The sequence below is a fragment of the Peromyscus maniculatus genome, chromosome X (genome assembly GCF_049852395.1).
Source record: "Peromyscus maniculatus bairdii isolate BWxNUB_F1_BW_parent chromosome X, HU_Pman_BW_mat_3.1, whole genome shotgun sequence".
NCBI classification, from domain to species: Eukaryota; Metazoa; Chordata; class Mammalia; order Rodentia; family Cricetidae; genus Peromyscus; species Peromyscus maniculatus.
In genome coordinates, this window is record NC_134875.1 from 20,111,051 (window position 1) to 20,183,139 (window position 72,089).

The 72,089-nt window shown below is 41.9% G+C and overlaps 1 protein-coding gene and 1 long non-coding RNA gene across 3 annotated transcripts; one reads left to right on the top strand and one right to left on the bottom strand.

Annotated features, from left to right (window-relative positions):
* Window positions 1-28,822: 28,822 nt before the first annotated feature.
* Window positions 28,823-46,470, top strand: LOC143270834 (synaptonemal complex protein 3-like). Of its 2 annotated transcripts, none has more exons than XM_076561984.1 (9): window positions 28,823-28,912; window positions 34,947-35,084; window positions 35,500-35,566; window positions 36,010-36,044; window positions 38,341-38,458; window positions 39,909-40,008; window positions 42,998-43,096; window positions 45,521-45,628; window positions 45,766-46,470. In XM_076561984.1, the coding sequence occupies exons 2-9, from the start codon at window positions 34,994-34,996 to the stop codon at window positions 45,820-45,822; spliced, it is 675 nt and encodes a 224-aa protein (XP_076418099.1). In that variant the 5' UTR covers window positions 28,823-28,912; window positions 34,947-34,993; the 3' UTR covers window positions 45,823-46,470. The 2 variants fall into 2 exon arrangements, with proteins under 2 accessions (XP_076418099.1, XP_076418100.1); XM_076561985.1 differs by lacking the exon at window positions 28,823-28,912 and adding an exon at window positions 28,950-29,157.
* LOC143270836 (uncharacterized) lies at window positions 30,393-32,433 on the bottom strand. Its single transcript, XR_013048049.1, has 2 exons — window positions 31,170-32,433; window positions 30,393-30,879 (listed from the first exon to the last, which is right to left on the bottom strand). It is a non-coding gene; the product is annotated as an uncharacterized LOC143270836 (long non-coding RNA).
* Window positions 46,471-72,089: the final 25,619 nt, after the last annotated feature.

The following is a 72,089-nucleotide window of genomic DNA, read 5'->3' on the forward strand; positions in this document are numbered from 1 at the left end:
AGAAACATTTCAATTCCATAAGATCCCATTTGTTAAATGTTGATCTTGGTGCCTGCAAGATGGGTTATCTGTTCAGGAAGTTGTCTCCTATGCCATTATGTTCAAGATTATTTCCCACTTTCTCCTCTGATTCCTTTTCCAGACTTACTACATGGGCAAATGCTTAGTCTTACTCCAACTAGATATGACATGTTTTGTTGATACTCGTGGGAGGCCTGCCCTTTTGTGAAAAGAAACAGATGATTGAATTGGGGAAGGGCAGAAGGGGAGGTGGAGGGAGGGACTGGGAGGAGAGGAGAGAGGGAAAACTGAGGTCAGGATGTAAAATAAATTAAAAAAAATAATTTTTCAAAAATGTAAATACAGTCTTTATTGGTAAGAACAGAAACTGAAACTTGCTTTAGTGAAGGAGCTGCTTTTGTACTATCAATTGTTGTGGACCAGGGTGTTTTCATCAAAAATACAGATGTATGTCCAGATGCAGAGGCAAAAAACAGAATGTTTACCAGGTTCAAGAGTGGGTGGACTGATTGAGTGACGACACCAAGGTTAATCAGAGGGGCTGGAAAAGCCAGATAAGTAGGCCTTATCACCAGCAAGGTCTGAGCTCAGCTGAGGATGCAGGGACTTTGTTTGGTTGTTTGTCCATGTCCATCCTTGGCTAACACATCAAGTTTCAGTTAACAGGTGAGTGGGGGCAATTGCCGTCATAGTGATAGGTGTACACTTTGTTCTGTGGTTCAAATGGAGGGAGTTCCACCTTTCCTTTGCTCTGGTGTGTGTGATAATTTCCTGGGCTTGGTTTTCCTTTGCAATCTCTTGTGATGGGGGTTATTTCTTCCACTTCATCTCCTGCTTCTGCACCCATGTCCAGATAGGGAAAAACATGCTCTCCCTTCCTGTTCTCCAAAATTGTTCTGATCGTTCTTGTCTCTATCAACTTTATTCTGCTCCACTCCCATCTCCCAGGTAACCGATTTCTCTTCCTTTGAATACCCTGCAAAACCCATTTCCTCACATTACACCACCAATGTCAGTCTAAAAATTAATTTGAGTTACAGCCATGACTCCACCTCATTTAGAAGTATATTTTACACTATTGGATTTTGAGTTCCTGGAAACGAAGAGCCCTGTCTTTCTAAGGTTAGAAGGTGAGTTTGTAAGAGCATTAAACATAGGTGTGAAATTCACAGTTGCAAGGCACTTGCAATCCATGGAGCAAGCACAGACACAATTGATGTCATCATCTCAGGTCCATGGTGTATCATTAATGGGAAATGTAAGGTTTAGGTTTGAGAACAGTTGCTTAGAAGATTTCTGCCACAGGAGTGCTATTTTGGCATGACTAATAAAGACCATGTCTCTAACATGGAGTCCTATGTCCTGCAAACACCCTTACAACTCTGTTAGGTCAACTTTTTAAAATGCTATTATTTTCATGGGGAATCCTTGGTAACTGTACAGTCTCCGGCCTGTAATTTTTATTTTATCTTCAACCACCGTCTCCCTCTCTTATAGGTGAAAACCATGACTGACCCTGTTGATGGTACTGAGCAATCAGAACTTGACAGAGAACTTTGCATTAAGTGTGTCACCTCAGTCACACAGGACAGCATCTATATCGACAAGGAAACTTCTTTCCCTGTCCATCTGTTTTCTGGAGGTAAGATTTATAGTTTTAAAAGCAAAGAACAAGAGTGTGGGAAGTGTCCTTGAAATTGAAAGTGGGGTATGATTAAAATGGGGAAAGTGGGTAATATTTTAAGTATCACATAGCGGTCCTGTCCCCCAGTGCCATCATCATGCATCCATGTGGTTTTCACTATTCAATTGATTGGTTTGGCTGTTTTGATTTCTCATACAGGGTTCCTCTAAGTTATCTGAAACTCACTATGCATCTGAGAATTGTTCATGACCTTAGCAAACCCATCCCTGACTCTTCTGAGTGCTGAGGGCATAATCTTTCTGCCACTGCATCAGGATACATGCAAAATATCATCAATGATAACATCATACAAGTATAAGACATTTATCTTGAAAATACATCCACCATTTCAGAGCAAAGGTGCAGATAGGCCTCTTTCTTTCTGTGTCCTCTTTCCAGAATATTCATCAGATAGGCTCTCATATTTTGTCCCTAGCCTAGGTACCAAGGTTGAAGCATGTGATCCTACTGTGTACCTGGCTTCCATCCTTAAAAGAGATCTCAAAATGACCACTTGATGAGAAAATCCAGTATTCCTATCTGTAACTTTCACCCTGAGACACACAGTTTTTAGTTATCCATGTCTGTGACTAAATCATTGTCGAAGCACCAGTGTTTAAAGGCCTTAAGCGTCCCTTCCTGTAGGAAGATATTTGAGATGTCTGTGTAAGTATTTGGAAAAGTTACTTTGCATTCAGGAAATGTTTGTCAGCATATCGCCTTGATGAAGGGTCTTAGGTATTGTGACATGACCTGAGTGCCATAATATTTACACTTCTAATGTTCTTGGCTGTTTTAGAATTCATGCCTTACAAAGGAGACTTGTTGCTGGTTGAGTATTCCATGAAGACAGGCACGTCAAACATGGACATCCACATCGTGAGCCCCTTAAGCTCCCAGAATATGGATGAGGTAATTTGCTTCCATGTTGCCCTTGTCATGAATAGGTAGTTGCCTATTTTTCCTTCCTGGTTACTTTTTTGCCCAGGACTTTGTTTGGTATGTTTGCTAGTGTATTCCCTGTCAAAGTGGACAAACTCACTGATTGAAAAGGAAATAAGCAGAAAATAATGTAGAATATACACATTGTTAACTCCTAGCTTTTGTGCTTTACTTGACGTTAGGGTGTTCTGTGAAAAACATTTCAAAAGCGTCTTGGCTGTGTGGCCATTGTGGTTAAACTGTGAGTGCAGTGGGTTTGAGGTGTTCAGCCTGCTTATAAGGATGGGTAAGACCTTGTCTAGTACAGCCTGAGAATAAGATGTAAAGTCAGGGAGGCAGAGTGTGAAATCACATTGTGTAGCATGAAGGGCACATCTTCTCATAATTCACCCAATGTTTGTGTTATTTCTGTGGTTTAATAGAAATGAGGTGGGATGCTGACTCATTGTGATAACACAGTACCCAGGCATTCCCTGTGTGTCAAGGATGAGAATCAGTGATGGGTTGAAGGACCTGCTGAGTAGAGCCAAGGGGTTGTTGAGGTCCATCTGTGGTGGGTTATGCTTCTCCATACTCATTGCCTTCATTTCTCATCGTAGGTTTGTGTTACCAGTACTGATGGAAAAACTGGTGTGGTGGAATCCTGTATCTTTTTTACTGAGGATTCCCTCCAGAAGCCTACAGATTATACTCCGGGATTGTATGACATCGTGAATGTGGTTGCTGTGGACAGCATTCAACCACACTGTTCTTGGAGAGCAGTATCAATGATCCCAGTGGAAAGGTATATTGACCAAGCCTTGTAATTCACAATTATTTCTAAGGCTCTGGGTTAATAAAACACAATGAGCATGTAATCCAAAGAAATGAACTATGACTCTTCTTTTAAACATCCTGGTGATTTCATTAGGAACATGAACTCATTTTAGGAAGGTACCTTGTTAATTCAAAACCATGCCCTATTGGAACATGATTTTAGCAAAGAAATAGCCCTGCCCTTAGGGTAGATGCATCATTTTCTTTAAGGAGGAGGAACTTCAGTGTTACCAGTGTCCTCGTGGGCCATTAAGCAGCATAGAGAAGCAAAGCATTTAACTCAAGGTTCCAGGAGTGAGCAGGCAAATGTGACCAGGTTGGATTTAACATTACAGCTCGCCTTCTTGCTTGAGTCTCTCTATGCCTTTCCAAAGATTTTTTCTCTACAATATCTTTTATTTTCTACCAGCTATTCCATTTGTTAAACATAGTCTTTATTTGTGGATCCTCTTCCTGTGATAGTATACCAAACATGCAAGTGCAGAGAAATGAAAGACCAGACCCAGGTCTACTTCAAACAGAAAGATGAGAGTACACTTTTAGTAGTCTGAGAGGTGGCACCCCCCCCCAAAGTCCTTCCTATACTGAGGAGGACCTTCTGTGAAGTTAACTGGCCCTCCTTCCACATTTCCTGCCCTTTAGAAAGAATCCTGGACCTTTCCAACATCTGCAGAGTGAAGGATGCCTGCACTGGGGAGCCAGGCCACCTGGACCAGTTTCCTTACATCAATACCTGGTGTAGTCTGGCGCTCTACCCACAAGACAGAGTTCAATTCCATGCCTCTTGGGTATCCACTGCGGTCCTGATCTCTAAGAGGAGTTTCAACCCTGAAAAAGCCACCTATCTTCCAGTTAGAGGATCAAGATTTGGAACTTCCACCATCTACACCTCCCCCTGAGGGTGGCCATCCCCACACTAAGAATTCAGAAAAAAGTGCCAATGTCTGCTTTGTATCCTGACTTCCCGTCTGATGGCTCATTCCACAGCTGCCATTGGCCCCTTTTCCACAGACCGCTGGAGGGTATCCTCCACCTCAGTATGCTTAAGGTCCAGGTCCCTGAAGGCTTCCCAGTGACCAGCCATTGAGTGCCCCGTGCCTGTGGTGTCAAACTCCATGGCCAGCCAACCTCCAGGAGGACAGGATTCTCAGACCAGACCCAGTTCATTATATTTATCAGGCATTCACCACTACTGATCTCCTGAACTAGTGAAATCACACCCCACCATACTTAGAGCAGCCACAAGTTATGATCAAGTGTTGTAGAATATTATTTTGAGTTGTGTTACTTTTGTTTATGTTGCATTTGTTTTAACTGTGAAGCTGTGTTACTGTGTCTATCTAAAACACCTGGTGGCCTAATAAAAAGCTGACCGGCCAATAACTAGGCAGGAGAAAGGATAGGCCGGCCTGGCGGACAGAGAGAATAAATAGAAGGAGAAAATCTGGGAGAAAAAGAAGAAAGAGCAAGAGCACAAGGAGGGGAGGGTGTTGGGGGCCAGGAGCCCAGCCACCCAGCCACCCAGCCAGCCATGAGTAAGAGTGAAAATAAGATACACAGAAGAAAAGAAAAGACCAGAGGGAAAAGGTAGATGGGGTAATTTAAGTTCAGAAAAGCTGGCTAGAAACAAGTCAAGCTATGGCAGGGCATTTAAAAGTAAGAAAAGCCTCTCTGTATTTATGTGGGAACTGGGTGGTGGGGCCCCAAAAGAGTAGAAAAATCAACCGACAGCACTCTTCCTCATGTCTACCATTATGCACAGCCACTAACTTACTTGGGGCAACTGCCAGCAGCTCCTGATTGCCCGTTTTACCTCCAGAGGAAAGAGTGTAGGGTCTACTAGGCAGCACCTGCCTCGCTGATCATTCAGGCATCACAAACACTATTAACCTGAAGTGATTTGCCGACACCTTCCTTCCTGATAAGTGTCCCAAATGTAACCCAACACACCAGAGGTCCTCCAGGTACTTCTAAGAATGATGAAAGTCAGGCTGGAGGAGTTCAGAATGGAGATTGTGGAGTCATAATCTTGGTCAAAATTTGAAGAGTCACTCAGTGCTCTGATGAGTCCCTGAACCAATTGTATGACCAGCTCTGTGACAGTTAAAGACAGTACACCTGTTTTGACCTGGAGGCCCCTGTGCACTGGACAGTGGTCAACACAGATTTTGGCCAACAGTTGATCACAGATGTTCACTGGAAGCCCCAAATGCAAGAGGGATTTTACAGGGATACATCCTGAGCAATTTATAGACATCACCATCAAAGTGGGTGTTAACTGGGAAAAGGCTGCAAAAAAAATGATGGTGCTCACATTGGGGACTAGAGAAAATTCAGCTTCCCCGAAATTCCTGCAACAGTTGGTTTCCATATGAAGGTTAAAATAACTGGTTTCCTTTCTGATAGCACACATGAAAATTCAGATGAACAAAAACGAAAATAAAATTCTTACAGACATTATGAGGGAATATGTTATTTTATTTTACTTATTTTTATTGAAAATAGATTCTTCTTGGCAAAGACCAAGATAGCCAGGAGTCTCTCTTCCTTCAAGATGCCTCAGTGAAGGAGTCAGTGATGGTAGTGTCTGGGCCTTGCTATAATTATGCTCATAGTCAGCCCTTACACCAAGTACGAAGTTTTGATCAACCAGGCCACACCCACCCTACAACTACCCAATGCCTGTGCAAGATAATGGGAACATGCCTAATGTACCCAGCCACTCCCAGGACCCTCAGTTCCCATACCTAGAAAGGCTGAAGAACCTGCAAATAATCCTGCTGATGGATGAGGACCCTACCTTGTTGCCCCCCAATAAAAATGTGAAAACCAACTCCCCCCAAAAGGAAAGAAAATAGATTCTTCTCTCATACAATAAATTCTGCCCACAGTTTCCCTTCCTCCTTTCCTCCCAGCTCCCCACCACCTCCCCTCTCCTCTAGATCCACTCCCACTCATTCTCTCATAAGAAAAGAGCAGATCTGCAGGAGACAACAAAACAAGATACAATAAGACCAGGCAGTTGCTCTCACACCGAAGCTGGAAAAGGCAACCCAGCAGAAGGAAAAGAGTCATAGGAGATTATTTTAATTTTTTAAAATTTATTGCCAGGTGGTGGTGGTGGTTACACCTTTAATCCCCGCACTTGGGAAGCAGAGACAAGTGAATCTCCTAGTTCGAGGCCAGCATGGTTTATAGAGTGAGTTCCAGAATGGCTGGGGCCACACAGAGAAACCCTGTTTGAAAAGCCAAAAAAAGAAAATTACGTTTTGTGTGCAGGGGTTTTTTGAATGCATGTATTTATGTGTACCAAATGTGTGCCTGGTATGTTCCAAAGAGGCCAGAAGAGGGCACCAAATCCCTTTAGACCCTATAGTACAGGGGAATAATTTTATGATTCACAGTAGTATTCTTTAAAACACATAGGGGCTAATACTCAGCATACAGAACTACAAATCAGCTGATGATGTAGCTCAGTGGTAGAGTGCAGTGTAAAAAACATGAGTTTGATCTTCAGTGGTGAAAAACCAGCAATAAGCACCACAAATCCAAAGTTGATTTATGCAACTCATACAGTTAAGTCTGAACTGTAAAGTGAGCAAAAACCAATTAGCTGTTTTGAGAAAACAGGAACAAAATCCTCACTAACGGTTTGCGTGCCTAATCTTAGGAGTGATTAGAGAAATACAAGCAAACAATGGCAGTAACAACAACAAAACTCACAGAGAGGGGCTAGGGAGATGGCTCCTTTGGTCAAGTTCTGGCCTTGCAAGCATATGGACTTAAAGTGGGAGCCTAGAATCCACTTTAAAAATCCAGGCTGGCAGGCCAATGCTGGGTAGGTAGAGACAGGCAGAGAGATCCCTGGAGCTTGCTGGCTAGCCAGGTAGTGGAACTGGTGACCTGCAGGTTCAGTGAGACCCTGTCTCAAGATTTAAGATGGAGAATGATGAGGCTATGCATTATAACCGCCTACACACACACACACACACACACACACACACACACACACACACACACACACACATACAGAGAGAGAGAGAGAGAGAGAGAGAGAGAGAGAGAGAGAGAGAGAGAGAGAGAGAGAGAGCACATATGTGTACTCAGAAGAACATGTGGGCACACATACTCATAATTCCGAATTATTTTTTACTTAGTGGGGAAAGTCAGTTCCTTTCTCATTAGGATGCTGCAAAATCATCAGGATGTCATTTATTTCTTAATCAACTTATAAGACTAAAGCAGTCCCTGTAAAAAACTATGTCAGTTATTTTCTTTTTCTGGACGCAAAGGGTACAAAAATGGCCATTAAAATTATTTCCTTTTTTGGTGATTATACTAGAATTACATAACTTCCCCCTTCCTTTTCCTCCCACTGTACCATCCCATAGAGCTCTCTTTGCTCTTTTCAAGTTTAGCCTTTTTCTTTTTTAACAGTGCACAGGTAGGAAAACAGTGAAAGCAAACAGCTTTTGGGAGAAATGCCCTCACTCAATAAAGTGCATGCAAGACTGGTCTGGAAAAATGGCTCAGCTGTTAAGAGCACTTATGGCTCTTGCAGAAGACTCCAGTTCAAAGCTCCCGAATGATGGTCAGAACAGCTTCTTTATTAACCAATGGTATTCACAGACCATCCCACAGCACTAAACATTTTCTGAAGCATCAAAAATTTTATGAACTGCTATACTTACTGATGAAAATGTCCCACAGAAACATCTATGAAAAATGTGTTTTTCTGATTGGTCGATAAATAAAAAATTGATTGGCCAGTAGCCAGTCAGGAAGTATAGGCGGGGCAAGCAGACAAGGAGAATTCTGGGAGGAGGAAGGCAGAATCAGTAGTAACCAGCCAGACACAGAGGCGGTAAGATGACAAGGTAGAACTGAGAAAAGGTACCAAGTTATGTGGCTAAACATAGATAAGAATTATGGGTTAATTTAAGTGTAAGAGCTAGTCAGTAATAAGCCTGAGCTAATGGCCATATGGTTTGTAATTAATATAAGCCTTTGTGTGTTTATTTGGATCTGAGCGGCTGTGGACTGGGCAGGGCACAGGAAAACTTCCAAATACAATAAAGTTTTGTAGTAATTAGTCAAGACATGAAATGGTAAATTGGGAATTTGACCTTAAATGTACTTCCTAGTTTATTAACACTTTATTCTGTTTAACTAAGCATAACAAGTCTGTATATCATTTCTGCAGAATCTTTCATCTTTGTATCCTTGGGATTTGTTTAGTAAGAAGTGTCTTTCTGTTTTAGAGTTTGGAGAACTCAGAGAAGAGCAGCTATGATCTGCTTACTAATGCAGAAAGTGAACTTAAAAAAAATTTCAGTGTTTCAAGGCAAACTCATGAAGCAAACTCTAAAGTACACTTTGTCTTGTAAAACTTCAGACTAATGAAAGCATGAGTAACAGTAAACTAAAAATGAGGTAACTGTTGCTGTCTCCTTCTAGGAGTGATTGCAATTATTTGGCTCTTCAATTTTTATTCTGAAGATTCTTTTAAGAAGGAACTTGAGCCAGAGTAATGAGACATAATTACAATGTTAGCTAAGGGGTATGTCTTTAGAATAGAAATAGTTTACATTGTAGTTCTTAATAATTAACCTGTTTCATTGCAAGAGCCTCTTCATATTAACTTCCAAATAAAATCTAAATGACTATGTAAGTAGCAAATACTCCTTTGTACAGAACTTCCACACACTATTGTAGTGATTTTTTCCTTTCTATCACTGTTAATTAATTTTTATCAATAAAGATTATTTAAATTTATATTTTGACATCAGTGTTATATCAGTTCCCAAAGGTACGTGATACAAGTGTAGAAGGTTACATTGGTTTGATTTGATTTGATCTTGAGCTACGCACTTATTGTATTGTGTGTTGTCCAGGAGGGTGTACAATGTCTAGGCTCAAGGTGATCTCAGAATCCTATGTAGGTACTGTGAGACATATGTGCTTACATTGTTCTTAAGAAAAAAAAAATTCCCTCTCTTCGACTGGACTCCTGGAGCTTGACCTGGTGTTTGGCTGTGGATCTCTGCATCTGCTTCCATGAGTTACTGAATGAAAGCTCTATGATGACAGTTAGGGTATTCACTGATCTTCTTACTGGGGTAGGTCAGTTCAGGCACCCTCTCTACTATTGCTAGTAGTCTAAGCTGGGGTCATCCTTGTGGATTCCTGGGAACTTCCCTAGCACCAGGTTTCTCCCTGTCCCCATAATGTCTCCCTCTATCATGGTATCTCTTTCACTGTTCTCCCACTCTATCCCTATGTGAAAAAAAAGAAAAAAAATCCCACAAAATCTATCTTATAAACACTATATATTTGCTTACTTACCACAGCCTGCTCTGAGAAATGAAAATGTTTCCTGTTCATTTATAAAAATTCATTAAAAGAATGCACATTTGTGTCTTGGAACAAACTAAACTGCTAACATGGTTAATGCAAGTAACAAAATTTATAAATATCGGGCTCCGTTTTCAGATAAATGACAACTACCCTTACTTAATGATTAAGAATACTTCACATGTCTTCGAACATTAATGGCTTAGAATGGTTTTTATTTTGATGTTCAGCAAATATATAGAAGCCTGATTTTTATATTCATTTCTAAGCTGTTAATTTTTATTTCTCATTTAAAACGTTCATAATTATACATAAAAAGGGATGAAAATTTGTTTTACCAAATATTGAGTATTTAAACATTTCTTTGAAATCAGTCAAACTTACATTTTTCTAAAATTCCCTTCAGTGACTTAATCATTCACACAAAGACATCAAGTGTTTTCCTTGACTGCTGTCCATCTTATTTTTTTGAGATAGGGTTTTCTCACTGAACCTGGAGCTGGCTCTTTCAGCTCCACTTGCACTTCAGGTAGCCCTGCCTGGCGTCTGTCCATCTCCATTCCTCCAAGACTAGGGTTACAGATGAGTGCTGGCACACTTAGCATTTACTGATCGTGGGGTCCATGCTGGAAAATATAAAAACATGTTTTTAATGAACAGTCACAGTCTCTCCATTTGTTCTAAAATAATACCCTACTTTATGCCATGAACTACAAACTACAAGCTTGCGCCTGTCTCTCTTTGCCCTTTGATGCACATACATCTACAACCTTGCTTCAGTGGCTCTAGTATCATTCATTTAATGGGCTCACCAGAATTTCTCAGGACAAAGTCCTAGCTTTTAAAAATTTAAATTATTCAAACTTCCTTATTAATTATACCATACAAATGAAAGTTCTAGGGTAGCCAATATTGGATTAAGAAAATGTCAGCTCAGACCGCCAAGAAATAATTTTTAAAGAGAGAAGGTGGACATAGACATGGAATTTTGATTGAAGAAAAAATAAATCATAAACATGTAAATAATAAAGTAAATACATATAGTAAATATATAACAGTGAATGAGTTAATAAACATCTCTGATTGTTTCTGTTATTTTGGAAAACAATGACTAATGTAAGAATTAAATGGCATCTTTTAATGTTATGTAGCTGTCTCCCCAGAACTGAAACATTCCTTCCTGTAGGGAGGATGGCGGATCCTGCAACTCAGAACTAAAGAAAACTTACAAGTTTGGGGAAGCTCAGAAAGTGGTAAGGTTTTCAGGGGCCCTCCCAAAGGTTAGAAAAGAAGTAAACAATTGCTGGTTGGAAGAGATTATCCGGTGGGGCTGCCTGCAGGTTGAGAAGAAAGCTCCTGGGGACACAGCTTTTGTGAGTCAACACTCATGCTGGGGTGGGCTTCTCTCTGATGCAGCTGCATTTTGAGTCATTCATGTTCCTGTAAGAAACCCCAAGAAATCTTTGGTTCACAAGGGTAAACTTAGAACTGTTTCTGTCACTGATACCCTGTCTGGAGTAAACAGGCAGCTAACTGGTCCTGTTTTGAAACTTTCTATTAGCACTCTTTACTATCTGTGGATAAGATGCATAACTAATTCTTGCTACTACTGATCTGGCCCTGCTTTGTGGGTCCAGCCCCCTCATTCTGAGATCCACTGTATTCACCTAATTCACTTGGGCCAGACTTACTTGGACCCTGCTTTAATTTTTTTATTTTTTGGTTTTTCAAAACAGAATTTCTCTGTGTAGCTTTGCGCCTTAACTGCAACTCACTCTGTAGCCCAGGCTGGCTTTGAACTCACAGAGATCCATGTGCCTCCACCTCCCAAGGACTAGGATTAAAGGTGACACCACTGCCTGGCTACATGAGGGTTTTTTTATGACAATGAAACATGTCTGAGCCCAGCAGCACCAGTCTACTTCAGAGAAGATGATGGGCATCAAAGAAACACCATATGGGGTTTATTTTCTTTGTGGTAAAAGTTAGCAACTGGCCAAGAAACTGCCCTTGCCTCAACTGCTGACATATACTGTCCAAATTTGACAGATAGGACACAAAAGAAAATGGCTGCTGAAGTTTGCCAAGACAAGGCAGGACAGTCCTTCAAAATTCCTGCTTCACAGAAAAATCTGTCAGATATTCTAGGCGTGTAGGCCGAAGATGGATCCCCCAAAATTGCAGAGGAACCTCGAGTGACTGTCCAAGCAGCCAGCTGTTTCTGTCATTCCTTAGTTTTGGGAGTTGTTTGCTCTGTAATTCCTGTTTACTCAGGTAATATTATATCCTTCTCAGGTCTCTGATGGAGTTGAAGACTAGATAGTTATAGTTATAGTTATAGTTTTCCTTGTTACAAATTTTAGAAAAGAAACTCATAAAAGGGGTGTAAAGTGAATAAGGTTGAGAGACATAAAGAGATAGTTTTGGGTTGGTAATACAAGTTAGGATAGAAAATGATTTAGGTACAACACTTTAGGCTTACCAAGATAGGATAGATAATGGAGAATTTTCTCTGAATTTGTCAAATGCAAATGGACTAGACATTGTTAATGTAGTTATTGCCTGTATATATTGTATATAGTTATTGTACTTATTATATATAGTTTTACCATGTTAGTTAAAAACTTCTATTTTTATTTAAACAAAAGGGGGAAACGTGTGATATTTTGATTGTGTTCTGACAAATAAAGCTTGCTTAGAGTCAGAGGGCAGAGCTAGACACTAGCTGACCAAAATTATCCATAGAAGTTTGGAGGACTGTAGACAGGAGACAGTAAGTAGTAAGGCAGGGCTGAGACAGGAACTCGACCCTTTTAGAGGAAGGAACAAAACAGGTAGGAGGTGACTGGTGGCAGCTCCCCTGTTTGCTCTTTTAAGTTCTTACCCCAATGTCTGACTCCCGATTTCTATTGATAGAGAATAATTAGATAAGGCTTCACTATCCTCAAAATTTTAAATTACAGAAGACCAACACACACACACACACACTCTATCACTGATTCAAACAATGCCACAATGTGGATAGTGCTTATGTTAATCATCAAGCATAATTTTGGGGGTCAGAGCAGGGACACAGGTTTCTGTCACACCTGCTAAGACAAAACCCTGGTTCTATCGAAAACATAGGAAGGAGACCCTTTTACATCCAAACTGAGTACCCCCAAGGGCACACCTACACGCAGATTTTTCCAGGGACCTTCATATTGATGAACTCACAATGGGTGGGTGGGGCCAAAAGTCTCCTCCCTGTGCCTCTCATTGGCAGTGATGTAACATCCCATTGACTCTCATTGGCTGGGCAGTGGAAAGAGGTGGACTCTCCCTGGGAGCTTGAAGGGAGCTGCCAGAAGCCAGGGTGGTTCCCTGTCCCTGTCATTCCTGAGGGCTGCCCTTTAGCTGGTCACTACCATCTCACAGAGGCTGGAGAAGATAAGTGGGGCCAGATCCTGAGATTCATAACATCAGGCGTAGTGATTCATTCGCAAGCCTCGGCATTGCCCAGGCTGGTGGTAACACCAGTATGCAGAGACTTTGGCAGCGAATTTCAGCTATCTTTCAGTGGAAGACAGGGTCTGAAGAAACACCACAGGAACAACTTCAAGGTATGCCTCCTGGAGTCCCCTCATTCTTCACTCAAGGAGACTCCTCAGAAAAGGGTCTCTCTCCACCATGAGGTGTTGTGGGACACAGATGGCGGGAGGGACCTGCCACCATCCTGAGTGGCTGTTGAGCATGAGGGTGTCCCTGAGTTCCCAAGAGTTAGGCCAACACTGAACTGTGCCCCAAGCTCCCGTGGTGGGCCAAAGCAGGAGGGTGTTTGGACCAACTCAAAGAACACGTGACACAAGTCTTTGCGGGATGTACTATCTCTGCCTTTCCTCTTGCAAAACGCCTCTGTGCATTCCCCAGAGAAGGGAACATCTCACTGGAGATTGAATTTGGTCTTGTTTCCCATGCACACATGTCAGAGTCAGTCATAAGGAGGGTACCACGAAGGAAGGTGGCCGGTTGTCCCAGCAGGATACTGGAGCCAGTTCCCAAGACATTACTTACCCATTATGCTCATTAAGAATAAAAGACAATTTGGAAACATGTCCTTACATCTGCACATATCTTTTAATGCTCGGTCTGAATTTAGAGCCATGGTCATGCATTTGCTGCTGCTGCTGCTGCTGAGACAGGCATATACCAGCAATAATGGGAGTTTAAAGAGGCTTCCTGAGCAGGACTTGTACTCTTACTGGGACAGGCCACCCACAGATGCTGTGGAAGTGACATTCAGTGGTCACGATCTTAGGGCCCAGGAAATGTTTTTCTTGTCAGAGAAGTGATGATATGTGCTCACATCTACACAGGTGCTCAGAGTAGGACTTTTTTGTAGAGACGGATTGCATTTGATATGAACCATTGTGACCTTAGTTTATCTGTGCCATAGATATCTCCAAGTTGAAGACTGTCAGAGGAATTGTGACCACCCTGTGTACCGACTGTGGCTGGATTAATGAATCTATCTTTTTCAATACTGACATGTTGTGTAGCAAAGTCCCACTGAACACTGGGACAAGTGTCATTGCTCTCGTGGAAGAAAACGAAACAACTCATATCCAAAAAGCAATCAAGGTATGCCTGACTTCACCCAGAGTCTCTTGGTGTATTATTTACTTCTCTGTTGCTGTGATAAAATACCATGATGAGAGCAACTTAAGGAAGTGTGTTTATTTGTTCTTATGGTTCTAGAAAAATGAGTGAGTCCATCAAGGCAGGTAGGGACGGTAGGCAGCAAGCAGCAGGTATGGTAACAGAAGCAGGAAGTTGAGAGCTTACCTCTTCAAATGCAGTCTCAAAACACAGAGACACTACTAGAAATGTTGCTAGTCTTTACATTTTCAAACCTCTTGCAATAAATTCACACCTCTTAAACCTCCCCAAACAGTCCCTCCATAGGGATTAAGTTTTCAAAGGCCTTGACTCTATTGGGGACATTCTCATTCAAAACACTGTGTGTGATGGGAATGGTGGTGCCAACTCAGGAAGGAGAGGAAGGCAATTTTCTCAGTTTAAGGCCAGCCTGATCTATATAGTGAGTTCCAGGACAGCCAGAGTTACATGGTGAAAACCCATTTTTCAAAAAGATTCAGAAAAGAGAAAGGAGTGGATGGAGGCCTCATTGGAAGGGGAGGAAGGGGGGGAAACTGTGGTCATGATATTATATAAGAGGAAAAAAGAAAAGTGTGATACTATCATGCATTTTAGTAACACTTTGATCAAATTACATTGTAAATATGAATAAAAAATTAGAGATGTACAGTTTCTTGCTGAAAATAGATAAAAGGGTTTCCTGGCTTTTCTTTTTAGACCATAAACTTAATAACCTTAAAACTTCTCTTCTATGCAAAAATAAAATTTTCACCAAAAAAAGATTAAGAAAATGATGATGTATGGTCAAAGTTGACATCCCACTTCTCTGAGCCTAGTGGATTTGATGTTATAGAATTTGAATGCAGTGATGCTTATTCTGTTTCTAAATATTTTGTATCAGTTCTCTTAATATTTGAAAAACATGACAGCAAGGTCTGAGCTCAGCTGAGGACGCAGGGACTTCCTCTGTTTGTCCATGTCCATCCTTAGCTAACACATCAAGTTTCAGTTAACAGGTGAGTGGGGGCAATTGCCGTCATAATGATAGGTGTACACTTTGTTCTGTGGTTCAAATGGAGGGAGTTCCACCTTTCCTTTGCTCTCGTGTGTGTGAAAAGTTCCTGGGCTTGGTTTTCCTTTGCAATCTCTTGTGATGGGGGTTATTTCTTCCACTTCATCTCCTGCTTCTGCACCCATGTCCAGATAGGGAAAAACATGCTCTCCCTTCTTGTTCTCCAAAATTGTTCTGCTCGTTCTTGTCTCTGTCAACTTTATTCTGCTCCACTCCCATCTCCCAGGTAACCCATTTCTCTTCCTTTGAATGCCCTGCAAAACCCATTTCCTCACATTACACCACCAATGTCAGTCTAAAAATTAATTTGAGTTACAGCCATGACTCCACCTCATTTAGAAGTATATTTTACACTATTGGATTTTGAGTTCCTGGAAAGCAAGAGCCCTGTCTTTCTAAGGTCAGAAGGTGAGTTTGTAAGAGCATTAAACATAGGTGTGAAATTCACAGTTGCAAGGCACTTGCAATCCATGGAGCAAGCACAGACACAATTGATGTCATCATCTCAGGCCAACGGTGTATCATTAATGGGAAATGTAAGGTTTAGGTTTGAGAACAGTTGCTTAGAAGATTTCTGCCACAGGAGTGCTATTTTGGCATGACTAATAAAGTCCATGTCTCTAACATGGAGTCCTATGTCCTGCAAACCCCCTTACAACTCTGTTAGGTCAACTTTTTAAAATGCTATTATTTTCATGGGGAATCCTTGGTAACTGTACAGTCTCCGGCCTGTAATTTTTATTTTATCTTCAACCACCGTCTCCCTCTCTTATAGGTGAAAACCATGACTGACCCTGTTGATGGTACTGAGCAATCAGAACTTGACAGAGAACTTTGTATTAAGTGTGTCACCTCAGTCACACAGGACAGCATCTATATCGACAAGGAAACTTCTTTCCCTGTCCATCTGTTTTCTGGAGGTAAGATTTATAGTTTTAAAAGCAAAGAACAAGAGTGTGGGAAGTGTCCTTGAAATTGAAAGTGGGGTATGATTAAAATGGGGAAAGTGGGTAATATTTTAAGTATCACATAGCGGTCCTGTCCCCCAGTGCCATCATCATGCATCCATGTGGTTTTCACTATTCAATTGATTGGTTTGGCTGTTTTGATTTCTCATACAGGGTTCCTCTAAGTTATCTGAAACTCACTATGCATCTGAGAATTGTTCATGACCTTAGCAAACCCATCCCTGACTCTTCTGAGTGCTGAGGGCATAATCTTTCTGCCACTGCATCAGGATACATGCAAAATATCATCAATGATAACATCACACAAGTATAAGACATTTATCTTGAAAATACATCCACCATTTCAGAGCAAAGGTGCAGATAGGCCTCTTTCTTTCTGTGTCCTCTTTCCAGAATATTCATCAGATAGGCTCTCATATTTTGTCCCTAGCCTAGGTACCAAGGTTGAAGCATGTGATCCTACTGTGTACCTGGCTTCCATCCTTAAAAGAGATCTCAAAATGACCACTTGATGAGAAAATCCAGTATTCCTATCTGTAACTTTCACCCTGAGACACACAGTTTTTAGTTATCCATGTCTGTGACTAAATCATTGTCGAAGCACCAGTGTTTAAAGGCCTTAAGCGTCCCTTCCTGTGGGAAGATATTTGAGATGTCTGTGTAAGTATTTGGAAAAGTTACTTTGCATTCAGGAAATGTTTGTCAGCATATCGCCTTGATGAAGGGTCTTAGGTATTGTGACATGACCTGAGTGCCATAATATTTACACTTCTAATGTTCTTGGCTGTTTTAGAATTCATGCCTTACAAAGGAGACTTGTTGCTGGTTGAGTATTCCATGAAGACAGGCACGTCAAACATGGACATCCACACCGTGAGCCCCTTAAGCTCCCAGAATATGGATGAGGTAATTTGCTTCCATGTTGCCCTTGTCATGAATAGGTAGTTGCCTATTTTTCCTTCCTGGTTACTTTTTTGCCCAGGACTTTGTTTGGTATGTTTGCTAGTGTATTCCCTGTCAAAGTGGACAAACTCACTGATTGAAAAGGAAATAAGCAGAAAATAATGTAGAATATACACATTGTTAACTCCTAGCTTTTGTGCTTTACTTGACGTTAGGGTGTTCTGTGAAAAACATTTCAAAAGCGTCTTGGCTGTGTGGCCATTGTGGGGAAACTGTGAGTGCACTGGGTTTGAGGTGTTCAGCCTGCTTATAAGGATGGGTAAGACCTTGTCTAGTACAGCCTGAGAATAAGATGTAAAGTCAGGGAGGCAGAGTGTGAAATCACATTGTGTAGCATGAAGGGCACATCTTCTCATAATTCACCCAACGTTTGTGTTATTTCTGTGGTTTAATAGAAACGAGGTGGGATGCTGACTCATTGTGATAACACAGTACCCAGGCATTCCCTGTGTGTCAAGGATGAGAATCAGTGATGGGTTGAAGGACCTGCTGAGTAGAGCCAAGGGGTGGTTGAGGTCCATCTGTGGTGGGTTATGCTTCTCCATACTCATTGCCTTCATTTCTCATCGTAGGTTTGTGTTACCAGTACTGATGGAAAAACTGGTGTGGTGGAATCCTGTATCTTTTTTACTGCGGATTCCCTCCAGAAGCCTACAGATTATACTCCGGGATTGTATGACATCGTGAATGTGGTTGCTGTGGACAGCATTCAACCACACTGTTCTTGGAGAGCAGTATCAATGATCCCAGTGGAAATGTATATTGACCAAGCCTTGTAATTCACAATTATTTCTAAGGCTCTGGGTTAATAAAACACAATGAGCATGTAATCCAAAGAAATGAACTATGACTCTTCTTTTAAACATCCTGGTGATTTCATTAGGAACATGAACTCATTTTAGGAAGGTACCTTGTTAATTCAAAACCATGCCCTATTGGAACATGATTTTAGCAAAGAAATAGCCCTGCCCTTAGGGTAGATGCATCATTTTCTTTAAGGAGGAGCAGCTTCAGTGTTACCAGTGTCCTCGTGGGCCATTAAGCAGCATAGAGAAGCAAAGCATTTAACTCAAGGTTCCAGGAGTGAGCAGGCAAATGTGACCAGGTTGGATTTAACATTATAGCTCGCCTTCTTGCTTGAGTCTCTCTATGCCTTTCCAAAGTTTTTTTCTCTACAATATCTTTTATTTTCTACCAGCTATTCCATTTGTTAAACTTAGTGTTTATCTGTGGATCCTCTTCCTGTGATAGTATACCAAACATGCAAGTGCAGAGAAATGAAAGACCAGACCCAGGTCTACTTCAAACAGAAAGATGAGAGTACACTTTTAGTAGTCTGAGAGGTGGCACCCCCCCCCAAAGTCCTTCCTATACTGAGGAGGACCTTCTGTGAAGTTAACTGGCCCTCCTTCCACATTTCCTGCCCTTTAGAAGGAATCCTGGACCTTTCCAAGATCTGCAGAGTGAAGGATGCCTGCACTGGAGAGCCAGGCCACCTGGACCAGTTTCCTTACATCAATACCTGGTGTAGTCTGGCCCTCTACCCACAAGACAGAGTTCAATTCCATGCCTCTTGGGTATCCACTGCTGTCCTGATCTCTAAGAGGAGTTTCAACCCTGAAAAAGCCACCTATCTTCCAGTTAGAGGATGAGGATTTGGAACTTCCACCATCTACCCCTCCTTCTGAGGGTGGCCATCCCCACGATAAGAATTCAGAACAAAGTGCCAATGTCTGCTTTGTATCCTGACTTCCCGTCTGATGGCTCATGCCACAGCTGCCATTGGCCCCTTTTCCACAGACCGCTGGAGGGTATCCTCCACCTCAGTATGCTTAAGGTCCAGGTCCCTGAAGGCTTCCCAGTGACCAGCCATTGAGTGCCCCGTGCCTGTGGTGTCAAACTCCATGGCCAGCCAACCTCCAGGAGGACAGGATTCTCAGACCAGACCCAGTTCATTATATTTATCAGGCATTCACCACTACTGATCTCCTGAACTAGTGACATCACACCCCACCATACTTAGAGCAGCCACAAGTTATGATCAAGTGTTGTAGAATATTATTTTGAGTTGTGTTACTTTTGTTTATGTTGCATTTGTTTTAACTGTGAAGCTGTGTTACTGTGCCTATCTAAAACACCTGGTGGTCTAATAAAAAGCTGACCGGCCAATAACTAGGCAGGAGAAAGGATAGGCGGGGGCTGGCAGGCAGAGAGAATAAATAGAAGGAGAAAATCTTGGAGAAAAGGAAGAAAGACCAAGAGAACAAGGAGGGGAGGGTGTTGGGAGCCAGGGGCCCAGCCACCCAGTCAACCAGCCAGCCATGGAGTAAGAGTGAGAATAAGATATACAGAAGAAGGCCGGGCGGTGGTGGCGCTCGCCTTTAATCCCAGCACTCGGGAGGCAGAGCCAGGCGGATCTCTGTGAGTTCGAGGCCAGCCTGGGCTACCAAGTGAGTTCCAGGAAAGGCGCAAAGCTACACAGAGAAACCCTGTCTCAAAAAACCAAAAAAAAAAAAAAAAAGATATACAGAAGAAAAGAAAAAAGCCCAGAGGGAATAGGTAGATGGGATAATTTAAGTTCAGAAAAGCTGGCTAGAAACAAGTCAAGCTATGGCAGGGCATTTAAAAGTAAGAAAAGCCTCTCTGTATTTATGTGGGAAATGGGCGGTGGGGCCCCCAAAAGAGTAGAAAAATCAAACAACAGCAATCAACCTCATGTCTACCATTATGCACAGCCACTAACTTACTTGGGACAACTGCCAGCAGCTCCTGATTGCCCTTTTAACCTCCAGAGGAAAGAGTGTAGTGTCTACTAGGCAGCACCTGCCTGGCTGATTATTCAAGCATCCCAAACACTAGTAACCTGAAGTGATTTGCCGACACCTTCCTTCCTGATAAGTGTCCCAAATGTAACCCCAACACACCAGAGGTCCTCCAGGCACTTCTAAGAATGATGAAAGTCAGGCTGGAAGAGTTCAGAATGGAGATTGTGGAGTCACAATCTTGGTCAAAATTTGAAAAGTCACTCAGTGCTCTGATGAGTCCCTGAACCAATTGTATGACCAGCTCTGTGACAGTTAAAGACAGTACACCCCTTTTGACCCAGAGGCCCCTGTGCACTGGACAGTGGTCAACACAGCTTTTGGCCAACAGTTGATAACAGATGTTCACTGGAAGCCCCAAATGCAAGAGGGATTTTACAGGGATACATCCTGAGCAATTTATAGACATCACCATCAAAGTGGGTATTAACTTGTCAAAGGCTGCAAAAAAATGATGGTGCTCACATTGGGGACTAGAGAAAATTCAGCTTCCCCGAACTTCCTGCAACAGTTGGTTTCCATATGAAGGTTAAAATAACCAGTTTCTTTTCTGATACCAGCCATGAAAATTAAGAAGAACAAAAATGAAAATAAAATTCTTACAGACTTTATGAGGGAATATGTCATTTTATTTTACTTATTTTTATTGAAACTAGATTCTTCTTGGCAAAGACCAAGATAGCCAGGAGACTCTCTGCCTTCAAGATGCCTAGGTCAAGGAGTCAGTGATGGTGTTGTCGGGGCCTTGCTATGATTATGCACATAATCAGCCCTTAGAGCAAGTATGCAGTTTTGATCAACCAGGCCACACCCATCCTACAACTACCCAGTGCCTGTGCAAGATAATGGGAACATGCCTGATGTACCCAGCCACTCACAGGTCCCTCAGGGTCCATGCCTGGAAAGGCTGAAGAACCTGAAAATAATCCCACTGATGGATGAGGACCCTTCCTTGTTGCCCCCCAATAAAAATGTGAAAAAGAGATCCCCCCAAAAGGAAAGAAAATAGATTCTCCTCTCATACAATAAATCCCACCCACAGTTTCCCTTCCTTGTAGAGGTAACCAACCGTTTTATTAAACAAGAAACACGTAACCAATGCAAAGAAGAAAGCCAATGGATCAGAGCTTAAATCCTTACCTGCCTGCTGCAGCTAACCTCTTTAGCCAAGAGACCTCCCTGAAAGAGACCTACTTCCTGTCTGTTTGTCTTTATATAGACTTTCTGTTCTGCCTTCTCATTGGTTGTAAACCCAAACACATGACTGCCTTGTCACTGCCTGTATGTACAGCCCTCCAGGTCTTCTATGGTATTGAGATTAAAGGCATGTGTCTCCAACGTTGTCTGTATCCTTGAACACACAGAGATCTACCTATCTCTGCCTACCAAGTGCTGGGATTAAAGGTATGCACCACCATAGGCCAGCTTTTGCTATGTGACTTCCAATGGCTGTTGTACAAAATATTGGCACAGAGTTGGGCTGTTCAACATTCCCTGTGGGAGGACCCTCCAGTGAAATCTTTTAACCAGTTGAGAATTATTAAAAGTAGGCACTGTGAAAGCAAAATTTTCTCTGTCTTTTTCTTGTAAGGGTATTGAAAAGAAACAGTCTTTTAAATCAATAACTATGGGAGGCCATCCTTTTGGTAACAGAGTAGGCAAAGGAATTCCAGATTGTAGAGAGCCCATTGGCTGAATTACTTTGTTAATTGCTCTAAGGTCTGTTACCATTCTCCATTTACCAGATTTCTTTTTAATAACAAATACAGGAGAATTCCAACAGCTGGTTGATTCTTCTATATACTGAGCATTTAACTGTTCTTCTACCAGCTCTTCTAAAGCCTGGAGTTTCTCTGTTGTTAAAGGCCATTGCTGGACCTATACAGGCTTTTCTGTTAACCATTTTAAAAGTAGAGCTGTTGGTGTCTTTGGAAGATCATCAGTTATTGTGCCCTGTTCTTGTATAATATGGATGGCTGGTGACCACTCATTAGAATAATATCTTCTAATATTTCTCTCAGAAACATGTGCTAGTTTATGACTTGTTTCTGCGATTGGAGGGAGGTTAATCTGAGTATTCCATTGTTGCAACAAGTCTCGACCCCACAGGTTCATAGTTATGTTAGCCACATATGGTTTTAATTTTCCTCTCTGTCATTCTGGACCAATATATTCCAGCCATCTTGCACTCGGTTTCACTTGAGATAATGTCCCAATTCCTAACAGTTGAACATTTACCTCCTGAAGAGGCCAAGTTGGATTCCAAAATTCTGGTGCAATTATGGTAACGTCCACACCTGTGTCTACCAGATCAGACAACAAAACACCATTTATTTTTATTGTTAAGTTTGATCTTTGTTCATTAATAGAAGTTTGCCAAAAAATTTTCTTTATGCTTTCTCCTGAACTTTCTATTCTCTCTGTTTCATCATCCTGACCAGCATGATTTATTCCAATAGGCATTTGGTTATTTAATTGCTCTGAGTAGGGGTTTTCTCTACGACTGCAGGAAAAGTTTGAACTGGATTTGCTATGGGGGCCTGCATAAGGCCCCTCTGGGAGATTCCCGAAGACTGAGGCAAAGGATTACCTTACCTGTCCCTTGTGGATCAACATTCATTGGTCCAATGTTTTCCCTTACCACATCTTCTGCATACTCCAGAAGGAAGGGGCATTCTTTTGCCATTGTTCCTTGAAGAAACATTGTTTCAAGGAATGACCTGTTTACAGTCCCTTTTCAAATGTCCTTGCTTTCCACATCCAAAACATCTAACCTTCCTCAAACCTTTTGAAATTGCTTCTCCTACCCACATATCATCATGGTCATGAGCCTCAACATTAACCATGTCTCTAATCCAATCTTCCAAAGGTGCAGATCTTGCCTTTAAAGGCCTGATTATTCTTTTGCATGCTGCATTCGCATTCTCAAAGGCTAAACATTCAATTATTATCTGACTAGCTTCTGAATCTGGGACCATTCTCTTTACTGCTGAAGCCAGTCTTTGTAAAAAAAAATCTGCGAAAGATTCTTTTGGGCCTTCTATAACCTTTGTAAATGACTCAGTTTTTTTTTCCTGGTGCCTCAACTCTGTCCCATGCATTCAAGGCTGCCGTTCGACATAAAATTAGGTTTTGGACATCATATAAACATTGTGTTTGTACTGAAGCATATTGGCCTTCTCCAATAAGTTGATCCTGGCAGACTTGTATTCCTTTATACCTCCATTGTTTTTCTATGTTTTTAGCCTCATCCTTGAACAAAGTTAGCCACTGGAGCCTTTGACTGGGTTCCAGAACATCCTGTGCCAGTTCCATCCAGTCCTGTGTTATAATCCTACTATATGTTGACCAAGAGTTTAACATTTGCTTTACATATGGGAAATGCATGCCATAAGATACTATTGCCTCCATAAACCTTTGTAAATCTAACATTTCAATTGGAGCCCAAATATTTTGTGTAGTCTTTTGATTAGGCAACTGTTGTATGGTTACCGGATAAATTAAGGGTGACTGTATGAAAACAGGCTTTCTTTCTGTAACGTTATGATCCAATCTTGAAACAACTTCACTGTTAATTTCTTCTGTCTGAATTTGAATTTCTCTATGATTCATTTTTCAGGTTTAACAACTTTTTCTGAAACTGTTAACCTGGCACATAAATTGACTATCTTTTTAAATAGTAAAATGAGGATAAGAATAGTAATAAACTGCATAATTCCATCAACATTAATCTTCTCATACAGTTGTTCCATTGTCAGACTGCCTAAAATTTCAAACAAAGCCCAATTTTCTTCCAATATACACATAAAACCCATTTTTTTTAATGTGGAAAAATTTTCTCTTTTAAATAGTTTCCTTTAAAATATCTGACATGTTAAGTGATTTACCAAGTCTGCATTGAACTTTAGAAATCCGAGGGAATTTCAAAACAGCCAACTAGTTTCTCAGGTGAGAATACAGAGAGAGAGAGAGAGAGAGAGAGAGAGAGAGAGAGAGAGAGAGAGAGAGAGAGAGAACAAGAAAGCGTAGCCACAATTATGCCTAAGAGCTTTAATCCAGCCACATGTTCCCCCTTGAGTCATGTCAAACCTTGGCTCTGGCTTCCTTAAGCTCCGACCATGTGTATTGGCTTTACAGGCAGGGGCCCTGTTTGGCAGGGAAGGCCTGAGTTGTTTGTAGCACCGGCTTTAAGCTAACCACTTGGGGGTACAGTCAGTCTGGCCTGAGGCGGGAAACTGGACCTGCTGCCAAGCCAAGTCAAGTAGTTTTTAATGGATTCTTGTCACATTGGGTGTCAAATGTAGATGTAACCAACCGTATTATTAAATAAGAAACACAGAACCAATGCAAAGAAGAAAGCCAAGAGATCAGAGCTAAGAGCCTTACCCGCCTGCTGCAGCTAGCCAAGAGACCTCCCCGAATGAGACCTAGTTCCTGTCTGTTTGTCTTTATATAGACTTTCTGTTCTGCCTTCTCATTGGTTGTAAACCCAAACACATGGCTGCCTTGTCACTGCCTGTATGTATAGCCCTCCAGGTCTTCTATGGTATTGAGATTAAAGGTGTGTGTCTCCAATGTTGCCTGTATCATTGGACACACAGAGATCTACCTATCTCTGCCTACCAAGTGCTGGGATTAAAGGTGTGCACCAACAATGCCCAGCTTTTGCTATGGCTCTAATAGTTCTGACCCCCAGGCAACTTTATTTATTAACATACAATTAAAATCACATTTCAGTACAAATAAAATATCACCACACTTCCTCCTCTCCTTTCAGCTCCCCACCATTTCCCCTCTTTTCCAGATCTACTCCCACTCATTCTCTCATAAAAAATGAGCAGATCTGCAAGAGACAACAAAACAAGGTACAATAAGACCAGGCAGAAGCCCTCACGCCAAAGCTGGACAAGGCAACCCAACAGAAGAAAAAGAGTCATAGGAGATTATTTTAATTTTTTTAAATTTATTGCCAGGTGGTGGTGGTGTATACCTTTAATCCCAGCACTTGGGAAGCAGAGACAAGTGAATCTCCTAGTTCAAGGCCAGCCAGGTTTATAGAGTGAGTTTCTGGATGGCTGGGGCCACACAGAGAAATCCTGTCTTGAAAAATCAAAAAAAGAAAATTACCTTTTGTGTGTAGAGGTTTTTTGCATGCATGTATTTATGTGTACCAAATGTGTGCCTGGTATGTTCCAAAGAGGCCAGAAGAGGGCACCAAATCCCTTTAGACCCTATAGTACTGGGGAATAATTTTATGATTCACAGTTTTCTTCAAAACACATAGGGGCGAATACTCAGCATACAGAACTACAAATCAGCTGATGATGTAGCTCAGTGGTAGAGTGCAGTGTAAAAAACATGAGTTTGATCTTCAGTGGTGAAAAACCAGCAATAAGCACTACAAATCTAAAGTTGATTTATGCAACTCATACAGTTAAGTCTGAACTGTAAAGTGAGCAAGAAACCATTTAGGAGTGTAGTGGGTAGCTATTCCAGCTTTAATCTGGAAGTTCCAACCCCCATTGAGACTCTGGCAACTGTCATGCCTATGAGGCGGGGCCAAGGGAGACGTCTGGAGACCGGAGACCTGGATGGACAAGCACGCTCTCTGTTCCTGGAACCTGGACGGTGGAGGTTGACTGAGCAGAGCTCCAGAGAACACCGCTGGACTGCGATACACCTTCCCCAGACCCCCCCCCCCAATCTACCTATTCCTTCATTTGTAAGTCACCCACTAAATAAATCTTCCTTTTAACTACGTGGAGTGGCCTTTATAATTTCCACAATATCTGGCGCCCACTTGGGTCAAATTCCAAAGTGCTGGGTGGCTCCTACCCTCAGCCTCCTCCCTGGCTGGCGGGTACCTAAACCCGCCTGCAAAGTTCCATATAACCAGGGAACGCCTACACGGTTCCATTCCCGAAAAAGGGAGCAGCTAGTTGGGTCTCAGCTCCCTAGCTTAGCCCCGAGACCAGTGAAAAACCACTGCTAGTGAGGTATCCTGGCTCCCAGCTCTCGGCCATCCCGCCATCTGCCTCCAGCTGCCGCCAGCCAAGGTCGCCAGCAGGCCCTGCTTTGGAGCTCTACCAGCGCCGCCTGCTGGCTGAAAAGCGCTACTTTACCCCCCCACCGCCTCTCTCATTTGGCCCAGCCTGCACGCACATCCCTTCAGGTTCCCTGACCAGGAATCAAACTGGGCTGTGGCGGTGAGAGCCCCGAATCCTAATAATATCTTAGATAGAACATATTAAGTATTAGATTCAGGTTCTTTAGGATAGGACACCTTTGAATGATCTTTGTAACATACCATTTACCTATGCTCTATACTTCTCTGGATTTTACTATGTGTTTCTTGCTTGATATTGTTTGCATTGGTTGTAGTTCCATCTTATCTAGGTCATTATCCCTCATTATTCCTGGACAATATTTGATAACCATTCCTTTGTATATAGTCTTGTACTAGTTTAGAACCTTCTTATTTAGACAAAAAGGAGGAGATGTAGTGGGTAGCTATTCCAGCATGGATCTGGAAGTTCCAACCCACATTGAGACTCTGGCAACTGTCACGCCTACGAGGTGGGGCCAAGGGAGACATCTGGAGACCGGAGAACTGGATGGGCAAGCACGCGCTCTGTTCCGGGAACCTGGACGGTGGAGGTTGACTGAGCAGAGCTCCAGAGAACACCGCTGGACTGCGATACACCTTCCCCAGACCCCCCCCCCCCCCGCAACCTATCTATTCCTTCATTTGTAAGTCACCCACTAAATAAATCTTCCTTTTAACTACGTGGAGTGGCCTTTATAATTTCCAAAATATAGGAGTTTTAAGAAAACAGGAATAAAGTCCTAACTAACATTTTGCATGTCTAATCTTAGGAGTGATTAGAGAAATACAAGCAAACAATGGCAGTAACAACAACAAAACTCACAGAGAGGGGCTAGGGAGATGGCTCTTTTGATCAAGTTCTGGCCTTGCAAGCATATGGACTTAAAGTGGGAGCCTAGAATCCACTTTAAAAATCCAGGCTGGCAGGCCAATGCTGGGTAGGTGGAGACAGGCAGAGAGATCCCTGGAGCTTGTTGGCTAGCCAGGTAGTGGAACTGGTGACCTGCAGGTTCAGTGAGACCCTGTCTCAAGATTTAAGATGGAGAATGATGAGGCTATGCATTATAACCGCCTACACCCACAGAGAGAGAGAGAGAGAGAGAGAGAGAGAGAGAGAGAGAGAGAGAGAGAGAGAGAGGAGAGAGAGAGAGAGCACATATGTGTACTCACAGGAACATGTGGGCACACATACTCATAATTCAAAATTGTTTTTTACTTAGTGGGGAAAGTCAGTTCCTTTCTCACTAGGATGCTGCAAAATCATCAGGATGTCATTTTTTTCTTAATCAACTTATAAGACTAAAGTAGTCCCTGTAAAAACTATGTCAGTTATTTTCTTTTTCTGGACACAAAGGGTACAAAAATGGCCATTAAAATTATTTCCTTTTTTGGTGATTACACTAGAATTACATAACTTCCCCCTTCCTTTTCTTCCCACTGTACCATCCCATAGAGCTCTCTTTGCTCTTTTCAAGTTTAGCCTTTTTCTTTTTTAACAGTGCACAGGTAGGAAAACAGTGAAAGCAAACAGCTTTTGGGAGAAATGCCCTCGCTCACATAAAGTGCATGCAAGACTGGTCTGGAAAAATGGCTCAGCTGTTAAGAGCACTTATGGCTCTTGCAGAGGACTCCGGTTCGAAGCTCCCAAATGATGGCTCCCAAATATGCATAACTCCAGTTTCAGAGGATCAGTGCTGTCTTCTGGCTTCTGTGAGCATCAGGCATGCATGCATGTGGTTCATGGACATACATGATGGCAAATACTCATAAACATGTCAGAGAGAGATAGATAGAGATAGAGATCCAGAGAGAGAGACACAGAGACAGAGATACAGAAGGAGCGAGAGACAGAGACAGAGAGAGATACAGAGAGAGAGACAGAGAGAGAGAGAGAGAGAGACAGAGAGAGAGACAGAGAGAGAGAGAGGAGAGAGACAGAGAGAACACTCTTGGAATCAGTCTCAGTAGGTAGAGACAGGAGGACCAGAAATGTGGTGTGCCTATGTACATGCAGGAAAAACACACACATTAAATATATACATACATAAATCAAAACAAAAATTCATACAAGGGCCTCTACAGTTGAAATAAGGTAGCAGTGCCATGCTTCGTATTTTACACGTTTTCCTTTCATTTTCAAGCATGTAAAGGAGTATAAACCTAGAAACTGACAGAGTTTCGTGCTTTGCTTTGTATTTTACACGTTTTCCTTTCATTTTCAAGCGTGTAAAGGAGTATAGACCTAGAAACTGGAAAGCATTTGTCCTGAAGTCAGTGGTCCGTTCCCAGGGCTGAAGACGCCATCAGGATCAACCCGTTTGCCCTTCCAGCGGAGTTGGCCTCGCACTCTATGTGCGCATGTGCGGCCGTTCAGCCAATCAGCGAGCGCCCTGAGGAGCCTGCCTCTTCTCCCGCTCAAATCCCAAAGGTCCTCTGGCCGCGGTGGCGCTGGCACAGCAGCTTTCTCGGTCGGGGCGCCGAGTGCCGGAGGGGGCCGACGTGAGGGTGCTCACTGCCCGATGCCCAGTAAGCGAGTTCGGCTCGGCTGAGGGTTTGGGGGTCACTTGAGGAGGCGGTGCTTAGTGAGGAAAATCCTCCCGATGGGCCGGTGACCTCTGGCAGGAAGTCGTTCCCGTGACTTCTGACAGGAGAACGGAGGCGGAGAACCTCACTAACGGCCGAGGGATGAACAGGCCGCGGCCTTCGAGGATGGGCAACCCTTGGAGGACACACTCACGGAGCCTGGCGGTAGAAGCCGAGAGCGGGGTGGGGTGAGGGGATGGGGGTGGGGTGGGCAGGACCGGGGTCTGCGGAACATGGAGCCCTGGGGAGGAGCTGTGGGGGCTGCCCCCATGCTTCTGGGTGGGGCCCAGATCCCTTAGACACAAACTGAGGACCCATCTTCGTTTCCCTCCATGTGGTCTGCTGGTTTGATGCGGACGGTGTGGATGGTGGAGAGAGGGGCGTGGCGAAGGAAAATGAAAAACAGAGGAGACATTGCAAGGGATTAATAAGTAACCCAGGGTGGGTTCTAACCACTGATCCTCCAGGCCCAATCTCCCACATACTGGGATTGGAGCCCTGCACCACCACGGTCAGCTTCTTCTGACAGTTTTGATTTGTTTCTGTAGGGTGGGATCTCCCTTTGTAGCTCAGGCCTTGTCAAGCTTAGACTGGCCTTGAACCTGCAATCTTTAAATTGAAAGACCCCTGGCTGAGATCTTCCTCCGGGAGAGACCCCAAACCCAAGGAACACACCGAAACCACAGATCAGATGCAAAAGCAAGAGGGTTTATTTAGACCAGGTACCTGGGGCGAAGTCTCTTGGAGGACTTGCGCCCCTTCCTAGGGCAAGGGGGACTTTTTATGGGATCCCAGGGGCAGAGGCGCGGTTACAGAAGCGAGAAGCATAGTTACAGGGTCCCTATTGGTTGTTTCAAAGAAGGCCAGGGTGAACTTGGGGTCGTATGTGTGTGGCTGATTTGGCCTTGTCCAGGCCAGCTGCTTATTCCTCAAGGCCAGGGGGCCAGCCATAAAATATCCTGATTTGACTTAACTGTCTTTCTCTCAAGGCCGCCGACCACAGTTATCTCTCTCAAGGCTGGCCATAGCTATCTCTGTCAAGGCCGGGTGGCTGGCTATGGCTGTGAACTCCTGTTTTTCTGATTCCTTTAGAATGGCGTTTCTTAGGCTAAGTTATAGGTGGGGGCGCATTTTATTGGCCCAAAGCCCCATGTCCTCATAATGGAGCGGGGGTCTTTCATTCCCCCATTTTCTTTTGTACCAAATGAAATCTTTCATTTTAGGATGGAGAATAAGGGGTTAACTCTATCTCTGACTGTCTGAGCCTCTGATATTGCTGGGTTAGGATCAAAGCCTGGGCAACAGAAACCTTATCCTTGATGAATTGCACTAATCTGTTGAGGATGTATGACTCAAACAATAAAATGAGCAGAAGGATGATTAGGGGGCCCATAATGGTGGAGACAAGGGTCGTAAACCATGGTGACCTTTGGAACTATCTTTTAAATCATTTCTGTTGAGCATGGCTACTTGGAGCTGTCTGAATTGGCCGGTCTCTATAAGGGCTGCAGTCTTGTATCTACCCCAGCAGCTATTTCGCCCATGGTAATTTTTTTCCAGTAACAGGGCCAGCATCAGGGAAACAGGCTCTCTGGTGATGTCCCTCCTTATGTCAGGAGGACTATTAGGGGGATCAAGGGGACCCCCAGGTGAGTCTTATCTTTAGTGGGTTTGGAGAGTGTTGAACTAGATGTCTCGGTGCTCTCAGCTTCGTCGGGTTCCTTGGCAGCCTTTACATGCGACGTGTGGACCCAAGCCGCTGTCCCGTCAACCTCGGCTCTAGGTTCCTAGATTGATGGCGTCGGACCCAGACAGAGTCCCCAATCTTGAATGGGTGAGGCACCACCGGGCGGTTCAGTTGTTCCCGGCAGGCAGGGGTTTTTACATCGTCTTTTGCATCAGTTGGAGGGCTAGTGGCAAAAGAGGAGATATCAGAGTAAAGGAAATTTACAATTGGTGGGGGAGCCCCATACATGATCTTGAACGGGGTTAGGCCATGAGGCCCAGGAGTATTCTGGGCTCGGTAAAGGGCTAGGGGGAGTAGGAGCACCCAATCTCTAGTGCCAGCTGCAAGCGTTAATTTGGTTAAAGTCTCCTTAATGGTTTTATTTGTACGTTTTACCTGTCCTGAGCTCTGGGGGCTGTATGCACAATGAAGTTTCTAATCGATCCCCAGTAGCCTGGCCACCTTTTGACTTACCTGGGAGACGAAGGCGGGCCCATTGTCTGACCCCAATATCTGGGGTATTCCATACCTGGGAAAGATGTCATCTAGGAGTTTTTTTGGTTACCACGTTAGCGGTCCTTTTCTTGGTAGGCAAGGCCTCTGTCCATCTATGATGTAAGCTTGTCGCTCAGGGCTCCATTCCGCCCCCATTTTTTTTGTTAGTTCCTGGTCCTCCGGGCTTCCGCCATCCGGAGGGCCTGGGTCCGCGCGATCAGCTCTGTCTTTTGGGCCGATGTTCCAGGTGGCAGTGGTGAGGTCCAAACTATCTCCGATTCGGTGGTGACGGCTGCTCCGGCCCTCCGTTCTCCTTCTTGGAGGAAGCTGCTCCCATCCGTGTACCAGGCAGCAGGGTTGCGGGGTTGAGGGAGACAACTGGTCTGAACATCACTCGGTCTGGGGGCTGCTGGACCAGAGCTTTTACCGCATGGGAGGATAACACAGTTAATGGCTGTCCCAAAGTCAGTTTTTCTGCATCCTTGAGCAAAACAGCAATAGCGGCTACCCCGCGCAGACAGGGGGCGGGCCATCCTGCAGCTATCGGGCTTTTATGGCCCCAGTCTCTGTACCAGCATTCCTTTTGCAAAGCCTGAGTTCTCGTCCACGAACAGTTCAAAGGGCTAGGACTTGTAGGAGGGTCCCTTTGGGTCCTGTCCAGATGCCAGCTGAACCTTTTTTTCGGTGGTCCTTTGATACCTCCTGTTACCTGTGGCCCCCTGGACCAAAGCTGTGCGGTCACTGAGAGAGCTTCCGGTATGGGTCAGGACTGAATGTTGAGCCCCGGTGTCCACTAGGAAGGTCACTGGCTGCCCCACAATCTTGAGAGTTATCTTAGGCCGGGGGGGGGGGGGGCTCCTGGCCGTGACCTTCTCAATCCTCTAGATTGAGGACCCTTGGCTTAGGTCTCCGAGACCCTGGAGGCTCTTTTTTTTTTTTTTTTTTTTTTTGATCAGTCACGAGCCCAATGTCCTCTCTGTTTACAGTAAGCACTTTGTCTTTGTCAAGCAGTGTTTTTTTTGATCTCCCGTCCTAACTTTCTAACTCCCTCTCTGACCTGTCCCTGAGACATTACAGTGGCCAGGACTTTTTTTGTTTGTTTTTTCTCTCCCTCCGTGTCTCTTTAAGTCTTTTTAAAAACGCGCTGCCGGCGTCTCTTTCTGGTAACCTGAGCCGAATCGGTAGGGGGTCTAGAGCCCCTTGGAGACCAGCTAAGAGCAACTGGCGATAGAGATATAGGTGTTCCATACCTTTGCTGGTTTGTCCCGCCTTCCTCCTAGGCGACCGGCAATTGGGGAGGAAGCAGGAAACTCATCCTCCACTGTTTGGGGGCCGCTGCAGGAGCCGCCGGTCCCTCCGGCGCTGTCCCCATCCCCGGCCCTGCCTGCGTCGCCGCGGGCCTTCGCGATCAGATTCCCCTGGTCAGCACCAGTTCTAAGTCGGCTGTTAGGCGCCGGCCGAGACGAAGCGCCGCGCGGAAAACCGCGGCCGGCGGGGCGGACTCCTCCGCCCGCGCGGACAGCCGGGGAGAGCGGGAAGCGAGGGGAGCCCCTCCCAGCGCCGCCTCGGATCCCCGCCACCACCGCCACCGCCGCCGCCACTGACGGCCTGCGGGGACTGGGCAGGGGGCGTCCCGGCGCCCTAGCTTCCCGGCGGCCCCGCCTGCGCGCCCGCCTGCGCGTTCTCTTTTCCCGCACCCGCCTGCAAGCCTGCCCGCGCGCCCGCTTGCGCCGGAGCAGCGGCCCGCGGGGAGAGGAAAAGACTTGCTGGTGTGGGGTTAGGGAGGAACAGGGAGTGGGAGGGATCCGCCGATCTGGCTTCCTCGGCTCCGGGATTCGGCGAGCGCTGCTGCTGCCGGGGGGCCAAGGGGAAGAGAAACGGCTTAACCCATGGGGGAGGTTCTGTTGTCAGGAGTCTCCACATGGCAATGTATGGGACCTGGTCCGGGTGGCCATGGGGACTGGAAGCAAAAACTTTTTCCTTCACCTGTGAAATAAGACTGAGGTTAAAGGTTCCCTGACGAGGCCATCTTATATTTATTTTAACCTAATCGGCCTCGCAAAGAGTGATCTATTTTTTTTTCTTGATTACGACTCCTTCGTTGTTGGCTCGTGTCTTTACGTCTGACCAGTGTTTAAGCATGAGGCTCAAGGGGGTGGTGACAGTCTGTCCTATGGCTGTTTCTAGGAGGAGAACGGTTAAACAGAAAACAAAAAACGACAGACCAATATAAATAAGACTAACACTCGCTGCGCGGCTTCGGTTCCAAACCGAAAACAAAACCAGAAAAACCGTGCCCCCAGAGGGGTCTTTAAACCGTGCCCCCGGAGGGGTCTTCAGACCGTGCCACAGAGGGCACTACAGATCGTGCCTCAGAGGGCACTACAGATTTCCGTGGAACTTCTTTCAGGGTTCCAGATTCCCCTGGGACGTCTCCCAGGGTTCAGCGGCGAAGTCCAGGCCCGTCGGCCTCCTCTTTCAGATCCACTGACACAGACAGATTATCAGACGCAGGCACGGAGACAAACAAACAACATTTAACATTCAGACAAACAGACAACCCTCAGACTGGACAGGGATGACATAAATCAAGGCCGGCCGGCTTACCTCCTGATGGTGGGTCGGTGGTTTCAGGGAGGGGTCTCAATCCCCGTACGGGCCACCAAATGAAAGACCCCTGGCTGAGATCTTCCTCCGGGAGAGACCCCAAACCCAAGGAACACACCGAAACCACAGATCAGATGCAAAAGCAAGAGGGTTTATTTAGACCAGGTACCTGGGGCGAAGTCTCTTGGAGGACTTGCGCCCCTTCCTAGGGCAAGGGGGACTTTTTATGGGATCCCAGGGGCAGAGGCGCGGTTACAGAAGCGAGAAGCATAGTTACAGGGTCCCTATTGGTTGTTTCAAAGAAGGCCAGGGTGAACTTGGGGTCGTATGTGTGTGGCTGATTTGGCCTTATCCAGGCCAGCTGCTTATTCCTCAAGGCCAGGGGGCCAGCCATAAAATATCCTGATTTGACGCATTTTATTGGCCCAAAGCCCCATGTCCTCATAATGGAGCAGGGGTCTTTCAAAATATCTTCTGATGTTTGAAATACTCAGCTTCCTCAAATACCCAGCTTCTCGAATGTCTGGTCTTTCTGTGGGAGGAGTGGTGGTTATGGTGGTGGGTGTTTGTTGTGAATAGACCATACGATCTTTTTCCATGAACACATATTTGCCCAGGTTGATTTCTGATAGCACCATGATTTTACTTTAAAACTGAGCTACAGACTTGCTCACTTTTTAAAAAGAATCTGTGAGACATAGGACCAAAATTCAGATGTCCCAGACGTTAAGAACAGAAATATTTTGCTCTTTTTTTTTGTTGGGGGGGGGGACTCATATAGTGTAGGTTGTGGCCAATTTTGCATTTTTAAAATTGAGAAATGACAAATTGTTTGCTTTGGTTAAAAAGGATACTTTTTTAAAAAAAGAAATCAAAGTTTGGATAGAGACATGTTGAGTAGGATACAGGAGGAGATGGAGAGGGGGAAATGTGCATACATGTCACATGTATTGAATATGTATATGAAATTATCAGTAATATAGGAAAATTATTAAAAAATCAATGTAAAAAGACGAAAAAACTTAATCTTTCAATGAACAAAGATAATTCTTATTTGGTTTTTTGACATTTTAAATTTAGCATTTATTTAAATGATACCTTTGGATTTCCATGACTTCTGAGATTCTTTACCTTTTTGTTTCAACTAAGAAAACATCTGATCGTTTGCCAACAGAAGAAGGGATTTTGGTAGAGTTATGTCTGTAGGAAAGCAGGAGCGCTTAGTGCTTTTTGACTTTGATGATGAAGAAGATGGTCTGAGTGTTTTGAAGAAGGCTCTGTCTGAAGGTACAGCATATCCAGTGTTGGGCATTGATTGTGTCCTGGAGTTCATCTGATTGTTACCTAGTCTCAGATTTTCTGATACTTTCATTTCTAATTTTAGATGTACATTTCTCTACCGGAGTTTTAGTGATGCATATAGCTTCTCTTGGCTCTGTAGTCCCGTTATATTGAGAAATAATGAAGAACTTAAAATGGTTTTACCCCAGGAAGACTTGAAAATTGGTCATATAAAATGCTGACAAATTGTGAATTGATTTCATAAAACCTGCAAAGAAATTATTTCATTTCTGTAGCTGCTTCAAAAATTTACATTGAGAAAAGTTCCAGAGAAATGCAAATGAAGATAGCACTTTGCTAACTATTAGTAATATAACATAATTAATTTCCAATGTGTTTTTCATTTGTATTGTTAATACAGAAAAGAGCCCAGTGTTGAACAAAGATGAGAGGAAATGCCCTCCTGCAGAAGTGGATGAAGCTATGGGGTAAAATTTTCAAATACTTTTTTTTGCCAGTTCAATAGAGTACTTCAAATGTAGTGCCTGTGATTCCTGCTCTAGAGAGGTGGATGAAGGTAGATCAGAAATCCGAGGTCATCTTCAGCTATATACGTATTTCAACCTAGCCTGGACTCCTTGAGACCTGGTTAGTTGGGAAGAAGGGGTTCAGCAAGAGTGAGAGACAGATAAAAGAAAGTAATGGGGATGTACGTGTATGAATTGTCAGCAATAAAATAATAACAAAGGTTTACTTTAGTTGTCTAAGAAATAGTTTATGTTAGGTTGCATGTGACATTTGTTCCAACCCATATGCTATATATTATAAATAAATAAAAGAACTTTTTGTGTAAAGTTTTGTTTGTGCTAGGCAAATGATCTACCACTGAACTGTATTTCCAGCTTTAATTTTTATTGTAATTTCTTCACAGAGATGAAATACACACTATGTTGGATAAATACAGAGGTATGTTTTTTGGAGAATAGTATGTTAACACTATATATTAATTCTTATGTAAAAGGAAGTGTTAATTGGTGTTCTATAGAACTGTCATTTAATGCTTTCTTAGCACTGGATTTCACATGAATTTTGTGATTTAAAAACATAAATTTTGCTGCTTAAAATTTTCCATGATAAAACAAAGTAAAAATGATGCCTTTAGACCTGTGAGTCTCATATAGAATTTTAGAAGAAAAAAATAGATGGAGAAAATTTTACAATTCTTTCTATTCCCAGACTAATAGTTCCCACAAGTGATTCTATGTATCAGGTTTTTATTTCCAAAATGTATTTTGTAAGACTCTTGCTGAAATCCCTTTTCTGTGAAGGAGAGCATGATCCTGAACACTAATAAAATTCTTCATTATTATTTGTTAAGATTTATTTTCTTTTTAATTATGTGTCTCCATGGGGGTATGTGCACATGTAAGTGTCTGTCACACTCTGAAGATGGAGTAGGATATCCTGGAGCTGGAGTTAGAGGCAGTTGTGAGCTGTGTAACATGGAACTGGGAAATGGTCTCAAGTCCTCAAAAGAGCAGCAAGCACTTGGAACCACTGAGCCATCTCTCCAACCCCTTTATAATTACTTTTATATCCAAAACTGTGAGGGTACTGGCTTATCGGTTAAGACTGATTGCTTCCCTTGTAAATGACCTGAGTTCTGTTCCCAGCATCCTCATGGTAGATTATAGCTATTTCTAACTCCAGTTCTGGAGGATCTTACTCCCTCTTCTGATCTCTGAGGGCACATACAAGTTATATATACATACTTGCATGCAAAACATTCATCTACATCAAGTGAAGAAAATCGAAAATAAAAGTTGTGAAAGGGAAAGATCTGAAATTTAAATACTGTTCATCACTTGTATAAACTCCCTTTTATATAGTATTTTGTTAATTACTTTGTTAATTTTGTGTTGCTTCCTTGTTTTTAAGACAGGATCTTACTATGTAGTTCGAGTTGATCTGGAACTTGATCTGAAGCCCAGTCTAGGCTTAAACTGTAGATCTCCTGTGGCAGCCAGAGGTTGAAATTGGAATGTCTTCCTCAGTCATTTCATGTGTGTGTGTGTGTGTGTGTGTGTGTGTGTGTGTGTGTGTGTGAGAGAGAGAGAGAGAGAGAGTTTTGCCGTCATATATGCATGCAAAACATGCTTGTCTCTTGCCTTCAAGAGCCAGAAGAAAGAATTTATTCCTCTAGGAATGGAGGTATAGATCATTGTGAGGCACCATGTGTGTATGCAGGGGAAATGAACCCGAGTTCTCTGAAGAGCAACCAATGTTGTTAAGCACTGAGAAATCTCTCCAGGGCCTTCCTTTTTTCTTGAGAGAGGATCTCTTTGTATCTGCACCTCATCATTTCGGAGAGATTGAATGTCCAAGGAGTCCGAAGGAGCTGCCTGTCTCTGCCCCTCAGTGCTGTGGTCAGGGACACACAACATCACAGCTGGCTTTTATGTGGGTGGTGGGGAATCAAACTCAGGGCCTCTTGCTTGGCATAGAAGGCATTTTAAACACTGAGCCATTTCCCCAGACAAAAGCTATTTTTCCATCTTCGGTATTTTGCTAGTTTTTATAAAAATATATTTAGGATTATCGTTGACAATATTTTAAACAAATATCTTATTTTTTTAATCATGACTTGGATTATAATACTCAAAAGAGTAATTTTATGTATTTTAAAGCTTGAGTTATAAGACGATCCTTCAGGATCATTTCTGTAGTTAAAAGTTTGACTTCTAACCACTGTTCAAATGCTGGCTAATAAAGCTGATGTCAGTGGGATATTATTTTTTTGAATTTAGAAGTATTTCCCTTCTGCTAAACTGTTTTTGAAGCACTTAAAATTTATCTTCAACATTTTTCTCCTGGGTTCATTATTATTGTGTCTAATTTTAAAATTTTCTTCCATTAGGAAAATCAGAACTAAGGTAAGGTTGAACATTTCTCATCCAAAATATATAGGGCCAAAAATATTTTGGATTTCAGAGTTTTGTGTATTTTATGTTATTTGCATTGACTTCACTGGTTGTCCATCCCTAGTCTGAAAATGCAAAATTCTAAGTACTCTACAGTGGGAAACTTTTTGTGCACCATGTTGGTGATATATTTCAATTTAATTTTAAGTGTCAGTGATATTGTTTAATAATCTTTAGCCATATCTACTTATCTATAGCTATATATCTATATCTATATATATACTTGAATATTTAGGAACAATTGAAGCTATTTTTAACATCAACCTTTATTTTCGATATAGATGGGATTAATAAATCTCTACTTAAAAAGAGAAGAAGAGTGCAAAACCTCTCTGAAACTGTTTCCAAAAAGAGTAGCTACAAGATGAAACAAGTTTGGGGAACCAAACAACAGCGAATGTAAGTTTGCTGGCATTTTTAAGTGCCAAGTTTATATCATCTCTGAGTATATATTGGTGCAAATTACTTATGAAAATAGTATCACCTGTCTATTGGAATCTCCAGTGAAATGTTTCAATTGAATTTTCTCTAAGTAAGTAGTAGTACAGCTGTTGATTTTAAATACAGTGCTTTTACTCTGTGAGGAAAGGTCACGAGGCATGAGAAAACCCAGTCTCAGAGCTTTATTTTGGGGCCTGAGTGAAGAGAGCATGGCAGGCCTGTGGAAGAGATACGTGAGGAGAAGGGACAGAGGTGGGAGGAGAAGAGAGAGGGGAAGAGTCTGTGATCAGCTTTTTAAGGATTTCCCTGCACATGCGCATGTGGGCTTAAGGAGCTATGCCATGCATGTGCAGATTACCTGACTACACTGCACGCATTTGCATAATGCGCAGCATAGTGATGATGTAAGTCCCCTTGCTTAGCTACTGAACTGCCCATGTGTGGTCATACAACTGGAGGAGTGGCAGAATCCTAACAATAATCCCATGTCTTCATAGAAGTGAGACATATTTCGTGGAAGTCAGTGAAGATTACATGCTCTTCCTTCCAAAGAACAGTTGAGAGAGTTATTATTTTAAAAGTAATTCATGTTCACTCTGGAAAAACATTTATTAAGTAAATGGTAGATGACATATAAACTATTCAATGTCTTTTAGTTAACTGTGTGGACAATGTAAAATATACTTCATTTTACATCAAAACTAATTTGTGTTATTTTAATTTACCTAACTATTCTTTGTACTGAATCACATCTGCCAAAAGGGATTAGTAAAATATTTCTACTTAGAATTTACTTTTTGTGTTTTTTTTTTTTTTTTTGTTATTTGAAACTGAGTTTCTCTGTGTGCCCCTGGCTGTCCTGGAGCTTTCTCTGTTGACCAGGCTTGCCTTGAACTCACAGAGATCTGCCTGCCTCTGCCTCCTGAGTGCTGGGATTAAAGATATGCGCCACCACCCCCCAGCTGAAATAATTTGCTTTTTGTTGGAACCTGTAGAAATAGTGAAAAATTATTTGGAGATTAAATTAATCTTCCCTTGAAATATGTGTGTTTATATATATATATATATATGTGTGTGTGTGTGTGTGTGTGTGTGTGTGTGTATGTATATATATGGGAGATATATACATGATATATATGCATCCTTATATTTTATATATACACATATATGATAAAATTTCCTTGGATTTCAAGAGGCAAACCATATGAGAAGATTTTTAGTAAGGAAAAGACGTATTTTTAGAATTTATATAAATCTACTTTTACTCTTGGGTTCCCACCAGAATATTTAAACTGTTAAACTGTTATGATTTCCTTCTTTTTTATCGTATAAAATATGTCAATTTAATTTTGTTTTAATTATTTTCATATTGGTATAAAATGTGAGACTTTATCCTTATGTTTTACAGGCTGGAAGTTAACAATAAGTATTTCCTGCAGTTGATGGATCTGTTTAAGCAGTGGGATTTGGAGAAGCAGAAATACAAGAAACAGCAAGAAAACCTAATTGTTGGTATCGCAATTAGCTTTATAATTAATCTTTGATAGCAAGATTTCAAGTAGGACTCTAGATGCTCGCCTTCAATAGGCCTGGGGAGCTAACCCAAGGTGCATTACCCACTGTTACCCAGTTCTGGTCCTGCAGAACCGTAACCACAGAAGTATAGGCAAATATACCACAGATTCCACTGGGCTCCTTATAGTAGCTGGGATTCTTATCATTTCAAACAAAAGAAACTTTTGAAAGACTGAAGGTGGTTTACTTCTTGCTGTGAAATAAATCGTGGGTAAGTTAGATTTAGGTACGGTTGAATGGAAAACGGGGGTATTTTAGGAACTATCTTTCTTGATGTTGTTGCAAGTTATTCTTGGGGTTACTAAGTTAATCCTTCCAATCCTATGTTTCCTCCAACATTGGAACATGCAGTGGACTGAGACAGACTTTCTCACTACTGCTGGTAGAACAGCATCACCGAGTTCTTTGTGGTCATTTGCCCATTCCTGAAAAAACACACTGTACTTAGATTATGATTTGGTTTAGCTTTTCTTTTCTTTATTCCTTTCCTCTCTCCCTCCCTTTCTCCCTTCCCCCTTCCTTTCTTTCCTTTCTTTTTCTCTCTTTTCTGTCCCTCTTCCTTCTCCATTGCTCCCCCATACCCTTGCTCCCTGCTTCTTGTGATGTGAAACTGAAGACAGGGCCTTTTACAAACTAGTGAATCACGCCACGGCCTAACCACAGCACCAGTACAGGAAACGGTTTACTTTCAATGTCCAGAGCTGTAACACAACTCAAGTCCCCCTCACACATTATATAGCTGTATTAGTTACTCTTTATATTTTCTTCTTTCATTGCTTATAATCATCAAAAAAATTAAACCTGGGCTGGAGAGATGGCTCAGAGTTTAAGATCCATGGCTGTTCTTCCAGAGGTCCTGAGTTCAATTCCCAGCAACCACATGGTAGCTCCACACAAGCACCTGTAATGAGATCTCGTGCCCTCTTCTGGATTGCAGGGATACATGCAGGCAGAACACTGTATACATAATAAATAAATAAAATCTTTCAATACAAAAATTAAACCTAAGTTCTGGGGAAACAGGTCATATCAAATAATTTTGGACTTCATAGGTCAGCTTAGTTTTGCAAATGTTCAATTTGACATACACAAGAAATTTTGTCTAGGAAGATATTGAATAGGCCAATGACTTATATAAGTCTGAGATTCTGGAGAGAACGCTGAACTAAAGCTACAAAGTTAAAATTCTCCGCTTAAATGCAGGTTTTTAACCATAAACCTGCATGAAATCACCAAGGGAGTGATTAAAAATGTAAATAGGAAGTCTGAGGATAGGCCACTAGGGGCCTAGTTGGTAGAAATTCAACTACCCCAAATGAAGGAATTATTTATAAAGAAAAGACCCTTAATTGTGCCATATACTGCCTATAGACCAGATAAGCTAGATTTAACAACAGGATTAAATTTAACAGAATGATTTGGTTGGAAAAATGATTACAAAACTAATTAGAAGCAGGTGTGGTAGTGACAAGTTTAGTCCCAACACTTGCAAGGCCAAGGCAGGTAGATCTCTCAGTTCGAGGCCAGCCTTGTCTACAGAGTGTGCTCCAGACAAGACAGTAAGACTGTCTGAAAAATAAAATGAATTAGAATTAGAATTAGAATTAGAATTAGAATTAGAATGGGTACAGGACAGAACAGGAAAGAAAGGACTGCTTAGTAGGAGAACAAATGAAACAGGTTTGTAGAGATTCTTGTGTGATTTGGCTTTTTGAGCTGAGAGATAACATGTTTGTGTGTTAATAGGAATAATCTTTTTGTTGTTGTTTTGGTTTTTTGAGAGAGGGTTTCTCTGTGTAACAGCCCTGGCTATCCTGGAACTCCCTCTGTAGACCAGGATGGCCTCGGACTCACATAGATCCACCTGCCTGTGCCTCCCAAGTTGCTGGGATTAAAGGTGTGTGCCACCACTGCCTGGCAATAGGAATAATCTGTAGACAAATTAATTATTTACTTTTTTGTGGTCCTGGGGGCCTGAAATTAGAACCTAGGGTTTCATCCATGATAGCAAATGCTCTTAGCACTAAACTATACCCACAGACATTTCTTACTTTTCCTTATGAGACAAGGTTTCATTAAATTTCCCAGGCTGGCGTGTGGTTCAGGCATGCCTTGTCCTTGTGATCCTCATGCTTCATCCCCCCAAAGCAGCTGATATGGCAGACAGAAGTTAACTGGCCTGGCTAGAGGGTCAAATTACAAATGTAAGGTAGAGGAGGTAAAGGCTGAATTCTTGAGTTTGAATGGGCATGTGAGACAGAACATGGTAAAGAGCAAGTATGTTGTATCCTGAGAAATGAGAGCATAGACAGATACAGGTTGGTAAAGAGAGACTTGATGTTTTCTTTGTGATGTTTCTGTATACATAGTGAAATAAGGACATCAGGTAGTGAAAATGATTCCACCAAGTAGACTAGCTAGAGTTGAATTTTCCAAACTCGGGGTTTAGAAAAGTAAAAGTGAGAGAGTTAAAATTAATTATATTGTAGACATTGAGATTTCAGAGAATGAGCTCTTACTTGGATATGAAGATTTTCTACTTGTTCTCATGTGGTGGTGCATGCCGGTAATGACAGATATTTGGTAGACTAAGGAAGAAGCACAAGTCCCAGCTAGCATGTGCAATATAGGGTGACCCTGTCTCAAAAAGTTAAACAATTCCTTTTCAGCGAATGGTGGGGTCATTATATTGCATATTAATTATTTTTAAAATTACTTAAACTTAGACATAATCTTTGTCAAAGTCAAATGTTAAATGTATTCATTTTCAAATTATTTCTTTTGACTTCAGTATGGAATTATTCTTTTGCTTTAAGGGTGAAAATGTAGCTTAGAGATACAGCATTGACCTATAAAATATAAAGATTAGAAGAACAACAAAAACATTTTCCAAAATACATAAGCATTCCTTTACATTTGTAGAATATTTTCCAACAACAGAAGATGATGCTAAGACAGTGCAAAATTAAACAGATGCAGAGAATGAAACTAATTATGCAGATGGTTACACGATACATACAGGTATGTTGTACCCAGAAATGGAACACCTCAGATAATATGTGTATAATGTTGATTTTCCAGCTGATTAGGGAAACATTTGAATATGAAATTTTAACTGCTTTTCAGTTTGAATTGTTATGGACAAAAGTGTTAAGTATAGTTGTAGAGCTCTAATTGTTTTGTGATGATTATTCAAGATAGGAAATGCAAATTAGTAATTTTACCTAACAATGTACTTGCCATGCATCATAGTCATAACTGATTAACTCTTGAGTCACCATTTCCTATTTATCTGAGATGAGGTCTGTGAATCAGTTCTACATTATCATCTGTATTTGCATCCCAGTGTTTGTTGAATAGGAAATACTGAATTGAAATTGTGGACTTTTTCTTTTCAAATGTATTATAGAAGTACTTTCTGACATCCTCAGTTCTGGAATGTTACACTGACCAAAAATGACTGTAATGCTACTTTATAATCATTAGAGGTAACCAAGATAGTACTAGACTGTTGAGGAGATTTTTAGATTGAGAGTTGCCTGTTTATACATAAGCATATTACTAAACTTGGTTCTCAATATTAAATAGTTTTAAAAGGATGTTAAAAGGTATGTTATTAAAATTTTTAAAATATCTTTCATGGAAACAAAAGTTATTTTAAGTGTTTTCAGGCAGAGACCTTGTCAGCTTTCTGTAATGTTCCCTAGGAACAGTTTTTTGATTGGTATCAATATTTGATAAAGCACTAATCAAGCTTTCACCTAAATAGTATCATCACTGAATGTTCCCATTTACCATTAGGAACATTAGTGTAATGTTTAACTCTTCCATATCTTTTAGGTTCTGAAATTGAGCTTCTGTGCAGTGGCTCATTATTTCATCAAGTCTTTCTTATCGCTATTAACCTTAGTTCATTCTTTCTGCTAGGAAACCTTATCATCTGTGTACTTTGAAAACTCTTAACTGATTTCTCTTCTTCAGTCCATCCTTCATAGGTCTGTCATGTTGTCTTTCTACAACATCTCTTCCTTCCTGCACATCCATCAGTGACTTCTCAGGTGTTATAAGTTTCTTAAATACATTCTAGCTATTTAGATTCCCCATGACTGAGTCTCGTTTTAAGCACCATTTCCTCCATGTACCTACAATCCCCACCTCTACACAACTGCTTTGTCTCACCCCACAGACTGTACTCCTGTGCTCTGGGAGTGTTGTTCTCCAATATGTTTCAGTCCTCCTTATCTGTTGATGTCTTGTTCATTTACCAGCTAAACTAAAATCTTTACCACTCTAATCTCTGTAGATACAGAAAGCTGCATTTCTATTTGTATTTTAACTTATTTGCACTGTTGTTTATATTGTTCCTCATTGAAGAAAAATAAAGCAATCTCCTCTTACTATTGTTATTGTTATTATTACTACATTAAGTAATTCATTTTGGGGACAATAGGAAGTAGAATAATAGTTTATTGAGTGGATAGTAACGGTTTAAAATTGATTTCTTTTGGCTGGATGTGATGGTACATGCCTATACTGCTAGTATTAAGGAGGCTAGGGTAGGGGGATATCAAATTTGAGGATTGACTGAGATACATTGTGAGACCCTGCCTTAAAAAATACTTCATATATATATATATATATATATATATATATATATATATATATATGAAGTTTTTTAAATGTAAAAAACCCTGAATGCTAAAACGTGATATTTCTGAGACAGGTCTCACTCTATTGCCTTATCAGGCCTGCTATGTAGGCCAGACAAGCCTTGAATTCACAGAGATCCACTTGTCTTGGCCCTCAAGTGCTTGGATTAAGGGTATGCCCCACCATATACAGATTAAAAATGTAATTTTCAATTTACATAATTTAAAAAGATTTCCACAGGTCAGATCATTTTCTTCCCTTAGTGAATTCATGTCACATTTACCACTAGTCCAAATAAAATATAATCTGACATTTGGAAACCTACTAGAAAATTTCAAAATTATCTTACTGTTGGGACCTTGTAGTCTTAATCCTATGTCTTTAGTCTTTGCTTTTCTTTGAGTCAGGTCCCACTGTGTTGCTCAGGCTTACTTCTAGATCTCTGTTCTCCTTCTTGAGCCTCCAGATACCTAGGAATCTTGTGATACTGCACAACATTTTTGTTGTTGTTTGTTTGCTTTGGCTTCATCTTGATCTTAACAGTTCATTAAACCTTTGTTTGGGAGATAGTATGCTAATTTAGTCTCTTTAACAACATTTGATTCATATCTGATGTCTTTTACTTCATTCTATATTATTATTATTCATTTCTAATTTATAATGTTTTGAAAAATGGAATAAATAATAACCATTGATGAGTATTAATAAAGTCTCACTTGTGAAAATAAATTTTACAATTTAGAATCTAAGATGAAACAGGATGGTTTACAACTGAACTTGCCTTTTGTGTTTTAGATTTTGAAGAACATTGAGGATAAGAATAATAATGATCGAAGTACTGCTTCATTTGTTGAACTTAAAAAAGAAATAGCTGAGTATCAAAAGAAATACATGATGGAAACGGTAAGTTATATTTTAATCTGGAAGTTTTATACATATATATATATAAAATTTAGCAGAAGCACTGAAGTATTTTATTTACTAAAATATGCATAACAACTAAAAATTCATCATTTTTATTTTCTCCTTCTATGAGACAGCAGCAGCAAGAGATTGCAAATATTCGAAAGTCTCTTCAATCCATACTATTTTCATGATTCTTTGAAGAAAACATGAACCTGTGTGGAGCAATATAATTCTAATGTTAGATAAAAAAAAGCATGTTTTTATGGTGGAAATTCACATTTAAATAAAATGAGAACAGCAAATAACTAGCACCTATTCTGATGTTTCCAGGTTTTAACTCTTTTGTTGTTAATTAGTGAGATTTTTCTGTGCAGCAATGTGAATTCACTTTTGTGAATAAAGATTAGTTTGTTTGTTTTTTGCCATTAGTGTATTGCTTTGTTTTATTTTGGAGACATGATCTTACCATGTGACCCAGACTAGTCTCCTATTTCTGAGCTCAAGTGATCCTCACAACTCAGCCTCCAAAGTGCCTGTGATTTTTAATTTTGATTTGCTGATATATGTATAGTATTTATGTATATGTACTATATGTATAATACTTATCTCAAAATTGAACATGTTTATGTGCCTCTTCATAAAAAGGCAGCAGCAAAAGATTGCAAATTCTCTCAAAAGCTTTTACAATTTATTATTGTACTTTCCAAATAAAATAAAAATGGCATGTGACTGGCAGCCATTTCTCTGTAGCAAGGTTTCAACTCTTTTATTGTAAAAGTATTTTTTTCCTCTAACACTGTCAACTCATTTTATCATCAATAAAGAGTATTTAAGTTTAAGTTTTGGCTTCTGAATATTTTTTAATCACTCATAACAGGTACAAACATAGTATTATAAAATGTCAAATTGAGCATTGTATTATGTTATAGGTTTTTCTGTCTTGTCTCGTTTTTTGAGACAGATTCTAACCGTGTTTCCCAAACCAGTCTTGAACTCCAGCGCTCAAGTGATCTTCACATCTCGCCTTCTAGATACCTTGTACTATAGGTGTGTGTCACAGTACTGAGCTTCTTTTTTTTTTGAAGGAAAATATTCAAGATCCCCATTTTACATGTATATCACCTTCTTTGTGTTTAGTAAAATATCAGTCCAATTTGAGGGAAATAAAATATTCTTTGATTTATAAAACTTACTTAAAACAAACCTTGTGTCTAACAATAACTCAAACTGCCGTGTGTGCCTGCAGCTGCCATGCTCCCTGCCACAAAGATAGTGGACTGAGCCTCTGAAACTGTAAGCCAGCCCCAGTTAAATGCTGTTCTTCATAAGAGTTGCAAGGATCCCCTGGGACAGGGCAATAGAGTAGAGTTTGCTGATGGGGAGGGGAACAGGGGGAATCTGGTTGGGGGTATATGGAGAGACTGCAGGGAGAGGCAGCTGGAATTGGGGGGAACTTGGGGGTAATGTAGTAACCTAGTGCAGTGGAAACTTCCTGAAATCTATAAGGGTGACCCTAGTGAGGACCCCTAGCAATGGAGGATACAGAATCTGAAATGGACATCTTTTGTAGCCAGGCAAGGCTTCCAGTAAGGAGCTGGAATTGCATTCAGTCACGTCTTTGGCCAAAGGGGTTCTGTGGAAATCCCCAAATACCCCAGGCTCATGCTAGGACAGAAGGTCGCCCTCCAAATACTGATAGCAGGGTGGTCTTATTACAGAGGACAATATCCACATAGCTCATTGAATGTAGAGAAGTTAGGTGGTACCTTCATGGAACCATCACAGCTATGGTCTAGTCTCTGGTGTGGGAAGGTACTTTTCAGGCCACTAAAAGAGAAACGTGGACAGCAACCAAGCCACAAAACCTTCATCCTACAATCGGCCTGCAAGATATGCAGGGGGAGGGGGAATGGTGGTGCAGAGCTTGTGGGAGTGGCCAACTAATGTCTGGTTTAACTTGACGTCCATGTCATGAGCAGGGGCCCATGCCCAACAATGCCTGGATAGCCCAGAGACCTAGGGTAGAACCAGACATGACAGGCTAAACAAATAAACAAACAAACAAATAAATGTAAATAAAACAATGAAATGATTCCCTATGATATTCTGCTATACTCACAGACTGGTTCCTTGTCCAGTCCTCACCAGAGACACTTCCTCCAGCAGCAGATTGGATCATGTGCAGAGATCCAGAACCAGAAGTATGGAGTCTAAATTGGAGGTCTCCATTCGGTCCCTTCCCTTGGAGTTCAAGAAACCCTGTAGAGGAGAGAAAGGAAAGACTATAGGAGTCAGAGGGAACGGAGGACAGCGGGAGAACATGGTCTACTGAATCAGCTATGCTGGGCTCACCTGGGCTCACAGAGACTGAAGTGACAAGCACCGGCCTGCATGGGTCTGTGCCAGGTCTTTGTGTACATGGTATAGCTGTTAGCTTGGTGTTCTTGTGGGACTTGTTTCTAACAGTGGGAGTGGAACGATCTCTGACTCTTTTGTCTGCACTTGGGACACTTGAGCCTCGATGAAAGCTTTTGCCTTGGCTTACTGTATCTTGTCTTGTCATATTTGGTTGTGGTCTCTGGGAGTCCTCCTCCTTTCTGAATGGAAACACAGGGGGATTAGATCTGGGGGGAAGGGGTTTGTGGGGACCTGGGAGAAGGGGAGGGAAAGGAAACTGGCTGGGATGTATTGTATGAGAGAAGAATCTACTTCCAAATGAAACAAAACAGAAGTCTTTAGACTGTTTATGCACATCTGAAGCCAGTCAATTTTACCACTGATTTCATTGTCCTTGAACATATTCTGAGATGAGCAAAGTGGTTGAATTTGATCATGGAGCCCAGGCTTTTCCTTTGTCAATTTATCCAGAAATGGTAGGACCAACCAACCAGTATCATCATTTTCCTTGTTTTTCCACAAATTGTCAAAAATTTTATGTAGAGTCACCAACTCTGTTTCTGCTCACAACTGGTGAATCAGAATAATCAAATGCATTTGTTTCCTTTAGTCACACCATGGGCTTTCAGAACTCTCTGAGCTTCCAGGAGAGGCTTCAGTAACTGTAGGTGTTGACAAATTGGAAAACCTATGCCATGTGCTTAAAATTTATGCCAGGTGGCAGCGGGACATGCCTTTCATCTCAGTACTCAGGAGGCAGAGCCAGGAGGATCTCTGTGAGTTCGAGGCCAGCCTGGTCTATAGAGTGAGATCCAGGACAGGCACTAAAAACTACACAGAGAAACCCTGTCTGGAAAAACAACAACAATGTTATCCTTATATTTCTGTTGTTTTAAAACCTCTTCTGGTACCAAAATCGGCATTAATCATGGTTCTTTAGAGGATCAAAACTTATGAGGAAAGGCAGAGATAGTACATCCCGCAAAGACTTGTGTCACGTGTTCTTTGAGTTGGTCCAAACACCCTCCTGCTTTGGCCCACCACGGGAGCTTGGGGCACAGTTCAGTGTTGGCCTAACTCTTGGGAACTCAGGGACACCCTCATGCTCAACAGCCACTCAGGATGGTGGCAGGTCCCTCCCGCCATCTGTGTCCCACTGCACCTCATGGTGGAGAGAGAGACCCTTTTCTGAGGAGTCCCTTGAGTGAAGAATGAGGGGACTCCAGGAGGCATACCTTGAAGTTGTTCCTGTGGTGTTTCTTCAGACCCTGTCTTCCACTGAAAGATAGCTGAAATTCGCTGCCAAAGTCTCTGCATACTGGTGTCACCACCAGCCTGGGCAATGCCGAGGCTTGCGAATGAATCACTAAGCCTGATGTTATGAATCTCAGGATCTGGTCCCACTTATCTTCTCCAGCCTCTGTGAGATGGTAGTGACCAGCTAAAGGGCAGCCCTCAGGAATGACAGGGACAGGGAACCACCCTGGCTTCTGGCAGCTCCCTAGGTATGGGAACTGAGGGTCCTGGGAGTGGCTGGGTACATTAGGCATGTTCCCATTATCTTGCACAGGCATTGGGTAGTTGTAGGGTGGGTGTGGCCTGGTTGATCAAAACTTCGTACTTGGTGTAAGGGCTGACTATGAGCATAATTATAGCAAGGCCCAGACACTACCATCACTGACTCCTTCACTGAGGCATCTTGAAGGAAGAGAGACTCCTGGCTATCTTGGTCTTTGCCAAGAAGAATCTATTTTCAATAAAAATAAGTAAAATAAAATAACATATTCCCTCATAATGTCTGTAAGAATTTTATTTTCGTTTTTGTTCATCTGAATTTTCATGTGTGCTATCAGAAAAGAAACCAGTTATTTTAACCTTCATATGGAAACCAACTGTTGCAGGAATTTCGGGGAAGCTGAATTTTCTCTAGTCCCCAATGTGAGCACCATCATTTTTTTGCAGCCTTTTCCCAGTTAACACCCACTTTGATGGTGATGTCTATAAATTGCTCAGGATGTATCCCTGTAAAATCCCTCTTGCATTTGGGGCTTCCAGTGAACATCTGTTATCAACTGTTGGCCAAAAGCTGTGTTGACCACTGTCCAGTGCACAGGGGCCTCCGGGTCAAAACAGGTGTACTGTCTTTAACTGTCACAGAGCTGGTCATACAATTGGTTCAGGGACTCATCAGAGCACTGAGTGACTCTTCAAATTTTGACCAAGATTATGACTCCACAATCTCCATTCTGAACTCCTCCAGCCTGACTTTCATCATTCTTAGAAGTGCCTGGAGGACCTCTGGTGTGTTGGGTTACATTTGGGACACTTATCAGGAAGGAAGGTGTCGGGAAATCACTTCAGGTTAATAGTGTTTGGGATGCCTGAATGATCAGCGAGGCAGGTGCTGCCTCTGGAGGTAAAAAGGGCAATCAGGAGCTGCTGGCAGTTGCCCCAAGTAAGTTAGTGGCTGTGCATAATGGTAGACATGAGGAAGAGTGCTGTCGGTTGATTTTTCTACTCTTTTGGGGCCCCACCACCCAGTTCCCACATAAATACAGAGAGGCTTTTCTTACTTTTAAATGCCCTGCCATAGCTTGACTTGTTTCTAGCCAGCTTTTCTGAACTTAAATTACCCCATCTACCTTTTCCCTCTGGTCTTTTCTTTTCTTCTGTGTATCTTATTTTCACTCTTACTCATGGCTGGCTGGGTGGCTGGGTGGCTGGGCTCCTGGCCCCCAACACCCTCCCCTCCTTGTGCTCTTGCTCTTTCTTCTTTTTCTCCCACATTTTCTCCTTCTATTTATTCTCTCTGTCCGCCAGGCCGGCCTATCCTTTCTCCTGCCTAGTTATTGGCCGGTCAGCTTTTTATTAGGCCACCAGGTGTTTTAGATAGACACAGTAACACAGCTTCACAGTTAAAACAAATGCAACATAAACAAAAGTAACACAACTCAAAATAATATTCTACAACACTTGATCATAACTTGTGGCTGCTCTAAGTATGGTGGGGTGTGATGTCACTAGTTCAGGAGATCAGTAGTGGTGAATGCCTGATAAATATAATGAACTGGGTCTGGTCTGAGAATCCTGTCCTCCTGGAGGTTGGCTGGCCATGGAGTTTGACACCACAGGCACGGGGCACTCAATGGCTGGTCACTGGGAAGCCTTCAGGGACCTGGACCTTAAGCATACTGAGGTGGAGGATACCCTCCAGCGGTCTGTGGAAAAGGGGCCAATGGCAGCTGTGGAATGAGCCGTCAGTCAGGATACAAAGCAGACATTGGCACTTTGTTCTGAATTCTTAGTGTGGGGATGGCCACCCTCAGGGGGAGGTGTAGATGGTGGAAGTTCCAAATCTTGATCCTCTAACTGGAAGATAGGTGGCTTTTTCAGGGTTGAAACTCCTCTTAGAGATCAGGACAGCAGTGGATACCCAAGAGGCATGGAATTGAACTCGGTCTTGTGGGTAGAGCGCCAGACTACACCAGGTATTGATGTAAGGAAACTGGTCCAGGTGGCCTGGCTCCCCAGTGCAGGCATCCTTCACTCTGCAGATGTTGGAAAGGTCCAGGATTCTTTCTAAAGGGCAGGAAATGTGGAAGGAGGGCCAGTTAACTTCACAGAAGGTCCTCCTCAGTATAGGAAGGACTTTGGGGGGGGGGTGCCACCTCTCAGACTACTAAAAGTGTACTCTCATCTTTCTGTTTGAAGTAGACCTGGGTCTGGTCTTTCATTTCTCTGCACTTGCATGTTTGGTATACTATCACAGGAAGAGGATCCACAAATAAAGACTATGTTTAACAAATGGAATAGCTGGTAGAAAATAAAAGATATTGTAGAGAAAAAAACTTTGGAAAGGCATAGAGAGACTCAAGCAAGAAGGCGAGCTGTAATGTTATATCCAACCTGGTCACATTTGCCTGCTCACTCCTGGAACCTTGAGTTAAATGCTTTGCTTCTCTATGCTGCTTAATGGCCCACGAGGACACTGGTAACACTGAAGCTGCTCCTCCTTAAAGAAAATGATGCATCTACCCTAAGGGCAGGGCTATTTCTTTGCTAAAATCATGTTCCAATAGGGCATGGTTTTGAATTAACAAGGTACCTTCCTAAAATGAGTTCATGTTCCTAATGAAATCACCAGGATGTTTAAAAGAAGAGTCATAGTTCATTTCTTTGGATTACATGCTCATTGTGTTTTATTAATCCAGAGCCTTAGAAATAATTGTGAATTACAAGGCTTGGTCAATATACCTTTCCACTGGGATCATTGATACTGCTCTCCAAGAACAGTGTGGTTGAATGCTGTCCACAGCAACCACATTCACGATGTCATACAATCCCGGAGTATAATCTGTAGGCTTCTGGAGGGAATCCTCAGTAAAAAAGATACAGGATTCCACCACACCAGTTTTTCCATCAGTACTGGTAACACAAACCTACGATGAGAAATGAAGGCAATGAGTATGGAGAAGCATAACCCACCACAGATGGACCTCAACAACCCCTTGGCTCTACTCAGCAGGTCCTTCAACCCATCACTGATTCTCATCCTTGACACACAGGGAATGCCTGGGTACTGTGTTATCACAATGAGTCAGCATCCCACCTCATTTCTATTAAACCACAGAAATAACACAAACATTGGGTGAATTATGAGAAGATGTGCCCTTCATGCTACACAATGTGATTTCACACTCTGCCTCCCTGACTTTACATCTTATTCTCAGGCTGTACTAGACAAGGTCTTACCCATCCTTATAAGCAGGCTGAACACCTCAAACCCAGTGCACTCACAGTTTCCCCACAATGACCACACAGCCAAGACGCTTTTGAAATGTTTTTCACAGAACACCCTAACGTCAAGTAAAGCACAAAAGCTAGGAGTTAACAATGTGTATATTCTACATTATTTTCTGCTTATTTCCTTTTCAATCAGTGAGTTTGTCCACTTTGACAGGGAATACACTAGCAAACATACCAAACAAAGTCCTGGGCAAAAAAGTAACCAGGAAGGAAAAATAGGCAACTACCTATTCATGACAAGGGCAACATGGAAGCAAATTACCTCATCCATATTCTGGGAGCTTAAGGGGCTCACGGTGTGGATGTCCATGTTTGACGTGCCTGTCTTCATGGAATACTCAACCAGCAACAAGTCTCCTTTGTAAGGCATGAATTCTAAAACAGCCAAGAACATTAGAAGTGTAAATATTATGGCACTCAGGTCATGTCACAATACCTAAGACCCTTCATCAAGGCGATATGCTGACAAACATTTCCTGAATGCAAAGTAACTTTTCCAAATACTTACACAGACATCTCAAATATCTTCCCACAGGAAGGGACGCTTAAGGCCTTTAAACACTGGTGCTTCGACAATGATTTAGTCACAGACATGGATAACTAAAAACTGTGTGTCTCAGGGTGAAAGTTACAGATAGGAATACTGGATTTTCTCATCAAGTGGTCATTTTGAGATCTCTTTTAAGGATGGAAGCCAGGTACACAGTAGGATCACATGCTTCAACCTTGGTACCTAGGCTAGGGACAAAATATGAGAGCCTATCTGATGAATATTCTGGAAAGAGGACACAGAAAGAAAGAGGCCTATCTGCACCTTTGCTCTGAAATGGTGGATGTATTTTCAAGATAAATGTCTTATACTTGTGTGATGTTATCATTGATTCATTGATGTATCCTGATGCAGTGGCAGAAAGATTATGCCCTCAGCACTCAGAAGAGTCAGGGATGGCTTTGCTAAGGTCATGAACAATTCTCAGATGCATAGTGAGTTTCAGATAACTTAGAGGAACCCTGTATGAGAAATCAAAACAGCCAAACCAATCAATTGAATAGTGAAAACCACATGGATGCATGATGATGGCACTGGGGGACAGGACCGCTATGTGATACTTAAAATATTACCCACTTTCCCCATTTTAATCATACCCCACTTTCAATTTCAAGGACACTTCCCACACTCTTGTTCTTTGCTTTTAAAACTATAAATCTTACCTCCAGAAAACAGATGGACAGGGAAAGAAGTTTCCTTGTCGATATAGATGCTGTCCTGTGTGACTGAGGTGACACACTTAATGCAAAGTTCTCTGTCAAGTTCTGATTGCTCAGTACCATCAACAGGGTCAGTCATGGTTTTCATCTATAAGAGAGGGAGACGGTGGTTGAAGATAAAATAAAAATTACAGGCCGGAGACTGTACAGTTACCAAGGATTCCCCATGAAAATAATAGCATTTTAAAAAGTTGACCTAACAGAGTTGTAAGGGTGTTTGCAGGACATAGGACTCCATGTTAGAGCATGGTCTTTATTAGTCATACCAAAATAGCACTCCTGTGGCAGAAATCTTCTAAGCAACTGTTCTCAAACCTAAACCATACATTTCCCATTAATGATACACCATGGACCTGAGATGATGACATCAATTGTGTCTGTGCTTGCTCCATGGATTCCAAGTGCCTTGCAACTGTGAATTTCACACCTATGTTTAATGCTCTTACAAACTCACCTTCTAACCTTAGAAAGACAGGGCTCTTGGTTTCCAGGAACTCAAAATCCAATAGTGTAAAATATACTTCTAAATGAGGTGGAGTCATGGCTGTAACTCAAATTAATTTTTAGACTGACATTGGTGGTGTAATGTGAGGAAATGGGTTTTGCAGGGTATTCAAAGGAAGAGAAATCGGTTACCTGGGAGATGGGAGTGGAGCAGAATAAAGTTTACAGAGACAACAACGAGCAGAACAATTTTGGAGAACAAGAAGGGAGAGCATGTTTTTCCCTATCTGGACATGGGTGCAGAAGCAGGAGATGAAGTGGAAGAAATAACCCCCATCACAAGAGATTGCAAAGGAAAACCAAGCCCAGGAAATTATCACACACACCAGAGCAAAGGAAAGGTGGAACTCCCTCCATTTGAACCACAGAACAAAGTGTACACCTATCACTATGACGGCAATTGCCCCCACTCACCTGTTAACTGAAACTTGATGTGTTAGCCAAGGATGGACATGGACAAACAACCAAACAAAGTCCCTGCATCCTCAGCTGAGCTCAGACCTTGCTGGTGATAAGGCCTACTTATCTGGCTTTTCCAGCCCCTCTGATTAACCTTGGTGTCGTCACTCAATCAGTCCACCCACTCTTGAACCTGGTAAACATTCTGTTTTTTGCCTCTGCATCTGGACATACATCTGTATTTTTGATGAAAACACCCTGGTCCACAACAATTGATAGTACAAAAGCAGCTCCTTCACTAAAGCAAGTTTCAGTTTCTGTTCTTACCAATAAAGACTGTATTTACATTTTTGAAAAATTATTTTTTTTAATTTATTTTACATCCTGACCTCAGTTTTCCCTCTCTCCTCTCCTCCCAGTCCCTCACTCCACCTCCCCTCTGCCCTTCCCCAATTCAATCATCTGTTTCTTTTCACAAAAGGGCAGGGCTCCCACGAGTATCAACAAAACATGTCATATCTAGTTGGAGTAAGACTAAGCATTTGCCCATGTAGTAAGATTGGACAAGGAATCAGAAGAGAAAGTGGGAAATAATCTTGAACATAATGGCATAGGAGACAATTTCCTGAACAGATAACCCATCTTGCAGGCACCAAGATCAACATTTAACAAATGGGATCTTATGGAATTGAAATGTTTCTGTAAGGCAAAAGACACCATCAATAGGACAAAACAGCAGCCTACAGAATGGAAAAAGATTTTCACTAACCCCACCTCTGACAGAGGGCTGTTTTCAAAACTATACAAAGAACTCAAAACCTAGATATCAACAAACCAAATAATCATCCAATTAAAAACATGGGGTACAGATCTAAACAGAGTTCTCAACACAAGGATCTCAAATGGCCGAGAAAAATGTAAAAAGATGTCCAATATCCTTAGTCATCAGGGAAATGCAAATCAAAATGACTCTGAGATTCCAACTTACACCTGTCGGAATGACTAAGATAAAAAACACAAAGGACAGCTCATTCTGGAGAGCATGTGGTGAAAGGGGAACACTCCTCCATTGCTAGTGTGAGTGCAAACTTTCTACAGCCAGTTTGGAGGCCAGCTCCACTACCCTTGGGCATAAATCCAAATGATTTTCCATCCTACCACAAAGACACATGCTCAACTATGTTCATAGTAGCTTTATTCATAACAGCCAGAACCTAGATACAATCCAGATGTCCCTCAACTAAGGAATGGATAAAGAAAATATGGTACATTTACACTGAAAGTGATACCTGGAAAGGGAGGTGCATTTGGGGGTCAGGTAAAATCCTGACACAACTGAATCTCCCAGGATTCTACAAGGATGACCCCAACTAAGACTCTTAAGCAATAGCAGATAACGTAGCCTGAACTGGCCATCTTCTGTGACCAGATCGGTGCCTAGCCCAATTGTCACCAGAGAGGCTTCATCCAGCAACTGATGGAAAAACAGATGCAGACCCACAGCCCAACATGAGGTAGAGTTCAGGGAATCCTACAGAAGAGGAGAAGAAAGGATTGTAGGAGCCAGAGGGGTCAAGGACACCACAAGAAAACTCACAGAATCAACTAACCTGGGCTCATAGGGGCTCACAGAGACTGACCCGACAACCAGGGAGCCTGCGTGGGACTAATGTAGGCACTGTGCTGTGCATGTATGTTACAGTTGTGTAGCTTGGTCCTTTTGTGGGACTCCTAACAATGGGAACCAGGGCTGTCTTCAACTCATTTACTGGCTTTTGGGACCCCACTCCATTTACATTTTTTTCCATCCATTTGAAACCTCCTGAAACACTGCTCCAGCCTCTTTAAACAGTTGTGCTCATCATGTAACCTGTATTTTCTGTGCATTTACATATTGATTGTGGTGTGTTATATGAAAATTAAGAATAGCAATTAAGACTGAAATAAAAAAAAAAAAAACCCCGCCGGGCGGTGGTGGCACACGCCTTTAATCCCAGCACTCATGAGGCAGAGCCAGGTGGATCTCTGTGAGTTCGAGGCCAGCCTGGTCTACAGAGGGAGATCCAGGAAAGGTGCAAAGCTACACAGACAAACCCTGTCTCGAAAAACCAAAACCATAAAAAAAACAACCATGTAATCTTGTCCATATTACCAAAGTAAGCAGGATTTTCTTGCAAATTGCTGCCATTAAAACTACTGTGTCTTATGAATTTATTGTTATTCAATAAATTCTGACATTGTGAAAGACACAACTGTTCACCTATGTTCCTGACAGAGTACATTAATGACATAATATTTTTGATATTTTTAAAATATTTGAAAAACAAAAAACTGTAAGTTTTAAAAAAAACCAGTGGGAGAACATATTCCTATTTTCCTAGTAAATATATTCTTACAAATGTGGAAAGGTCTAGGATGGATCTATGTTTGAGAAGAACAAGAAGTGAAAATGAGAACTTTATCATTAAGATGATAATTCAAACTAAGATCAGGAGCCTGCTTCCGGTTTTCAATTTTACCATGATTTTACAATAACAGTCTTCCAGTGTTTTCCAATACTGGCAAAGGTATCTTCTGTGGCCTGCTGTTGAGACTCTCAATTGGAACAACATAAGTAAGAGTAATTTGACAATAGCCATCAATATGTAAAGAGTTGAATGGAAGTGATGATTACAGAACCCACATGGAGGCTCAGCACCTCCTCAGGCAGCAGGAACACGTGGTACACAGATGCACACGCAGGCAAAACACTCATACACATGGCATAATAAAAAGAAATCTAAAAAATTAAAGTAAATAAACACATACACTTCAATTGACATAGAAAAGAGTGTGAACAATACAGTCTTTGTCATATCAATTCTTCTAGTTTGGATACTGAATAGAAAATGGCTGGCCACTATATGATGGAAGTTGCAGGATTATACAGAATCATTTCCATGTTTTTCAAATATTAAGAGAACTGATACAAAATATTTAGAAACAGAATAAGCATCACTGCATTCAAATTCTATAACATCAAATCCACTAGGCTCAGAGAAGTGGGATGTCAACTTTGACCATACATCATCATTTTCTTAATTTTTTTTTTGGTGAAAATTTTATTTTTGCATAGAAGAGAAGTTTTAAGGTTATTAAGTTTATGGTCTAAAAAGAAAAGCCAGGAAACCCTTTTATCTATTTTCAGCAAGAAACTGTACATCTCTAATTTTTCTTCATATTTACAATGTAATTTGATCAAAGTGTTACTAAAATGCATGATAGTATCACACTTTTCTTTTTTCCTCTCTTATATAATATCATGACCACAGTTTCCCCCCCTTCCTCCCCTTCCAATGAGGCCTCCATCCACTCCTTTCTCTTTTCTGAATCTTTTTGAAAAATGGGTTTTCACCATGTAACTCTGGTTGTCCTGGAACTCACTATATAGATCAGCTGGCCTTAAACTGAGAAAATTGCCTTCCTCTCCTTCCTGAGTCCACACCACCATTCCCATCACACACAGTGTTTTGAATCAGAATGTCCCCAATAGACTCAAGGTGTTTGAAAACTTATTCCATATGGAGGGACTGTTTGGGGAGGTTTAAGAGGTGTGAATTTATTGCAAGAGGTTCGAAAATGTAAAGACTAGCAACATTTCTAGTAGTGTCTCTGTGCATTGAGGCTGCATTTGAAGAGGTAAGCTCTCAACTTCCTGCTTCTGTTACCATACCTGTTGCTTGCTGCCTACCGTCCCTACCTGCCTTGATGGACTCACTCATTTTTCTAGAACCATAAGAACAAATAAACACACTTCCTTAAGTTGCTCTCATCATGGTATTTTATCATAGCAACAGAGAAGTAAATAATACACCAAGAGACTCTGGGTGAAGTCAGGCATACCTTGATTGCTTTTTGGATATGAGTTGTTTCGTTTTCTTCCACGAGAGCAATGACACTTGTCCCAATGTTCAGTGGGACTTTGCTACACAACATGTCAGTATTGAAAAAGATAGATTCATTAATCCAGCCACAGTCGGTACACAGGGTGGTCACAATTCCTCTGACAGTCTTCAACTTGGAGATATCTATGGCACAGATAAACTAAGGTCACAATGGTTCATATCAAATGCAATCCGTCTCCACACAGAAGTCCTACTCTGAGCACCTGTGTAGATGTGAGCACATATCATCACTTCTCTGACCATAACAACCGTTCCTGGGCCCTAAGATTGTGACCACTGAATGTCACTTCCACAGCATCTGTGGGTGGCCTCTCCCAGTAAGAGTACAAGTCCTGCTCAGGAAGCCTCTTTAAACTCCCATTATTGCTGATATATGCCTGTCTCAGCAGCAGCAGCAGCAGCAGCAAATGCATGGCCATGGCTCTAAATTCAGACCGAGCATTAAAAGATATGTGCAGATGTAAGGACATGTTTCCAAATTGTCTTTTATTCTTAATGAGCATAATGGGTAAGTAATGTTTTGGGAACTGGCTCCAGTATCCTGCTGGGACAACCGGCCACCTTCCTTCATGGTACCCTCCTTATGACTGAGTCTGCCTCCTGGCTTCAGATACTTGTGTCCATGGGAAACAAGGCCAAATTCAGTCTCCAGTGAGATGTTCCCTTTTCTGGGGAATACACAGAGGTGTCTTGCAAGAGGAAAGGGGGAGAGACAGTACATCCCGCAAAGACTTGTGTCAAGTCTTCTTTGAGTTGTTCTACATACCCTCCTGCTTTGGCTCACCAAGGGAGCTTGGGGCACAGTTCAGTGTTGGCCTAACTCTTGGGAACTCAGGGACACCCTCATGCTCAAGAGCCACTCAGGATGGTGGCAGGTCCCTCCCGCCATCTGTGTCCCACTGCACCTCATGGTGGAGAGAGACCCTTTTCTGAGGAGTCCTTTGAATGACAGATAAAGGGACTCCAAGAGGCATACCTTGAAGTTGTTCCTGTGGTGTTTCTTCAGACCCTGTCTTCCACTGAAAGATAGCTGAAATTCGCTGCCAAAGTCTCTGCATACTGGTGTCACCACCAGCCTGGGCAATGCCGAGGCTTGCAAATGAATCACTACGCCTGATGTTAGGAATCTCAGGATCTGGCCCCACTTATCTTCTCCAGCCTCTGTGAGATGGTAGTGACCAGCTAAAGGGCAGCCCTCAGGAATGACAGGGACAGGGAACCACCCTGGCTTCTGGCAGCTCCCTTCAAGCTCCCAGGGAGAGTCCACCTCTTTCAACTGCCCAGCCAATGAGAGTCAATGGGATGTTACATCACTGCCAATGAGAGGCACTGGGAGGAGACTTTTGGCCCCACCCACCCATTGTGAGTTCATCAATATGAAGGTCCCTGGAAAAATCTGCCTGTAGGTGTGCCCTTGGGGGTACTCAGTTTGGATGTAAAAGGGTCTCCTTCCTATGTTTTCGATAGAACCAGGGTTTTGTCTTAGGAGGTGTGACAGAAACCTGTGTCCCTGCTCTGACCCCCAAAATTATGCTTGATGATAAACATAAGCACTATCCACATTGTGGCATTGTTTGAATCAGTGATAGAGTGTGTGTGTGTGTGTGTGTGTGTGTGTGTGTGTGTGTGTGTGTGTGTGTGTGTGTGGTCTTCTGTAATTTAAAATTTTGAGGATAGTGAAGCCTTATCTAATTATTCTCTATCAATAAAAATCGGGAGTCAGACATTGGGGTAAGAACTTAAAAGAGCAAACAGGGGAGCTGCCACCAGTCACCTCCTACCTGTTTTGTTCCTTCCTCTAAAAGGGTCGAGTTCCTGTCTCAGCCCTGCCTTACTACTTACTGTCTCCTGTCTACAGTCCTCCAAACTTCTATGGATAATTTTGGTCAGCTAGTGTCTAGCTCTGCCCTCTGACTCTAAGCAAGCTTTATTTGTCAGAACACAATCAAAATATCACACGTTTCCCCCTTTTGTTTAAATAAAAATAGAAGTTTTTAACTAACATGGTAAAACTATATATAATAAGTACAATAACTATATACAATATATACAGGCAATAACTACATTAACAATGTCTAGTCCATTTGCATTTGACAAATTCAGAGAAAATTCTCCATTATCTATCCTATCTTGGTAAGCCTAAAGTGTTGTACCTAAATCATTTTCTATCCTAACTTGTATTACCAACCCAAAACTATCTCTTTATGTCTCTCAACCTTATTCACTTTACACCCCTTTTATGAGTTTCTTTTCTAAAATTTGTAACAAGGAAAACTATAACTATAACTATAACTATCTAGTCTTCAACTCCATCAGAGACCTGAGAAGGATATAATATTACCTGAGTAAACAGGAATTACAGAGCAAACAACTCCCAAAACTAAGGAATGACAGAAACAGCTGGCTGCTTGGACAGTCACTCGAGGTTCCTCTGCAATTTTGGGGGATCCATCTTCGGCCTACATGCCTAGAATATCTGACAGATTTTTCTGTGAAGCAGGAATTTTGAAGGACTGTCCTGCCTTGTCTTTGCAAACTTCAGCAGCCATTTTCTTTTGTGTCCTATCTGTCAAATTTGGACAGTATATGTCAGCAGTTGAGGCAAGGGCAGTTTCTTGGCCAGTTGCTAACTTTTACCACAAAGAAAATAAACCCCATATGGTGTTTCTTTGATGCCCATCATCTTCTCTGAAGTAGACTGGTGCTGCTGGGCTCAGACATGTTTCATTGTCATAAAAAAACCCTCATGTAGCCAGGCAGTGGTGTCACCTTTAATCCTAGTCCTTGGGAGGTGGAGGCACATGGATCAATGTGAGTTCAAAGCCAGCCTGGGCTACAGAGTGAGTTGCAGTTAAGGCGCAAAGCTACTCAGAGAAATTCTGTTTTGAAAAACCAAAAAATAAAAAAATTAAAGCAGGGTCCAAGTAAGTCTGGCCCAAGTGAATTAGGTGAATACAGTGGATCTCAGAATGAGGGGGCTGGACCCACAAAGCAGGGCCAGATCAGTAGTAGCAAGAATTAGTTATGCATCTTATCCACAGATAGTAAAGAGTGCTAATAGAAAGTTTCAAAAGAGGACCAGTTAGCTGCCTGTTTACTCCAGACAGGGTATCAGTGACAGAAACAGTTCTAAGTTTACCCTTGTGAACCAAAGATTTCTTGGGGTTTCTTACAGGAACATGAATGACTCAAAATGCAGCTGCATCAGAGAGAAGCCCACCCCAGCATGAGTGTTGACTCACAAAAGCTGTGTCCCCAGGAGCTTTCTTCTCAACCTGCAGGCAGCCCCACCGGATAATCTCTTCCAACCAGCAATTGTTTACTTCTTTTCTAACCTTTGGGAGGGCCCCTGAATACCTTACCACTTTCTGAGCTTCCCCAAACTTGTAAGTTTTCTTTAGTTCTGAGTTGCAGGATCAGCCATCCTCCCTACAGGAAGGAATGTTTCAGTTCTGGGGAGACAGCTACATAACATTAAAAGATGCCATTTAATTCTTACATTAGTCATTGTTTTCCAAAATAACAGAAACAATCAGAGATGTTTATTAACTCATTCACTGTTATATATTTACCATATGTATTTACTTTATTATTTACATGTTTATGATTTATTTTTTCTTCAATCAAAATTCCATGTCTATGTCCACCTTCTCTCTTTAAAAATTATTTCTTGGTGGTCTGAGCTGACATTTTTTTAATCCAATATTGGCTACACTAGAACTTTCATTTGTATGGTATAATTAACAAGGAAGTTTGAATAATTTAAATTTTTAAAAGCTAGGACTTTGTCCTGAGAAATTCTGGTGAGCCCATTAAATGAATGATACTAGAGCCACTGAAGCAAGGTTGTAGATGTATGTGCATCAAAGGGCAAAGAGAGACAGGCGCAAGCTTGTAGTTTGTAGTTCATGGCATAAAGTAGGGTATTATTTTAGAACAAATGGAGAGACTGTGACTGTTCATTAAAAACATGTTTTTATATTTTCCAGCATGGACCCCACGATCAGTAAATGCTAAGTGTGCCAGCACTCATCTGTAACCCTAGCCTTGGAGGAATGGAGATGACAGACGCCAGGCAGGGCTACCTGAAGTGCAAGTGGAGCTGAAAGAGCCAGCTCCAGGTTCAGTGAGAAAACCCTATCTCAAAAAAATAAGATGGACAGCAGTCAAGGAAAACACTTGATGTCTTTGTGTGAATGATTAAGTCACTGAAGGGAATTTTAGAAAAATGTAAGTTTGACTGATTTCAAAGAAATGTTTAAATACTCAATATTTGGTAAAACAAATTTTCATCCCTTTTTATGTATAATTATGAACGTTTTAAATGAGAAATAAAAATTAACAGCTTAGAAATGAATATAAAAATCAGGCTTCTATATATTTGCTGAACATCAAAATAAAAACCATTCTAAGCCATTAATGTTCGAAGACATGTGAAGTATTCTTAATCATTAAGTAAGGGTAGTTGTCATTTATCTGAAAACGGAGCCCGATATTTATAAATTTTGTTACTTGCATTAACCATGTTAGCAGTTTAGTTTGTTCCAAGACACAAATGTGCATTCTTTTAATGAATTTTTATAAATGAACAGGAAACATTTTCATTTCTCAGAGCAGGCTGTGGTAAGTAAGCAAATATATAGTGTTTATAAGATAGATTTTGTGGGATTTTTTTTTCTTTTTTTTCACATAGGGATAGAGTGGGAGAACAGTGAAAGAGATACCATGATAGAGGGAGACATTATGGGGACAGGGAGAAACCTGGTGCTAGGGAAGTTCCCAGGAATCCACAAGGATGACCCCAGCTTAGATTACTAGCAATAGTAGAGAGGGTGCCTGAACTGACCTCCTCCAGTAATCAGATCGGTGAATACCCTAACTGTCATCATAGAGCTTTCATTCAGTAACTGATGGAAGCAGATGCAGAGATCCACAGCCAAACACCAGGTCAAGCTCCAGGAGTCCAGTCAGAGAGAGGGAATTTTTTTTCTTAAGAACAATGTAAGCACATATGTCTCACAGTACCTACATAGGATTCTGAGATCACCTTGAGCCTAGACATTGTAGACCCTCCTGGACAACACACAATACAATAAGTGCGTAGCTCAAGATCAAATCAAATCAAACCAATGTAACCTTCTACACTTGTATCACGTACCTTTGGGAACTGATATAACACTGATGTCAAAATATAAATTTAAATAATCTTTATTGATAAAAATTAATTAACAGTGTTAGAAAGGAAAAAATCACTACAATAGTGTGTGGAAGTTCTGTACAAAGGAGTATTTGCTACTTACATAGTCATTTAGATTTTATTTGGAAGTTAATATGAAGAGGCTCTTGCACTGAAACAGGTTAATTATTAAGAACTACAATGTAAACTATTTCTATTCTAAAGACATACCCCTTAGCTAACATTGTAATTATGTCTCATTACTCTGGCTCAAGTTCCTTCTTAAAAGAATCTTCAGAATAAAAATTGAAGAGCCAAATAATTGCAATCACTCCTAGAAGGAGACAGCAACAGTTACCTCATTTTTAGTTTACTGTTACTCATGCTTTCATTAGTCTGAAGTTTTACAAGAAAAGTGTACTTTAGAGTTTGCTTCATGAGTTTGCCTTGAAACACTGAAATTTTTTTAAGTTCACTTTCTGCATTAGTAAGCAGATCATAGCTGCTCTTCTCTGAGTTCTCCAAACTCTAAAACAGAAAGACACTTCTTACTAAACAAATCCCAAGGATACAAAGATGAAAGATTCTGCAGAAATGATATACAGACTTGTTATGCTTAGTTAAACAGAATAAAGTGTTAATAAACTAGGAAGTACATTTAAGGTCAAATTCCCAATTTACCATTTCATGTCTTGACTAATTACTACAAAACTTTATTGTATTTGGAAGTTTTCCTGTGCCCTGCCCAGTCCACAGCCGCTCAGATCCAAATAAACACACAAAGGCTTATATTAATTACAAACCATATGGCCATTAGCTCAGGCTTATTACTGACTAGCTCTTACACTTAAATTAACCCATAATTCTTATCTATGTTTAGCCACATAACTTGGTACCTTTTCTCAGTTCTACCTTGTCATCTTACCGCCTCTGTGTCTGGCTGGTTACTACTGATTCTGCCTTCCTCCTCCCAGAATTCTCCTTGTCTGCTTGCCCCGCCTATACTTCCTGACTGGCTACTGGCCAATCAATTTTTTATTTATCGACCAATCAGAAAAACACATTTTTCATAGATGTTTCTGTGGGACATTTTCATCAGTAAGTATAGCAGTTCATAAAATTTTTGATGCTTCAGAAAATGTTTAGTGCTGTGGGATGGTCTGTGAATACCATTGGTTAATAAAGAAGCTGTTCTGACCATCATTCGGGAGCTTTGAACTGGAGTCTTCTGCAAGAGCCATAAGTGCTCTTAACAGCTGAGCCATTTTTCCAGACCAGTCTTGCATGCACTTTATGTGAGCGAGGGCATTTCTCCCAAAAGCTGTTTGCTTTCACTGTTTTCCTACCTGTGCACTGTTAAAAAAGAAAAAGGCTAAACTTGAAAAGAGCAAAGAGAGCTCTATGGGATGGTACAGTGGGAAGAAAAGGAAGGGGGAAGTTATGTAATTCTAGTATAATCACCAAAAAAGGAAATAATTTTAATGGCCATTTTTGTACCCTTTGCGTCCAGAAAAAGAAAATAACTGACATACTTTTTACAGGGACTGCTTTAGTCTTATAAGTTGATTAAGAAATAAATGACATCCTGATGATTTTGCAGCATCCTAATGAGAAAGGAACTGACTTTCCCCACTAAGTAAAAAATAATTCGGAATTATGAGTATGTGTGCCCACATGTTCTTCTGAGTACACATATGTGCTCTCTCTCTCTCTCTCTCTCTCTCTCTCTCTCTCTCTCTCTCTCTCTCTCTCTCTCTCTCTCTGTGTGTGTGTGTGTGTGTGTTGGCGGTTATAATGCATAGCCTCATCATTCTCCATCTTAAATCTTGAGACAGGGTCTCACTGAACCTGCAGGTCACCAGTTCCACTACCTGGCTAGCCAGCAAGCTCCAGGGATCTCTCTGCCTGTCTCTACCTACCCAGCATTGGCCTGCCAGCCTGGATTTTTAAAGTGGATTCTAGGCTCCCACTTTAAGTCCATATGCTTGCAAGGCCAGAACTTGACCAAAGGAGCCATCTCCCTAGCCCCTCTCTGTGAGTTTTGTTGTTGTTACTGCCATTGTTTGCTTGTATTTCTCTAATCACTCCTAAGATTAGGCACGCAAACCGTTAGTGAGGATTTTGTTCCTGTTTTCTCAAAACAGCTAATTGGTTTTTGCTCACTTTACAGTTCAGACTTAACTGTATGAGTTGCATAAATCAACTTTGGATTTGTGGTGCTTATTGCTGGTTTTTCACCACTGAAGATCAAACTCATGTTTTTTACACTGCACTCTACCACTGAGCTACATCATCAGCTGATTTGTAGTTCTGTATGCTGAGTATTAGCCCCTATGTGTTTTAAAGAATACTACTGTGAATCATAAAATTATTCCCCTGTACTATAGGGTCTAAAGGGATTTGGTGCCCTCTTCTGGCCTCTTTGGAACATACCAGGCACACATTTGGTACACATAAATACATGCATTCAAAAAAACCCTGCACACAAAACGTAATTTTCTTTTTTTGGCTTTTCAAACAGGGTTTCTCTGTGTGGCCCCAGCCATTCTGGAACTCACTCTATAAACCATGCTGGCCTCGAACTAGGAGATTCACTTGTCTCTGCTTCCCAAGTGCGGGGATTAAAGGTGTAACCACCACCACCACCTGGCAATAAATTTTAAAAAATTAAAATAATCTCCTATGACTCTTTTCCTTCTGCTGGGTTGCCTTTTCCAGCTTCGGTGTGAGAGCATCTGCCTGGTCTTATTGTATCTTGTTTTGTTGTCTCCTGCAGATCTGCTCTTTTCTTATGAGAGAATGAGTGGGAGTGGATCTAGAGGAGAGGGGAGGTGGTGGGGAGCTGGGAGGAAAGGAGGAAGGGAAACTGTGGGCAGAATTTATTGTATGAGAGAAGAATCTATTTTCTTTCCTTTTGGGGGGAGTTGGTTTTCACATTTTTATTGGGGGGCAACAAGGTAGGGTCCTCATCCATCAGCAGGATTATTTGCAGGTTCTTCAGCCTTTCCAGGCATGGGCCCTGAGGGTCCTGGGAGTGGCTGGGTACATTAGGCATGTTCCCATTATCTTGCACAGGCATTGGGTAGTTGTAGGGTGGGTGTGGCCTGGTTGATCAAAACTTCGTACTTGGTGTAAGGGCTGACTATGAGCATAATTATAGCAAGGCCCAGACACTACCATCACTGACTCCTTCACTGAGGCATCTTGAAGGAAGAGAGACTCCTGGCTATCTTGGTCTTTGCCAAGAAGAATCTATTTTCAATAAAAATAAGTAAAATAAAATAACATATTCCCTCATAATGTCTGTAAGAATTTTATTTTCGTTTTTGTTCATCTGAATTTTCATGTGTGCTATCAGAAAGGAAACCAGTTATTTTAACCTTCATATGGAAACCAACTGTTGCAGGAATTTCGGGGAAGCTGAATTTTCTCTAGTCCCCAATGTGAGCACCATCATTTTTTTTGCAGCCTTTTCCCAGTTAACACCCACTTTGATGGTGATGTCTATAAATTGCTCAGGATGTATCCCTGTAAAATCCCTCTTGCATTTGGGGCTTCCAGTGAACATCTGTGATCAACTGTTGGCCAAAAGCTGTGTTGACCACTGTCCAGTGCACAGGGGCCTCCGGGTCAAAACAGGTGTACTGTCTTTAACTGTCACAGAGCTGGTCATACAATTGGTTCAGGGACTCATCAGAGCACTGAGTGACTCTTCAAATTTTGACCAAGATTATGACTCCACAATCTCCATTCTGAACTCCTCCAGCCTGACTTTCATCATTCTTAGAAGTGCCTGGAGAACCTCTGGTGTGTTGGGTTACATTTGGGACACTTATCAGGAAGGAAGGTGTCGGGAAATCACTTCAGGTTAATAGTGTTTGTGATGCCTGAATGATCAGCCAGGCAGGTGCTGCCTAGTAGACCCTACACTCTTTCCTCTGGAGGTAAAAAGGGCAATCAGGAGCTGCTGGCAGTTGCCCCAAGTAAGTTAGTGGCTGTGCATAATGGTAGACATGAGGAAGAGTGCTGTCGGTTGATTTTTCTACTCTTTTGGGGCCCCACCACCCAGTTCCCACATAAATACAGAGAGGCTTTTCTTACTTTTAAATGCCCTGCCATATCTTGACTTGTTTCTAGCCAGCTTTTCTGAACTTAAATTACCCCATCTACCTTTTCCCTCTGGTCTTTTCTTTTCTTCTGTGTATCTTATTTTCACTCTTACTCATGGCTGGCTGGGTGGCTGGGTGGCTGGGCTCCTGGCCCCCAACACCCTCCCCTCCTTGTGCTCTTGCTCTTTCTTCTTTTTCTCCCACATTTTCTCCTTCTATTTATTCTCTCTGTCCGCCAGGCCGGCCTATCCTTTCTCCTGCCTAGTTACTGGCCGGTCAGCTTTTTATTAGGCCACCAGGTGTTTTAGATAGACACAGTAACACAGCTTCACAGTTAAAACAAATGCAACATAAACAAAAGTAACACAACTCAAAATAATATTCTACAACACTTGATCATAACTTGTGGCTGCTCTAAGTATGGTGGGGTGTGATGTCACTAGTTCAGGAGATCAGTAGTGGTGAATGCCTGATAAATATAATGAACTGGGTCTGGTCTGAGAATCCTGTCCTCCTGGAGGTTGGCTGGCCATGGAGTTTGACACCACAGGCACAGGGCACTCAATGGCTGGTCACTGGGAAGCCTTCAGGGACCTGGACCTTAAGCATACTGAGGTGGAGGATACCCTCCAGCGGTCTGTGGAAAAGGGGCCAATGGCAGATGTGGAATGAGCCGTCAGACGGGAAGTCAGGATACAAAGCAGACATTGGCACTTTGTTCTGAATTCTTAGTGTGGGGATGGCCACCCTCAGGGGGAGGTGTAGATGGTGGAAGTTCCAAATCTTGATCCTCTAACTGGAAGATAGGTGGCTTTTTCAGGGTTGAAACTCCTCTTAGAGATCAGGACAGCAGTGGATACCCAAGAGGCATGGAATTGAACTCTGTCTTGTGGGTAGAGCGCCAGACTACACCAGGTATTGATGTAAGGAAACTGGTCCAGGTGGCCTGGCTCCCCAGTGCAGGCATCCTTCACTCTGCAGATGTTGGAAAGGTCCAGGATTCTTTCTAAAGGGCAGGAAATGTGGAAGGAGGGCCAGTTAACTTCACAGAAGGTCCTCCTCAGTATAGGAAGGACTTTGGGGGGGGGGTGCCACCTCTCAGACTACTAAAAGTGTACTCTCATCTTTCTGTTTGAAGTAGACCTGGGTCTGGTCTTTCATTTCTCTGCACTTGCATGTTTGGTATACTATCACAGGAAGAGGATCCACAAATAAAGACTATGTTTAACAAATGGAATAGCTGGTAGAAAATAAAAGATATTGTAGAGAAAAAAACTTTGGAAAGGCATAGAGAGACTCAAGCAAGAAGGCGAGCTGTAATGTTAAATCCAACCTGGTCACATTTGCCTGCTCACTCCTGGAACCTTGAGTTAAATGCTTTGCTTCTCTATGCTGCTTAATGGCCCACGAGGACACTGGTAACACTGAAGCTGCTCCTCCTTAAAGAAAATGATGCATCTACCCTAAGGGCAGGGCTATTTCTTTGCTAAAATCATGTTCCAATAGGGCATGGTTTTGAATTAACAAGGTACCTTCCTAAAATGAGTTCATGTTCCTAATGAAATCACCAGGATGTTTAAAGGAAGAGTCATAGTTCATTTCTTTGGATTACATGCTCATTGTGTTTTATTAACCCAGAGCCTTAGAAATAATTGTGAATTACAAGGCTTGGTCAATATACATTTCCACTGGGATCATTGATACTGCTCTCCAAGAACAGTGTGGTTGAATGCTGTCCACAGCAACCACATTCACGATGTCATACAATCCCGGAGTATAATCTGTAGGCTTCTGGAGGGAATCCTCAGTAAAAAAGATACAGGATTCCACCACACCAGTTTTTCCATCAGTACTGGTAACACAAACCTACGATGAGAAATGAAGGCAATGAGTATGGAGAAGCATAACCCACCACAGATGGACCTCAACAACCCCTTGGCTCTACTCAGCAGGTCCTTCAACCCATCACTGATTCTCATCCTTGACACACAGGGAATGCCTGGGTACTGTGTTATCACAATGAGTCAGCATCCCACCTCATTTCTATTAAACCACAGAAATAACACAAACATTGGGTGAATTATGAGAAGATGTGCCCTTCATGCTACACAATGTGATTTCACACTCTGCCTCCCTGACTTTACATCTTATTCTCAGGCTGTACTAGACAAGGTCTTACCCATCCTTATAAGCAGGCTGAACACCTCAAACCCAGTGCACTCACAGTTTCCCCACAATGACCACACAGCCAAGACGCTTTTGAAATGTTTTTCACAGAACACCCTAACGTCAAGTAAAGCACAAAAGCTAGGAGTTAACAATGTGTATATTCTACATTATTTTCTGCTTATTTCCTTTTCAATCAGTGAGTTTGTCCACTTTGACAGGGAATACACTAGCAAACATACCAAACAAAGTCCTGGGCAAAAAAGTAACCAGGAAGGAAAAATAGGCAACTACCTATTCATGACAAGGGCAACATGGAAGCAAATTACCTCATCCATATTCTGGGAGCTTAAGGGGCTCACGGTGTGGATGTCCATGTTTGACGTGCCTGTCTTCATGGAATACTCAACCAGCAACAAGTCTCCTTTGTAAGGCATGAATTCTAAAACAGCCAAGAACATTAGAAGTGTAAATATTATGGCACTCAGGTCATGTCACAATACCTAAGACCCTTCATCAAGGCGATATGCTGACAAACATTTCCTGAATGCAAAGTAACTTTTCCAAATACTTACACAGACATCTCAAATATCTTCCTACAGGAAGGGATGCTTAAGGCCTTTAAACACTGGTGCTTCGACAATGATTTAGTCACAGACATGGATAACTAAAAACTGTGTGTCTCAGGGTGAAGGTTACAGATAGGAATACTGGATTTTCTCATCAAGTGGTCATTTTGAGATCTCTTTTAAGGATGGAAGCCAGGTACACAGTAGGATCACATGCTTCAACCTTGGTACCTAGGCTAGGGACAAAATATGAGAGCCTATCTGATGAATATTCTGGAAAGAGGACACAGAAAGAAAGAGGCCTATCTGCACCTTTGCTCTGAAATGGTGGATGTATTTTCAAGATAAATGTCTTATACTTGTGTGATGTTATCATTGATGATATTTTGCATGTATCCTGATGCAGTGGCAGAAAGATTATGCCCTCAGCACTCAGAAGAGTCAGGGATGGGTTTGCTAAGGTCATGAACAATTCTCAGATGCATAGTGAGTTTCAGATAACTTAGAGGAACCCTGTATGAGAAATCAAAACAGCCAAACCAATCAATTGAATAGTGAAAACCACATGGATGCATGATGATGGCACTGGGGGACAGGACCGCTATGTGATACTTAAAATATTACCCACTTTCCCCATTTTAATCATACCCCACTTTCAATTTCAAGGACACTTCCCACACTCTTGTTCTTTGCTTTTAAAACTATAAATCTTACCTCCAGAAAACAGATGGACAGGGAAAGAAGTTTCCTTGTCGATATAGATGCTGTCCTGTGTGACTGAGGTGACACACTTAATACAAAGTTCTCTGTCAAGTTCTGATTGCTCAGTACCATCAACAGGGTCAGTCATGGTTTTCACCTATAAGAGAGGGAGACGGTGGTTGAAGATAAAATAAAAATTACAGGCCGGAGACTGTACAGTTACCAAGGATTCCCCATGAAAATAATAGCATTTTAAAAAGTTGACCTAACAGAGTTGTAAGGGTGTTTGCAGGACATAGGACTCCATGTTAGAGACATGGACTTTATTAGTCATGCCAAAATAGCACTCCTGTGGCAGAAATCTTCTAAGCAACTGTTCTCAAACCTAAACGTTACATTTCCCATTAATGATACACC

What these genes read in the sequence shown, in the direction of transcription:
- LOC143270834 (XM_076561984.1), top strand. Translation starts at nt 34,994, where the DNA reads ATGTCTGTAGGAAAGCAGGAGCGCTTAGTGCTTTTTGACTTTGATGAT. An exon ending in GAAGTGGATGAAGCTATGGG is followed by an intron (nt 35,567 to 36,009) that starts GTAAAATTTTCA and finishes ATTTCTTCACAG; the next exon opens with AGATGAAATACACACTATGT. An exon ending in TATGTTGGATAAATACAGAG is followed by an intron (nt 36,045 to 38,340) that starts GTATGTTTTTTG and finishes TTTTCGATATAG; the next exon opens with ATGGGATTAATAAATCTCTA.